This window comes from Magnolia sinica, chromosome 12, assembly GCF_029962835.1.
Source record: "Magnolia sinica isolate HGM2019 chromosome 12, MsV1, whole genome shotgun sequence".
Taxonomy (NCBI): Eukaryota; Viridiplantae; Streptophyta; class Magnoliopsida; order Magnoliales; family Magnoliaceae; genus Magnolia; species Magnolia sinica.
In genome coordinates, this window is record NC_080584.1 from 45,854,610 (window position 1) to 45,926,698 (window position 72,089).

The 72,089-nt window shown below is 41.9% G+C and overlaps 1 protein-coding gene and 1 non-coding gene across 2 annotated transcripts; both read right to left on the reverse strand.

Annotated features, from left to right (window-relative positions):
• Positions 1-12,202: 12,202 nt before the first annotated feature.
• Positions 12,203-53,100, reverse strand: LOC131221298 (protein DETOXIFICATION 40-like). The gene is made up of 7 exons (XM_058216507.1): positions 52,671-53,100; positions 51,785-52,416; positions 36,178-36,234; positions 35,375-35,613; positions 35,145-35,263; positions 33,005-33,091; positions 12,203-12,598 (listed from the first exon to the last, which is right to left on the reverse strand). The coding sequence occupies exons 1-7, from the start codon at positions 53,019-53,021 to the stop codon at positions 12,539-12,541; spliced, it is 1,545 nt and encodes a 514-aa protein (XP_058072490.1). The 5' UTR covers positions 53,022-53,100; the 3' UTR covers positions 12,203-12,538.
• Positions 43,514-43,620, reverse strand: LOC131222082 (small nucleolar RNA R71). The gene has a single exon (XR_009159789.1). It is a non-coding gene; the product is annotated as a small nucleolar RNA R71 (small nucleolar RNA).
• Positions 53,101-72,089: the final 18,989 nt, after the last annotated feature.

Genomic DNA, 72,089 nt, shown 5'->3' on the forward strand with positions numbered 1-72,089 from the left:
CGGTCGTTTCGAGGCATTTCGCGGTCAATTCCCTTCACTCCACGATCAGTTGCATGCATTTCGCGGTCAATTCGCTTCAAACCATGATCATTCCCATGCATTTCACTGTCATCCCAAATAATTCCGTGTTGATTCACGGTCGTTTCGAGAAATTTGGCGGTCAATTCGCTTCACTCCACGGTCAGTTGCATGCATTTCGCGGTCAATTCGCTTCAAACCATGATCATTCCCATGCATTTCACTGTCATCCCAAACAATTCCGTGTTGATTCACGGTCGTTTCGAGGCATTTCGCGGTCAATTCGCCTCACTTCATGGTCAGTTGCATGCATTTCGCGGTCAATTCGCTTCAAACCATGATCATTCCCATGCACTTCACGGTCGTCCCAAACAATTCCGTGTTGATTCACGGTCGTTTCGAGGCATTTCGCGGTCAATTCCCTTCACTCCACGGTCATTTGCATGCATTTCGCGGTCAAATCACTTCAAACCATGATCATTCCCAGGCACTTCACGGTCGTCCCAAACAATTCCGTGTTGATTCACGGTCGTTTCGAGGCATTTCGTGGTCAATTCCCTTCACTTCACGGTCAGTTGCATGCATTTCGCGGTCAATTCGCTTCAAACCATGATCATTCCTATGCATTTCGCGGTCGTCCCAAACAATTCCGTGTTAATTCACGGTCGTTTCGAGGCATTTCACGGTCAATTCGCTTCACTCCACGGTCATTTGCATGCATTTCGCGGTCAAATCGCTTCAAACCATGATCATTCCCATGCACTTCACGGTCGTCCCAAACAATTCCGTGTTGATTCACGGTCGTTTCGAGGCATTTCGCGGTCAATTCGCTTCACTCCACGGTCAATTGCATGCATTTCACGGTCAATTCGCTTTAAACCATGATCATTCCCATGCACTTCACGGTCGTCCCAAACAATTCCGTGTTGATTCCCGGTCGTTCCGAGGCATTTCGCGGTCAATTCCCTTCACTCTACGGTCAGTTGCATGCATTTCACGGTCAAATCGCTTCAAACCATGATCATTCCTATGCATTTCGCGGTCATCCCAAACAATTCCGTGTTGATTCACGGTCGTTTCGAGGTATTTCGCGGTCAATTCCCTTCACTTCACGGTCATTTGCATGCATTTCGCGGTCAATTCCCTTCACTTCACGGTCAGTTGCATGCATTTCGCGGTCAATTCGCTTCAAACCATGATCATTCCCATGCACTTCACGGTCGTCCCAAACAATTCCGTGTTGATTCACGGTCGTTTCGAGGCATTTCGCAGTCAATTCGCTTCACTTCACGGTCATTTGCATGCATTTCACGGTCAATTCGCTTCAAACCATGATCATTCCCATGCATTTCACGGTCATTCCAAACAATTCCGTGTTGATTCACGGTCGTTTCGAGGCATTTCGCGGTCAATTCCCTTCACTTCACAGTCAGTTGCATGCATTTCGCAGTCAAATCGCTTCAAACCATGATTATTCCCATGCATTTCGCGGTCATCCCAAACAATTCCGTGTTGATTCACGGTCGTTTCGAGGCATTTCACGGTCAATTCCCTTCACTGCATGGTCAGTTGCATGCATTTCGCGGTCAAATCGCTTCAAACCATGATCATTCCCATGCATTTCACGGTCGTCCCAAACAATTCCGTGTTGATTCACGGTCGTTTCGAGGCATTTCGCAGTCAATTCGCTTCACTTCACGGTCATTTGCATGCATTTCGCGATCAATTCGCTTCAAACCATGATCATTCCCATGCATTTCACGGTCGTCCCAAACAATTCTGTGTTGATTCATGGTCGTTTCGAGGCATTTCGCGGTTAATTCCCTTCACTTGACGATCATTTGCATGCATTTTACGGTCAAATCACTTCAAACCATGATCATTCCCATGCATTTCACGGTCGTCCCAAACAATTCTGTGTTGATTCACGGTCATTTCGAGGCATTTCGCGATCAATTCCCTTCACTTCACGGTCAGTTGCATGCATTTCGCGCTCAAATCGCTTCAAACCATGATCATTCCCATGCATTTCACGATCATCCCAAACAATTTCGTGTTGATTCACGGTCGTTTCGAGGCATTTTGCGGTCAATTCCCTTCACTTCACGGTCATTTGCATGCATTTCGCGCTCAAATCGCATCAATTCATGATCAGCGGTCGGTTGCATGCAACTGACCGTGAAGTGAAGGGAATTGACCGCGAAATGCCTCGAAACGACCGTGAATCAACGCGGAGTTGTTTGGGACGACCGTGAAGTGCATGGGAATGATCATGGTTTGAAGCGATTTGAGCGCAAAATGCATGCAAATGATCGTGAAGTGAAGGGAATTGACCGCGAAATGCCTCGAAACGACCGTGAATCAACACGAAATAGTTTGGGATGACCGTGAAATGCATGGAATTGTCCGTGAAGTGGAGGGAATTGATGGTGAAATGCATGGAAATGACCACGAACTGATTGAAATTGACCGCAAAGTGAATGAAATGGATTTTCGACCATCGACCTGATGGAATCTTAGAAAATAACTAGGTTAGTTGGCTAAAGTATCTTCTCCTACCCCAAAATCATATAGGGTACATCAAGTAACTAATTTTGGTTTATAAGATATTCTTGTTGAATGAATAGAGAAATAAATGAAAAAAAGAGAGAATTTTTTTTTATATGCTTATATATACATATTTATATAAATATGTATTAGATAAAATTGTAGGTAGAATAAAGTTCTCCATGTAAAAAATAAAAACTAAAAAATAAAAAATAAAAAAATAAAAAAATTTGTATAGACTTTTACGGACTACAGTTATGGCTACAGCTATAATCTGTAGCTATATCTTCGATACATATCGAATACACTTCGATTAATCGAAAATTGCAGGATTTTTTATGCAAAGTTGCTGGACAGTTTTGGACCTTTTCCGATTAATCGAAAGACATTCGATATATCGAAGTATATATCGAAAGACCTTCGATGTATAGTAGAGGACATATTGAAAAAGCATTGGCTGCGGTTATCGCTACAGTTATAATCCGTAGCCAAAGATACCAGCTCTTTTTTTTCCCTGTTGTAATCCCCACCGCCTTTGTGGGACCTTTTATGAGGTATGTGTTATATCCAAACCGTCCATCTATTTGGCGAACTCGTACTAGCGCTTGGGAAGAAAAATAAGACAGATTTAGCTATCAAGTGGACCACACTGTAAAAGGCAGTGGAAGATTGAACGTCTACCATTGAAACCCTTTTAGGGGTCCCAGAAGTTTTGGACCATTACAAAATTTGTTTTTCCTCTTCATCCAGGTCTTTGTGACATTATGAATGTATTGGATGGAAAATAAATGTTATGGTGGGCCCTATAAAATTTTTAACGGTTAAAATCAATTTTCCCGTTGCTCTTTGTGGTGTGGTTCAGTTGATCTTTGGATAGGATTTTTTTTTTTTTTTTGATAATGCTCCGAAATGATCTCGAACTATGGATGAACTACGTAACTGTGGGGCCCATGTAACTCTGATATCTTTTGAACCGTTCGTACAACTCGGAGTTCAAGGAGTGTCAGCGCTTGTCTTCGAGCGCCACATATCCGCTTGAATGAACAAGCAGGGGCATTTTCAACCTTTGGCGAGCCTTCCGTACAGCTCGGGTGCATTCTCGCTAAAGAAAATGAGGTGGGTGTAGTTTCCTGAATGGGTCGTACAGTCGCAAGTTTCTTTAAAAATGAGCCGTATCCAATACTCAAGTGGACCTAAAATATGATTATTGAAGGTACACAGTTGAAATATTTGTGGGCCATAGAAGTTTTGAATCAGGCTAATATTTGTATTTTCAGTTCATCCAAGTAGGAATGACGTTATTATCGGTATGAATGTCATTTAAACATCACTTTCTACCCTAGAAAGTTTTCAATGGTAGAAATTTTCCTACCCATCTTTTACTCTAGTGCGGCCCACTTGAGTCTTGGATCCTTCTCATTTTTGGTATTGAATACTAAAATGAGCTCAGAAAACGGATGTACCGGGTGGATTTCTTAAAAACATCACGTTGGCCCCACCCAGTTTTCCAGCGCAGGAACTTCCCGCGAAAGGCTTTCGCAGGAAATCCGCGTCCCACCAAGATGTTATTTCCCATTGGACAGGAAACAGATAGCATAAGATCTTGGCCTTTTATTCGCGTCGTAAACGCATATAGAATCTTAGGATTTTCAGATATTTACGATGATGGCACTCGACATATCAAAGCCCACCCACGAACACGCCCGTGTGGCTGACCAGAGCAATATCCAAGCCGTCCATCAGGTGGGCCAGACGGTGTAAATGTTGTTACCCAAAGCTAAACCTGGTCCACATAGCAGGTTGGCACATGATCTTGGAGACAGTTCAGCAAGCGGCATAAGGGTAAGAATAATTCAGCACAACCATTTTCAGCCGTACATTGGTTTAGTAAACTGTGGCCCACATGAATCCTGGGCCAGAGCATGTACATGGTTGCAGCATCCTTGTGGTGGATGGATTGTACTCATACGTACATTGGCACGTGTGGCGTGTGCAGGGGCGCTGCCTTGTCCACGTCTGTTGGCTCAGCAAAGCTGTCTTTCGGTAAGGTTGACCTAATAAATCCATTTCCATCCCCTTCCCCTTGAGGCGGATTGCGTACTGAGTAAACTCTGTGGGGTCCACTATGATTTATTTATTTTATCCAATTCAACCATACATTTTACCAGATGACTTTAGGGCCTTATCCCAAAACTGAAGCATATATAGAGCTAAAATGGACCACACCATAGGAAACAGTATGAATTAAATGTCTACCGTTGAAAAATTTTCAGCCCACTTAAGCAATGGATCCGGTTCATTTTTTCCCTAATATCCTAAAATTAACACAAAAAATGGATGAACGGGGTGAATTTCTCATAAACATTACAGTGGGCCCCACCTAGATTCCCAGCGCAGGAACTTGAAATCCGCGTCCCCCTGATATCCCCTGACGCGGATTGCATAGTACCCCCGCCTGGACAGGGCAGGGCTCTATGGGGCCCACATAGTAATGTAAGTGTTTTATCAACGCTGTTAATAGCATTTCTCAGATCATTTTAAGGTATTAGCCAAAAAATGAGACAGCTCCATGCCTTAAGTCGACCACAAAGTGGAGATTGAACGTCTACCATTAAAAACGTCTTGGGGCTGGGGAAGTTTCGGATCAAGTTGATATTTGAGCTTTCACCTCATCCACGTCTACATAACCTTATGAATAAGTTGAATGGTAAAAAAAAAATGACCATTGCCCTTAGAAAGGCTTCAACGGTGGGTATCATTAACAGCTTCACCTGGTGTGGTCCATTGGAGCTATGTCCCTGCCTCATTTTTTTAGTTCTTATCTTAAAATGGTTTGATAAAAGCGTTTAACAGCGTGGATAAAACACTCACTTCACGGTAGGCCTCACAGATCTCTGACGCAATCCGTGTACTGCCAAAGAGAGAAGCTATAACAGAAAGAGCATTAATGGTAAGGCAAGGAACTCTCATGCTTCCCAAGTTTGAGCAGACGTTGCTCCTTGTACTCCTTAAAATTAAAAATATCCGTTAGCTCTCCATCCTCCCTAAAATTAAAAATATCCATTCAAGTCTCGGGAGCAGATGGATACTGAACGCTTCAATAGCCAAAAAGCTAGTGAAGTGATGTGGCAAAACGCCATTGGTTAGATACCCATAGCATGTTCCCTCTTATAAATGCTACTCCGTTAGATCCGTTAACGGATCTTTCTCCGTTTCCGCCGTGTACCAAATTGCCATGAAATCAGATTGTCATAACGGGAAAATTCAGTTGGGCCCACTATGAATTTATGTGATTTATTCCCACCTTTCATATGTTTTTCCATCTAATTTTAGGCATCGTGCTCAAAATTGAAGTTTATAAAAATCTCAAGTGGACCATACCATACGAAACCGTGGAAATAATAATTTTCACAGTTGAAACATTTCTAGGCCCCACAGTTACGTTTATTTTTCATCCAAATTATTCAAAGGATCAAAAAACATGGATGAAAGTAATATATATATATAAAATCTTGATCCAAAACTTCCGTGACCCCCAAGAATTTTTCAACAGTATAAATTCAATTCACACTGTTTTCTTTGGTGTAGCCGATTTTAGTCTTTTATATACTTAGGTTTTGAGCTAAGTATGCAATCTACTTCCCTTGGCCAGGTAAACTCCGCGTACATTTTTTCTGGACACGGAGGTTCCTGGGAACCAGGTGGGGCTCACTGTGATGTTCATGAGAAATCCTCCCATTCCATCCATTTTTTTAATTCATTTAAGGACACCCGTATCTAAAGATCAAGTGAGACGTACTAAAGGAAAATGTGGCTAGGGAAATTCCTACCGTTAAAATCTACCTGGGTTCAACAGTGATGTTTACAAGCCATCCGTGCCGTTAGTAACTTCATTCCTACTGGGATGAACTGAAATAAAAAATATTAGCATGACTCAAAACTTCTGTGGTCCACGAATATTTCAACTATGGACGTTCAATTATCATGTTTTTGGCCCACTTGAGCTATGGAAACGGTTCATTTTTGGCTTCAAGTCCTGAATTGAACTCAAAAAACGGATGAACAGATAAGATTTCTCACAAACATCACAGTAGGCCCCACCTACGTTCCCACCACAGGAACTTCCTGCCAAAGAAATCCATGTCCTTTTTTTTGTTTCTTAAGATAAACAATTACCCGTCGCCGAGGGAAACGGATTGGCTACTCCCCACGCCACCAACGAATGGCTGGTATTCAGTACTCTGTGGGCCCCACCATGATGTCTGTATTTCATCCACGCCGTCCATCTAGTTTTCTAGATCATTTTATGGTATTAGACCAAAAATGAGTTATATCCCAATCTCAAGTGGACCACATTACAAGAAACAGTATTTAATGAATTTTGATCATTAAAATTTTTCTGAGAGCCATAAAAGTTTTGGATCAAGCGGATATTTGTTTTTACCCTTCATCTGGGTCTGTATGACCTAATCAACAGATTGGATGTCAAATAAACAGTACAATGGGCCTTAAGAGGATTTTAATTGTGGATATCTAATCAATATTGTTTTCCTGTGGGGTGGTCCACCTGAGATTTATATTCCTCTCATTTTTGTGATCAAGCCCTAAAATGATCTTTAAAAATTGATGAACAGAATGGGGTAAACACATACATCATGATGGGGCTCACAGAGCACTGACCACCAGCCACGGGGGGCTGGTTGCAGGAGGAGTAGCCAATCCGTCCCCGTGGCGAAGTGCATTTAAACGGAAAAGCATCCGCCAACGGATCTCCGTTGGAAGAGCATTTATTGAAAAGAAACATCCGAATGGCATCCAATGCCATTTTACCACGTGACTTTAGTAGTCTTCTGGCTACCGAGGCGTTCAGTATCCAATCCGCTCCCCAAACTCTCCGTCCTCCCGTAAAGAAGATAAGAAGCTTTGAAGCGGTAGGGTTCAACTGGTGGTCTCTGTACGTGTTCCTCTTCTAAGTTATATCTATATTTTGAGGCAGATATGTTTGCTTCTAAGTTATATCTATATTTTGAGGCAGATATGTTTGCAATGGACCCCACTATATGAATGATTTGGCTTTTTTTTTTCCTAGTTTCTTTTTTTTTTTTGGTTAAGAAATACCAGTTTCACACACACACACACAACTAGTGGACCGTTCAACTAGCTGTCTGAAATAAATGCTAATTAAGGTTAATATATGATTCCTATGGAAAGTTAATTAAAGAAGGAGCAAGGTTGCTGGCTTGGGATGACCCCACCATGGTGTTTATGTAAAAACCATCCCAACCGTTTGATAAGTCACCCCATGTTACACCAAGAGCCTGAAAATCAGCCCAATCCATGGTTCAAGTAGACCATCCGATCGAAAATAGTATGCAGGAAAAACTAACCCTTGAAACCTTTTCTCTTGGTATGGCCCACTTGAATCATTTATCAGCTTTACTTTTTTTTTCTCTGAGCCCTGCATGGAATTACACATCCAATGATCGGAGCAGATCGCACGGTACACATTACGGTGGGCCCCATACAAAATATATGGTGGGCATTGCTCTCTACTGTTAGTTCTCGGAAACGTGCGATGCGTCCGAGAAGGTGGGACTGGATACGTGTTACCCGGAATGACAAGTAGTGGGGTGCTTCCCAGACTGTGGGACCCACCTTCATGTTTGAGATTTGGATCTATTTCATTTTTTGGGATCATGTCCTAAATCGATCTGGAAAAACTATTGGACGTCCTTGATATACAACACATACATGAACATGGCCCCACGGTCAGTAAAACACCCACTAACGTGTGATACGCGGTTATAAACCAACACCCGAGTTACAAACTAACTCGGATTGGGGATTAACACAGCAACCCAGGGTGGTGCTGTGTTGACGTGGAAAATTCTGTGGGTCAGCCATGATGCATGCGTTATATCCACCGTTCATTAATTTTCTCAAATTATTTTAGTACATGAGCTCAAAAACCAGTCAAATCCAAAATTCAATTGGACCACACCACCAAAAACAGTTGGGACAATAATCCCACCGTTGAAATCTTCCTGGGGCTGACCATCATGTTTATTTTCCATCTTAGCTGTTCAGAGGGTCACACGGACCTGGATGAAGGGAAAACACAAATATCAGCTTGATCCAAAACCTCTAACTTTTGAGAAGTTTTTAACGGTGGGCGTTCAATCCCCACTATGTGATCCATTTAAGCCATGGATCTGCCTCATTTTTAGGTTTACATTCTAAAATGATCCAGCGAAATGGATGGTCAGCGTGGATAAAAGCCATAGATCATGGTGGGCCTCCAAGAGCCCTCTCTAGGTTGAAGAGAATTATGTTCGTTTTCATTTTTGTAGCGCAAGAGATAACCTTGAACGAGAGAGATGCATTCAATGAAGAGAAAGAAAAGAGGAAGCTGATTCTTTCTAAGGAAAATTGGAAGACTAAAATTTTTGTACAAGTGTGATGTATTTAGATGAAGTGCCACATATATGTAAGAAATCCAATCTATTGATTGGGTAAGGTCGTCTATAAGTAGGTGAAGAAATTTTTTATTTTATTTTTTGTGATCAATGATATATTATTTTTCTGTAAAAAAGAATAGGCTGTTAAAAATTCATTCCAATGGTCGATGTTCAACTTACTTGTGTGGCTACATTGATGAGAACTATTTAGTAACTTTTAGTATATAAAATTTAATTAATAGACTCTATTTGACAAACCAGCTGCATCTCTAACACATAATTTCCAAGATACTTATCTAAGACTTGATCTCACGCGTCTTACGTGGCGCATTACGTTGAATTGAAAGAGGAGTTTGTGCTATTTAATACACAGCTGGACCAATATAATTAATTAACGAAAGTAAATGCTTCCACTGCTTCCACCGCATACTAATTTCATTTTGGCATGGAAAGGGGCCATGGATTGGGTGGGCCCCACCGTTATGTTAATGTAAAATCATCCCCAACCATCAAGTATGTCACCTCATATTAAATCAAGGTCTCAAATTTCATCCCCATCCTTAGGTCAGGTCAACCACACGATTGGAAACATTATACATGTAAAGGTTAACCCACTAAACTAATTCCTTTGGTGTGGCTCACATGAATCATGTATGGACCTGACTTTTGGAACCTAAGATTAGTTTTGGTGTGACATCTAATGGATGGAATGGATTTCACACTTTCGTCGTAATAGGCCCTGTAAAAATTGAGGGTGCATGTCTCGGTGGACGTCCACTGAATCACAGGTGGGCTTGATTTCTAGGTTGTGTATACAACATAAGATTGCACATCTGATGGTATAGTTTACTTTATTTATCTTACACGTATTAATTTAATTTATTTATCACATTACTTATTAATATTGAAAATATGATATTTCTTGTTCAAATGGAATAATGTGACCGGGAGATGCAGCAAGAGTCTGATCTCATTACTTTTTATAAGAACACACACATTAGAAAAATGACATGAATTTGGGTGACTCTGCGTTGTGGGGAGCTATATGTGAGAATCATTTAAACTTATTTTAAAGTTGTTTTATTACATATTCATTTCATACTAATAATGTTTTATTATAACTACAGAACGAAATGTTACAAATCCATACTAAATCTCAATCGGAGGACACTACACCATTAACAACAGACGAAGCATGTTTTAGGGCCCTTGGCTCTAGATCTGGCTACGCCCGTAGTCTTGGGCATGGGGAGGTGCCTGCATCGACCCATCGTATCCATATTGATTTAGATAAGGCTACGAGGAGGGCCAAGCAGGCAGAGGCAACGTCGGTTAAGCTGTGAGAAATAATAAATAATATAAAGACACGACAGACTGAATTGGAGGAAATGTTGCACACCCTCATGTCACAGCAACCTCAATCACATCCTCAGTGGTAAGTTGAATGCCATATTTAAATTATACAAGTAGTATAAAATAGTCACTAATAATATTTTATTTTAATAATTTTACAGATTTTTCTGCAGATTGGTGTTATCTTCCTAGGCCGCCCCACATTATCGATGATGCATATTTCTTTTTTTTATTATTCATTTTTATTGGACAATTTGAAAATGTGTACTTTTTTTTATGTTCTGGATAATTATAAATTTAATTATTTTGTTTGCTCTCATTACTTTTTATATTTCAATGAATGATGATGAATATTGATTAATACAGGTTATTTTGTTTGATTAAGCTAGTTCAAACAAAAAAATTGATGTCATTTTGTGATATGTAATGCTGACGTGTTAGCTTATCGTTAATATTTTTTGACAAGTTGTTAAGTCGGAATAATTAAATCATTAGCGATGCCTTATTGTTTTTGTCACTAAATAGAATTTGTGATATCGTATTTACGATATAATTGATGACGATCAACAATCGTCGTCACAAAGGAGCAACGACTTTATGATTTCTTTAGTAATAAGTGGACTCGTCGCAATATGTCTTTATTCGCGACGAGTTATATGTTTAGCAACATTTTATGATATGGTGGCGATGTATAAACTTGTCGCAAATAAGCTATATTTAGTGACAATTTATTAAGTCATCGAAAGTAATTAGTATTTGCAACAAAATTGGTGATAAGCAATACTCATCGTAAAAAATCTTTTGCGACAAGTGTGAGGTTATTAGCGACGATGAAAACTTGTCGCAAAACGTCTTTATTCGCAACGACTTTATATGCAATGGTGACGTGTAAACTCGTCGCAAATAAGCTTTATTTAGTGACGCTGTATTAAGCAGTCACAAATAATTATTATTTACAATAACATTGGCGACAAGCAACACTTGCCGCAAAAAACTTTTTGTGACAAATTTGGGTTTGTTAGCTATGACGAGGATTCGTCGCAACACATCTTTATTCGCGATGAGTCTTATATTTAGTGACGATTTAATATATGCAATGGCGACGTGTCAACTCATCGCTAATAAGCTTTATTTAGCGATAATGTATTAAGTCGTCACAAATAGTTATTATTTGCAACAAATTGGCGACGAGCAATACTCGCCGTAAAAAAAAAATTTGTGACAAATTTAGGTTTATTAGCAACGACTAGGACTCGTCGCAATATGTCTTTATTCGCGACGAGTCTTATATTTAACGATGTTTTACAATATGCAATGGCGACGTGTTAACTCATCGTTAATTAACTATATTTTGCGACAAGTTATTAGTTCGTCGCAAATAGTTGAGTTATTGACGACGAGTTGCTGTTTTCGTCACTAAATAGAATTAGTGATGCCGTATTTGCATCAAACGTGGCGACGGGCACAATCGTCACTAAAAGTTTTTAGCGACGACGAGGACTCGTCACAACACGTCTTTATTCGTGACGAGTCTCATATTTAGCGACGTTTTACGATATGCAATAGCGACGTGTCAACTCGTCACTAATTAACTATATTTTTTGACAAGTTATTAGGTCGTCGCAGATAGTTGAGTTATTGGTGACGAGTTTCCGTTTTCGTCGCTAAATAGAATTAATGATGCCGTATCTACATCAAACGTGGCGACGAGCATGGTCGTCGCTAAAAGTTTTTAGCGACGACTTGACTTGTTGCGAAAAGACTGAATTGTAGTGGTGCAAGCATCTTATTACAAATTATAGAGAACATACAAATCCAATAAAGAAAACAAAGGATATAGATATTAACCTATGTAAGCTCACTCGGAAATGCAGGATGAGATGATAACCAATGATGGAATCAACTGTGCCTAGTGGAAGGTTGGAATTAGATCATTCATTCTACGTACACCCTACAAGTTAGGTGATCCAGAAGTGGCCGTACGTTGTGAATTCTGCCTTGCTTAAATTCTTTGGAATTTACGTGTGTTTTGGGAGTGATTCAACCCAGCTGAGATTGAGAGAGAGATGCGACAGCTACCGAGATCAAATAGTGATCCCCCTCCAATCGTTTGCGTTTATTTTTATAGGAAAGAAATGAAAGTATAAGGACCATCTTCATCTTCAGTTCTTCGTAAGAGTATCATCGTGCCACTTATCCAAGCGTTTTATAGCAGCCTCAACCTGAAATCCAAATCAAACAAACTAGTGGTTAGTAGATCTTTACCACCCAACTCCTCTATACCGTGAAGTTAATATATCTTGGTCACGTGCAAACATGTTCATTGCTCATGCAACAGCAATCTCTACCTGTGAAGCTAAAGGCTTTGTGATCTAAAACATTCATAGGTAGGCCCTACAAATATTTTAACGGTGAGAATCATTGTCCCCATTTCTATCTGTAGTGTGGCCCACTTGAGCCTTGGAAATTACTCATTTTTGGGTTGAAGATCTAAGATTATCTCAGCCAAATGGATGAACGGTGTAGATATAATAGATACATCATTTTGAGGCCCATGTAACTTTGATCCCCTTTGAACCGTTCGTAGAACTCGGAGATGAGTAGCGTCAGCGCTCGTCTTGGCACGACACGTAACCACACTGGCTAGGTTGATGGTGTGGTACACCAGCCAATCCGCTTCCGTTGTAGCCATTGACGCTGGCTAATGGTCCGTGCTCTGTGGGCCTCACCATAATGTATGTGTTTTATCCATGCCGTCCATCCATTTATAAAGATCATTTTAAAGCTTGATCCCAAAAATGAGCCATATATAAATCTCAGGTGGACCACACCACAGATAGAAGTGGGGACAATGATTCTCACTGTTAAAATATTTGTAGGGCCCACCGTTCATCCCATGACCTGGATGAGCATGCCTCCGAAATCTTAGATAGTCAAAGAAACCAGCCCATCCATATGGTGATCTATGAGTAGATGGTCAGGGGAAGAAGTATGCCAATGGTTTACATTAAATGTAGGAAAAATGAAAACATGGAACATTAGAAACTTAAAGCTTCCAATGGCCTCACATGGATGGAATCCTGAGCGACACCAGCTATAGCTGGCAAGGACCTTGAAATACTTCTTTACTTGGCTGGGCTGGGCAAGGTCTAACCCAAGCCGGCCCACCTTGGCCAGGGTGGGTTGATCGTCATCAAGGACTCTGGTTGGACGTGAGACTTAAGTTTTGGTTTAGCATCGACCCAATTGCGACACAGCTGGTTCAGAAAGACGATGATCATGATGATGATAAACAGATAGACAGATATTTGGCTTCTACTCTGAGGAAATTCCATTCATCCAATCTAATAGAACATCGAAAACGGGTGCAGGATTTGGACCGTTCTCCTAGTGGTCTAAACCATGGGTGGACCATCTCAAATAAAGGCCCATTCATGAGGTTGGAAAGTTGTATAGCTCCTAATGTACTTGTCAATGTATTATCTTCATTTGAAGGTATAGGAAGCCCATGAACTCATTTTCAACTATATTGAGGCCTATTTTGGAGAACAAAACACAATATTTGAGGGTGATTTGATTAATCAATGTGGAGAGGGACTCATTTGATAGTCATGTTTTTACTTGTCGGATGGTTAAAAATGAAAAAGATCAGATGGTGTTATTTCAAATAACAACTGTCCTCAAATTAGAGGATATGATTATCTGATTTTTACCTGTAACCTAGATCAATGGTTCCCTCAATTTAGTCAGTTTAAATGGTTTAACATATGCATTGTACCATTTTCAAGTACTTATCTATTAAGGATTATTCACACCAAAGTATCAAATAACTCCCGTGCAAGGAAGATTGTATAGACATCCTTGATTAATTAGACTTGGCTGATCTGTGTACACCATTTCCTAAGGACCTGTTTGGTAAAACTTATTTTCAGTACTAATTACTGGAGTAAGTTACATTCAATGATTTTCCCTCGTTCAGGCAAATCCAAGAAATTAAGTTCTTAATTTGGATTTTCACTAAAAAAAAATTCATTTTTTTTTTTTTTTTAAAGTTCTCTTTTCTTTTCTTGACTTAAGACTTAACTAGGAATGCAGGAAGTGATTTTTATTAAAATCTTTGCTCACTTTAGACCAAAATATCTTTATTTTGTTTTGTAAATGACAAGTTTACCCTCTATAAGTAACTCCCACGTAAGCTTTGAATTGACTCGTATTGGGGAACACTTGGCAAAGTTATTTAGGCCCATCATAATGTATGTATGTGTTATATCTACACCGTCCATCCATTTTGCCAAATCATTTTAGGCAAGGAGCCCAAAAATGAGGCAGAACCAAAGCTGAAGTGGACACTCCACAAAAGGCAGTGGAGACAATGACATCCACTGTTGAAACCTTCCTAGGGATCACCATGATGTTTTTTTATTGTCCAACTTGTGCATAAGGTCACACGGAATTGGATGAAAGGAAAACACAGATACTAGCACGATTGAAAACTTTTTTGGGACCTGAGAAGTTTTCAATGGTAGGCATTCCTTCCCCACTATTTTCTACCGTATGGTCCACTTGAACTTTGGATTTGCCTTCTTTTTGGGGTCAACCCCTAAAATGATATGACCAAATAGATGGATGGTGTGGATATAGCACATAAATCACATAGGGCACAAAACTTTGCCTTGATGAACTTTGTCATGTCATAAGGCACCATGGGTCTCGTAAAATCCTTTTTCACTTTCAAAAGTAGGGGATTAGGTGTTACCTGGGCAACATGTTAGTGGGTGTTACCCAGACAGTAGCACTTACCTTGATACATGTGTTATATATCCATGCTAGCATCAGTTTTTCTGAGTCATTTAAGGCTTTGGCTCCAAAAATGAAGCAGATCCAAATCTCTAGTTAACCACATAGTAGAGATTTTTGAATGTTGATAATGCCTAAATATTGCATATTTATCTTCTCAATTATATTACCTTTCATGGTATTTAAGTACTAAATTGATTCATTAATATATGTTTTTTATATATGAGGATATTTTGGTCCTAAAGATGAATACATGATTAAATGATGTTTTTAAAGCTCAAAAATAGGTCAAACTGAATGTAATGAAGAATTGAAGATTTTAAGAACAGTATTGAAGATTTCAAGAACAGTATTGAAGATTTCAAGTACCAAAGATCCAAGAAAATAAAATACAAAAGATAAAAAAAATCACACAGTACATGAATAGAAGGAATAGACGGTTCGGTCCCACCTGAAGTTGGTTCAGTCTGACCAAATATATATAGAATAGTTTAACGATAAATAGTGATTTTTCAAAGATAATTCGACTCAAAACTTAGGTCTAACCGAAGCCATATTCGGTGCCACCAAAGAAGAATTCGGTGCGACCTGAGGGAGACAAAGACTTTAGAAGAATATTAAAAAATTTGGCTGCAATCAAAAAACTACTTAGGTGCGACTAAAGTGATATTTGGTATGAGCGAATTATAATAAAAGTACATAAATTTGAAGTTGATTTCAAGTCAGTGTGGATTTTTTCTATTTAAATGAGTGCTTTAAGTTGTTCTAGATATGAATTAGAGCTTTGAAGAAAGACCTGTGGGTGGCAGAGCTTCCATGGAGTCATCCTTCTTCTTCAATTATTCAGTTCTAGTTTGTCTTTTAAGTTTTTTTTGTTTATTTTTATTATAGGATGTTATCCATGCAAGGCTAATCTTTTAGCGAAGGCTAAGGGATGAAGCTTGCAGTTAATTTCAGTATTTAGTTTATTAGATTCAATAACTATGGTTTGAATGATGATAGTAGATTTTAATAGATTAAGATTTTACTTTAAATCTTTTATATTGTTTCATCTTTGATCCATTGTCGAGTCCGGGCACATTATATGCTTGCAAGTACAATTACAATGCTTAATTAGAGAACATATCAATATATATATATATATATATATATATATATATATATATAATTGATTTATTGCTGCCTAAGGGTGCTTTAGATGATTTTGATTCCCTACAATTTAGATCTAAATGCTTCATGAGAGAATCATTCAATCGAAATCATGTGTTGTTAGTGCTAATGATTGGTTTAATAGAATTATTTTCTGATTGGATAGAATATGACTTCTGTTATGGGGAAATCTGAATAGGTTCAAACAGGGTCGTCCCAAGCCATCCGAACCAATTAATAGGGCCTCAGAAGGAGAATATCACGTCGGGCGCGAGTGAACCTCTGAACTACGACCCTAGGCTGGCCAAGACGAGCTCTCGTCCTCGTCCCCATCTTCATCCAAAGGAGGTTGGCCGAGCCGAGCTCTCGTCCTCATCCTCATCCTCATCCGAAAGAGCTTGGCCGAGCTGAGCTCTCGTCCTCATCCTCATCCGAAGGAGGTTGGCCAAGCCGAGCTCTCGTCCTCGTCCTCGTCCTCGATTATCCTCATTCTCATCCAAAGAAGGTTGGTCGAGCCGAGCTCTCGTCCTTGCCCTCATCCTCGTTCAACAAACTCAAACCTCGATGACTCAATTATGAATTCCAACTATAAGTATTCAGCCATGGATTCGGATAGGTCGAAATTCGAGCCCGGATGAAGATGATTCGAGGACCGAGCTGGGAAACTAGTCCAAATGTGGACGTGTCCGAAGATCACGCCCGTAGATTCGCTCCATTAAGACACGATGTGCTACACGATCCAAAGATTGTGGAGTATCTCCACGATTACAATATCCGCCTGATTGAGTAGATCATGCCGAGATTGACGGACATGATCCGCCCGACCCATAGGTATAAATACCAGGCGACCCCATTGCAAAAGGTACACAAGATCTCATACCCTCTCTTTACATTCATTCAACTTAGACCCAGATTCCCTACCCTAATGTAGGCATCGGAGGCTCCCCTGTTTAAGCTAGGGTCTCCTTTGCTCACCTTTCTATGTAAAATTAGAGTTTGTTCAAGGTTCGCAGCATTGAGTGGAGGGTGGTCCAAAATTTGACCTCAACATTTTTTGGCGCCGTCTATGGGAACTCAAACAAAAAGCTAGGTTTTATCAGAAATGGCGAGAGGAAAGAATAAGGTTATAGTGGTGGAGCCTGAACCTAGCAGACAATGTTAGTCTTCTTCACTATTACATACCGAATCGGCCCCGATAGGGCCATCCTAGTGGACTCGGAGCCAAGGAGGAAAGTATAAAGCGTTAAAAAATGAAGTCCAGATGTTGAGGAACGTAATCAGCCGAATGAAAGCGTAACAAAACTAGCAGCCACCTTTTAGCATGGTGGAAGCCACCCCGGCACCCGAGGAACGACCATAGTAAGTCAGTTCCCGGGTCAAGGGGTCCCAGGCACAGTCTGCACGAGCTCCTAACCGTACGCAGAATGCAGTGTCCCAGAATCGGTCCGCCTGAGTCCCGGAACCTGCTCGGGATGCGAAGCCATCCTATGTGTCCGCAACTTCAGCTCTGGCCCTCACTGACCTCCGCCATCGGCTGGAGAGGAGAAGACAGGGCAAAGCACTCGAGGCAGCAGAGGAACTCCGTGACCAGATCAAGACATTGCAGAAGAACTAGCAGTCTGCATCCATCCCAACTGCAGTCCAGGCAATGATGGAAGAGACTGAGCCTTCCTTCACTTCAGAAATCATGGATGAGGTGATGCTGCAAAGGTTCAGGATGCCTCCAGTCATCCAATATTCTGGGTCTAGAAACCCACCAGAGCATGTGGAGTCCTACCATTCGTGGATGCAGATCCAATTGGCCACGGACGCAATGATGTGTGGGGCTTTCTCGATAACCCTCTCCAGGGCTGCTCGGAGTTGGTATTAGCAGCTTAAGCCAAAATTGATTAGCTCCTTTGTGGAGCTCAGCAGATTATTTCTTACCCAATTCATCTTTAGTAAGAAGGGTCGGAAGCTGACTACTCATCTGTTCACCCTCAAGCAGGAGAACAAGGAGTCATTGAAGGACTTCATCGCCCACTTCAATGAATAGGCACTGTTAGTGGACGACTACAATGACAAGATGGCACTTTCTGCCATGTTCAGCGGACTCAGGGAGGGGAAGTTCGTCTTCTCAATTGGGAAGAATCTGCCGACTACTTTGGCCAAGCTCATCAGCCGAGATCAGAAATACACCAATGCCGAGGAGTTTTTCAACTCTCGAAAGAATGTCCAAGTTGTCGAGCAGTCGTCCAAGGAGAAGAGACCGAGGAACGAAGAGCCTCAGTCCTCTAGTAAGAAGCTAGATGATCGAACCTCTTGCAATCACCGACCGAGCAGGAGTTCTGAGAGCAAGTTCTACTCCTACACCCCCCCTCAACACATCTCCAGAACAGATCTTGTTAGATATCAGAGATCAGAAACTCCTGTAGTGGCCAGTTTGCATGAAGGCCAATGCAGGACAGCGAGACAAGCGCAAGTACTGCTATTTTCATCGTGACCATGGTCACAATACGAGCGACTGCATAGATCTCAAGGACGAGATCGCGACCCTCATCCGTAAGGGTCACTTGTGACGATATACTAAGGAAGAGAAGTCAGCTTGGAGAGAAGAACAGCTGAGCAAGACCGTGGAAGAACCGTTGAGATCCGCACTATCTATGGCGGTTCATTTGGTGGAGGCGACTCGAATAAGGCTCGTAAAGCCTATTCTTGGAGCTCGGACCCAGAGCATTACGTCCACTTGGCCAAAAGGCTAAAAAAAGAACTTCGAGTGAGCCCCTGCAGCTTGACCTTCAGCATCCACACGATGATGCCCTAGTGGTAGCTATGACTATATCTAACCACAAGGTTTACCGCATCCTGGTCAACACTGGAAGCTTGGCTGACATTATCTATTCCGAGGTGTTCGAAAGAATGGGGATCGACAGGTCACGCCTCCAACCTGTGAAGACCCCCTACAAGGCTTTGCCGGAGATAAAGTTATCTCCGAGGGAGCCATCTCCCTCCGCATGACAGTAGAGGAAGGGTAGCATCAGGTTACGCTTCTAGTGGACTTCCTCATCGTGAACATGTCGTCGTGCATAATGCCATACCGGGCCAACCTTCCCTTAAGGCAATGAGGGCAGTCATATTCACTTATCATCTCATGCTAAAGTTTCCCACCGAGGGAGGAGTTGGATACCTCCGAGGGGATTAGCGCGAAGCCCAGAGTTGTTATTCCGTGGCGGTAAGAAAGGGTTCGGTGAAGCAGGCCCTCACTGTAAATGTCCTCGACCCCAGAGCTCCTATAGAAGACTCCTCCACGGAGGATTTAGTGACTATCCCACTTGAAGAAGCCGACCCAAGTAGAACGGTCTTGCTCAGATCATCGCTGAATTCCGAGCAACGATCTCAGATGCTGGCTTTCTTACATTAGCACAAGGACGTCTTTGCCTAGTCGCACGAAGACATGCCGGGCATCTCTCCCGAGGTTATGGTCCACAGGCTGAATATGAACCCAGATCATAAATCGGTGAAGTAGAAGAGGAGGGTGTTCGACCCCGAAAGGTACTCGGGCATAATAGATGAAGTGTCGAAACTCCTCAGCATTGGATTCATTGAGGAAGTGCATTATCCAGACTAGATTGCAAACGTGGTCCTTATGAAGAAAGCCAATGGGAAGTGGCGGGTCTGTGTAGACTACTCAGACCTGAACAAGGCCTGGCCCAAGGATAGCTTCCCCCTACCTTGGATCGATCAGCTGTGGACGGTACAACCGAACATGAATTGTTATCCTTCCTGGACGCATACTCCAGGTACAATCAGACCGTAATGCATCCTCTAGATAAGCAGAAGACGACCTTCGTCACAAATAAAGGTCTCTACTGTTACCGAGTCATGCCTTTTAGCCTGAAGAATGCCGGAGCAACATATCAAAGGCTTGTGAACCAGATGTTTGCCAAACAAATCGGTCGGACCATGGAAGTTTATGTTGATGACATTCTGGTGAAGAGCGTCAAGGTGTCCGACCACATTGCGAACTTCAGCGAAACTTTCTCGATTCTTCGGGAGTACCATTTAAAGTTGAACCCCACCAAGTGCACCTTTGGAGTCGGCTCCAGCAAATTCCTCGGGTTTCAAGCCAGTCAGAGGGGCATCGAGCGAATCCCAAGAAGATTAAGGCGCTGCTTGACATGAGCTCACCTCGGACCACAAAGGAAATCCAATGCCTCATTGGTCAGGTGGCGGCACTATGTGGATTCATATCCCGAGCCATGAATAAGTGCCTCCCCTTCTTCCAATAGTTGAAGTGTCATAAGAAGGCCGAGTGGACCCCGAAGTGCGAGCAGGCGTTTCAGCAGCTAAAGCAGTACCTGAGCTCACCACCCCTGCTATCCAAGCCGGAAGAGGGCGAACCCCTATTCCTATACCTGACGGTCTCTGCCTCAGCCACCAGCTCTGCACTTATCAAGGACGTGGGGGGTAGGCAACACCCCGTCTACTATGTGAGCAAAGCAATAGTACCCGCCGAGACCAAGTACCTGAGCATGGAGAAATTATCACTCAACTTAGTCTTCTCAGTGCGGAGGCTGCGTCCATACTTCTAGGCGCATACTATTGTTGTCTTGACTAACTCCCCCCTCAAGCAAGTCCTTCAAAAAGGTCGAGGTGTCTGGTCGACTGACTAATTAGGCGATAGAACTTGGGGAGTTTAACATCCAATATCGTCCGAGAACTGCAATCAAGGGCCAAGCAGTGGCCAATGTCATAGCAAAGTTCACTCCTCCAAATGTAGAGGTGACAGGCGCGGGTGCAGAGGTAGTTCCCGTGGTCCTGCCATCTCTCCCACTTCTCCAGGACGCAGAATAAGACGGAGAGCATAAATGGATTCTTTATGTGGATGGGTCGTCTAATTCCAAGCGCGCCGGGGCAGGGATTGTCTTGGTCGCACCCGATTCAACCTCCATCCAATATGCTATCAAACTCAGCTTCAAAGCCTCCAACAATGAAGCAGAGTACGAGGTCTTACTGGCTGGACTCAGATTGACAGCTAGTTTGGGGTTCAATCTCTTGAAGTACGATGTGATTCTCAACTTGTTGTGAACCACATTTCTACCGAGTATGAGGCCAAGAAGACTAGAATGGTGGCTTATCTCGCCGAGGCCTAAAAGCTGATGGAAAGGTTTTAGAGCTACATCATCAATCAGATTTTGAGGATGGACAACTCTTGGGCCGACAACCTAGCAAAGCTAGCCACGGCCCAGAAAAAAAGATTCCTAGAATCATTCCTGTGGAATTTTTGGATAGTCCGAGCATCGAACAGGCTAATTAAGAAATCGTCTATCTAGTGGAGACCACTCCGAGTTTGATGGACCCGATCTATGACTACCTCACATCTGGTGAGGTCCCCTAAGACAGACTAGAGGCTCGACGTCTGAAGGTTAGAGCTGCACGATACATAGTCTTGGACGGAATCCTATACAAGAAGGGGCATTCACAGCCCTACCTCAGGTGTCTACCACCCGACGAAGCAGACTACGTGATCCAAGAGACTCATGAGGGAATCTGCGGAAATCACTTTGGCGCCTGTGCCTTAGCTCTGAAGATACTTCGTTAGGGGTACTTCTAGCCGACTATTCGAGAAGACTCCAAAAACTATGTCTGGAGGTGTGAAAAATGTCAGAGGTTCGCTGTTGTGCCGAGGCAGCCTGTAGAAAGGATGACCCTTATGAGCGGGTCATATCTGTTCGCTCAGTGGGGGATCGACATCATCGGGCCTCTTTCCACTAGAAAGGGATATGTCAAATTCGCTATTGTGATGGTCGATTACTTCACCAAGTGGGTCGAGGTCGAGCCTGTGGTAAAGATTACAGAGTAGAAGGTGTTCGACTTTGTCTGAAAAAATATTATCTGTCGGTTCATAATCCCAGACACCATTGTCTTTAACAACGGGAAGCAGTTCGATAACGATAGATTCCGAGGCATGTGTATGGGGCTCGGCATCTTAAATGCATACTCCTTGCCTTATCATCTACAGTCTAATGGGCAAGTGGAAGCAGTGAACAAGGTTATCAAGCACCACCTCAAGACGAAGTTAGAGAAAGCCAAAGGTAACTGGGCCGAGGAGCTCCCAATTGTCCTTTGGGCCTACAAGACTACAGCTCAGTCATCTAATAGGGAGACTCCGTTTTCACTATCTTACGACTTGGAAGCGGTCGTCCCAGTCGAGATCAGCCTCCCCACAGCTTAGATTAGAAACTACCAGGATGGCCAGAATATCGAGCAAGTTGCAACAAGCCTTGACTTGCTCGGAGAGGCCAGAGACGTCGCCAGACTCTGAGTCGCAGCTCGACATCAGCAAGTGACATGATTCTACAATTTCAGAGTCAAGGCGAGGCGATTTTGGCCAGGGGACCTAGTTCTCCGCCCTGTCTTCTAGAATACAACAGAATCGGGGGCTGAGACTCTCAGACTGAACTGGGAAGGGCCTGATCACGTAGTCAGATCAACGAAGCCAGACTCCTATCACTTGGAAGATCTCAAAGGGCATCAGCTCCCTCACCCCTGAAATGTCGAGCACTGAAAGATCTACTATCCATGAAAAACTACTGGCCATTTAAGGCCCTCAATGAATGTATGGCTTGGATCTACTAGCCTATTAAGGCTCTAAATAAAAGCATCTTTCCTTCTACATGGTCTGCCCATTCAATTTATCTACAACAAAAGAGTCACCTCTCGTAAGCAGAAGTGAACTTAACGGACCGATCCCTTAAAGAAGAGGTCAGCTCGTTGATTCATGAAAAACTAAAAAAGGATCACCTCTCATATGCAGAGACGAAACCCGTAAATGAACTGATCCCTTAAAGGATGGGTCAGCTCATCATGTGTTAAAAATCTACAAAACGACTAAGTGTCGCACACCATTCATGGAAAGTTGACCCCTCAAGGGGTCGGCTCTCAACATTAACAAATCATCATGCAACAATCAACATAAAAAATTACGCCCTCAGCAAAGGGTTAAAAAACCATCATTTACCCAAAAAATTATCATCATCCCATGTAAGATAAAAAAGTAATATAAAGTATGTCACTCCCTCCAAGCAGAGAGACCAGCCGCCAAGCTGGGGGGCTGAGTGTCAGGGGTGGCTTTGATGATAGGGGGGCATTCTTGGGCTCCTTAAGTATGGCTAGTTCAGCATCCTCGGCCTCGTCCGCAGCTAGAGCGTTTAGGTCGATGCCCTGGTAAAGCTCTCAGACCTCAGCAAGGCAGGTGTCGAAGCCAGTGTTATAGCCAAAGAGATACAGTTTAGCTAACTCTCCAGCCCTCTCCGACGACTCTTTATACTCTGCTACTGCCGCAAGAGTCTCAAACTCCCCTCGCTGCTTCTCCAGCTCCGCAGTAGCCCAGGCCTCGATAATAGACCTCTGCTGAACCAATCCCTTAGCCCCTTCGTGCTTTGCCCTCGCAAGGTCTTCCGTGAGTTACACGCTCTCCCCGTCCATGCATTCAACGGAGGCATCCAGGTGCTCAACGACCTCCCACAGGCGCTCAACGACCTCCCACAGGCGCACGACTTCGGGATTGGCCACATCCAACCGAGCTTAGAGTTGATTGACCTGACTGTAGAGCCAGCTCCCTTGCTCGGCCCTCATCTGTAGCCCTCTTCAGCTCCTCCCGTTCGGTAGTTGAAGCCTCCAGAAGCTTTCCGAGCTCAGCCTTCTCCACCTCAAGCTCGGCCTTCTCCGCCTCGAGTCAGTCCATCTCCTTCAATCTTTCCTTGACCTCCACCATCATCAGTAGTGACTAGTAGCAGACTTTTGCATAGTCGTTCATGAACTTGGTGTAGTTGCGGGAGAGGGTGCTGGCTAGCTCAACTCTGGTACATGTTTTTTCGCCCAATCATTTAGCAAAGCCATGTGGTAACTAGGAGGGAAGATCTTTAGAGGAGTGGGATCAACAGCTTGTCCGACTCTGCTGGCCTCGGAGGCTTGAGTTATAGCCCTGGGCGTGGTAGCGTATTCGACCAGGGCGTCAGTTCTGCCGGCCAGGAAGTCGGCCTCGGCAGCAATGAGGCGGGCTACAGAACAGGCGAGGACGTCGGCATCGAGAGTCTCCCCAACAACTTCTACCCCTATCCCAGGGGGCCCAGTAGGGAATGGGGGTGGAACCTCGGAGGCTTGCCTCTCTGGAGTCGGAGTAGAGATGGTGATAAGCTCGGCTCCGACAGGGGCCTCCGGGGCTTGCGGTTTAGGGGCAGGGGTCGGGGCTGGGACGGGCACTGCTTAAGTTAGGGCAATCTTGATTCGGAAGTCTTCATCTTCTTTACTGTCACCTTAGTCCTCATCTCATCAGCGAGGACCACACTCATTGGAGGGCAAGGTACCACCGGCCTCCTCCTTTTCGAGCCGCCTGCTTCCATTCCTACCCAAAAAGAAATAAAATCAGCCTAAGAGAAATCGACAAAAGAATAACGGATAGTCTTTAAGGACACTTTCCCAAAGCAAAAAGATGAGGAAGGAATCTGTAAAAACCAGATGACACTAGGTTCTCCCCGCTAATGAGTTCAAACCAAATGCGCTGGTCTTCGGCGAGCACTCTGGATCTAGCTACTTGAGCCTTCTGGAGAGGATTGAGATCAGGGGACCCCTTCAGTTGGACTACAAGCAGAGGCAGAATACAAGCTACAAAACACAAAAAGACAAGTCAGATATATAGAGTGTGACAAAATGAAAAGTGCCTAATCTGGGTTGGTGAACTTGGTAGGGACCCGGGCCCGTAGTCTACCCAGCTTAGAGGTCGGGGCCTCCCACTCTCTCGAGGCCCAAAACCACTTCCCCTTCCAATCTTTGTTGGAAGTGGGGAGTTGGGTTACCAAACCCGAGGTACATGGAGGTCTGGTAGAGAAGTAATGTCAGGACGGTTCGTTCCCGTCGTACTTAGCCATGTACAAATACAAGAACTCGTCCGACGTCAGCCTTTGATTCTTCACCCGGTTCCAAATGATGAATGTAGAGATAATGATTCACCAAGCTTTCGGGGCCAGCTAGCCCAGGGCCACTTTTAGTTGTGTAGTAAGCTCGCGCACAAACGGATGGATGGGAAGTTGGAGCCCGCTCTGAAGGGCGCCTGTAAATATAACAATCTCCCCCTCGGCAGGGAGACCCGCTTGATCAGTAGGAGAAGGAGCTCGGATGTGCACTGAATCCGGGATTTGGTAGTCTTCGCGAATTTAGGCCATCTCGGACTCGACCAGAACCAAGCTCTTGGGGACCAATGGCTTTGGTCTGCCTCCCGATGGGCCTGCCTTCGACCGCCCCACAAGATCTCTAAGTGCCCTCTTCGGCCTCTTACCTTGGCTTTCAGTCCTCGGACCTGCGGTTCTCTGGGCCGAGGGGTTAAGCGGTATGGCCTCAAAGGGACCTTCAAAGTCCCCGAGCCCTGAGACGGTAGTCCTCAGTTTGGAGTTGGCCTCCGCTCCTCCGATCTCCTCAACTTCATCAGAGTTGCTCGACATAGTAAAAGGAAAAGTTAAACGATGAAGACTCACTACGCTAAAGGCAATTTGCTTCGACAGGAATTCCCTCTACTCTGGGGGCCTTCTCTAAGCAAAATCTCTTTTCCTATGACGAAAACCCTTTATTCGGTGGCAAAAACCTCTTCTCTGGCTATCAAAAACCTTTTATCTGGTAAGGAAAGACCACTTTCCGATAGAGGTGATTCGAAAAGAGCAAGGGAATAGGAAGCAAGAGAGCTAGAATGCAAGAGAAGGAGAATGTGAATGAGAGCGAGAGCGGTTTATATAACCCTCCCATCACTCAGCGTCATCATTGCGGACAGTGGCCCTAAAGCCGAGGTAGCTCAGCACTACACCAGGGAACACGTGGAGGGAGTTGATAAGCTTGAGTCTGCGTTCCTAGGTCCAAGTCTCATCAATATTAAATGCTATTTATGAGCAGGCAACCTCTCGCCTTTCTATGAGCTCGTGGCATCGTTTCCTCCACTCCACCAATTATAAAATATAATCGTCGCCATGTGTAAGACCCATATCATAGTCCGTACCATTCCTTAGGCTTCCGCAATCCTCCCTGTTAAATTTCGGCAACCCTCGACCCGTATCCGACATTTGCGCGCGATCCTAAGCCAGATCTTGTATACCGAAGTTAGCTTGATCCGAAACTTGTATCATAGCGACCGCGCCGTCGCTGCTGTTCTAACGCCGTGACTCACACATCGATCCGATACCCAAGCTAGGAGATGTGGGCCTGCGTTCAATCTGAAGAAACGCCGCATGTTGCGAACTTTAAGAAAATCTCTACGACATGTCACATCAAATCAAGTCAAGTACACCACCTTACCTCCATGCCACCTCACCCAACAACAAGTATAAGTGGCCTCTCTCTCTTTTCCCACAAGTCAACCCTCTCTCTCCCCTCACCACTCCTCTTTTACACATTTTCAAACAAACCCATATCTTTCCTTACAACCACCACATCACCTCATCACTTTGACCCATTACTTCCGTCTCTCTCTTTCATTCCATTTCCTCACTCTCAAGCAACCAAAATTCCAAACGTCCAAGCCTTCCCAAGCACTCTCCCCAAGCTTTCTCAAACCACAAGTGTGGCCCACCCTCTCATCTCTCATCCCCACCATCAAAACTCCATCATCCACTGTTAAAAGTTGAGCATAGGAGCATACAAGCCTAAGAGAGCAAGGAGGCTAATAAGGTGGGTGATTTACCATTGATCTCAAATTTTGGCACCACTTGTTGTGGGACCCACATGATGTAAGCATTGTTTAAGGGAGGGCCCATTAGTGGTGGGGTCCCTCCCCTTTTCACGTCTCTCTCTCTCTCTATCTCTCTATCATGATTAGGTGGGCCCCACAAATATGTGTTATATAAATATCCATCAACGGTGTGGCCCATCCTATTACAGGTGGTGGTCCACACCATCCATTTTTTTGGGGACTGTGGAGATCCCCACACTGACATACACTATAATATATTTATTATATATTATATTAATATTATATAAATATATATTCATGGCGGGCCACATCCACGTGGGACCCACCGTGGTGCTTGAGTTGCATGCAGACCGTCCAACGTCCAGGGACGTTGGATGTGGATCCACCATGAGGCACTGACGCTGGAGTGTACTAACCAGCTTTTAAAAAAAGGAAATGGTGGGCCACTCATGCAGGCCCCACCTTGATGTATGTACTTAATCCAAGCCGTCCATCCTTTTCCTCAGATCATTTTAGGCGTTGAGTCGAAAAACGAACTCAATCCGAATTTCTGGTGGGCCACAGCATAGCAAACAAAGTTTTCTACCATTGAAATATACCCTGATGTTGTTGTACACAAAAACTCATCGAATATTGGGCTTGATGGGTTAGTATTAAGCCATAGGAGCCGATGGTTGGGTCGGATCTACCTGATGTGGGCCCCACCTACAAAAAATTGTGGGAAAACGGTTTTTTAAAAAAATTAATGAATATATGCAGCAGCGCCTGCTGCTGCAGTGTTAGCAGGACGCTGCCGCTTGTGCGCCCGCGGGCGTGAAGGTGGCCAGGGAGATGGGTCCCACTTGTAGGCCCTACCGTGACATGCGTTGAACATCAACACTTGCATTTGGTGGGCCCCCTTAGGGCAGCGGGCCACCCCAAAAATCAATTGTATTTGGGACTCAGATGGCCCACACAGCAGGAAACAGTGGAATGAACGTCTGCCATTAAAACCCTCTTTGGGTCAGAAGTTTTGGATCATATGAAATTTGTTTTTACTCTTTGCCTAGGTCCATGTGACCTTATCAACAGGATGGGTGGAAAATAAACATTATGGTGGGCCCCAGGTCTGTGTGACCTTATCCAACAGGTTGGGTACAAATAAATGTTATGGTGGGTCCAGGGTCTAAGTGATCTCATCAACTGGTTGGGTGCAAATAAACATTACAGTGGGCCCCATGTTTTTGTGACCTTGTCAACGGGCTGGATGGAAGATAAACGTTGTGGTGGGCCCCACATGAGACCCACTGGTGTATGTATTGTGATCCACACCTTCCATTAGTGTGGGCCCCACCATAAGGTATGTACCTCATCTATGCCATCCATCCTTCCCATCCCTATGGGATCCACCATGATGCATGGTTTGCATCCAAGCCGTCCAACCATTTTTAGAAAAATCATTTTAAGGCTTGAGACTAAAAATAAGACCAATCTAGGATCAAGTGGACCACATTATAGAAAATAGTGGATTTGAACGTCCACCATTAAACCCTTAGAAAATTTAATGGTGAAAATCTTTATCACCACTTATATTTGGGTGTGGCCCATTTGATATACGCGTGGCCCATTGTTGAGGCCCACCTTGATTTGTATAAGGCCCATTGTTGAGGCTCACCTTAATAAATACACACACACACACACACACACACACACACACACACACATATATATGAGGCCCATGTTGTGAGATCATTGTGATGTATGCAAGACCCATGTACATGAGGCCCATTTAATGTATTGGAGGCCCATGGGTCGAGGCCCAGTGGGATGTACGTGAGGCCCATTATAACGTGATTCCACCATGGTTTATGTGTTGACCTTTATAGCGGGCTATGCCTTGGGAGCAATGATGGTTTGACGTCCACATTGTAAGGATAATGCTGGTTAAATGTCCGCATTATCACTCTTCCTAAGGCCCATGGATAGGCCCATACTTGTAGTGTGTAGGCCGTCTAGGCCCATCTTCGCTACGCACAGAGCCCATCACTATATAACATGCTTAGTATAGATCCATGATTCATGATCATATGCATCATATGTATGCTTAATATAAGGAGTGACTAATCATAGCATATGCCCTCGGGCAGATTGTTTATGGGCTCCCTGATATGCGGAGTTGCCCTTTATGAGCGCGCGGTATGCGCAGGATTTGTTGCATGTTTGGTAGAGTGATTCATGTACTTGCATTTGTGTGATTATGATTATTGTATGCCCTAGCGACATCAGGGCTATAGCCTTCACAGACACATCATGGATGACTGGATTGGATACCAAAAACACTATTTCTAGCATCGGGGTGCCATAGATGTCCCTGGGTGAAAATTCCTAAACCTGATGGTACCAGAGAATGACTCCAACGTTGAGACCGAGTGGATACATGAGCGCGCAAGGGCCGTATACCAGTAAGCCGCGTCTCCCACTATGTCGTGGTCGGTTGGAAATGGGTGTGACCTTACCTGCTTGAGTGAGGGGGTAATTTCTAAGTTGAGTTTGACTAGCTTGAGGAATGAGTCCGCTATCGACGAGCCGGGCCCGATATTGGCAGGCGGATAGTGAAGTGTTTTCCACTCTCCCAGTTGTGTATTCGGATAGGGATGATAAGCTGGCGTAAAGTGTACTAGACCCCAGTGATTATCTAGAATGAGAACTGTACTGATATGTGATGAGTTGTATAAGGATTGGTGTGCTTAAATTGCATCTTGCATCGCATGGTCTTGTTATGGCCAATAGCATTCATATCTTGCACCGCATAGCCTTGGTATGGCTGATTGCATTAATGTACTCATCAGTATGATTCCGCATTGCTTTGGCATTGCATTCTAACCATGTTCATACTATGCACACACTTACACCACCCTCTAAGCTTTCTATAAGCTTATGCACAATTGATGCATGCAGGTGATGCCAGGGCGCAGCCGTAGCCTCGTCGCAGTTGGAATATGCAGCCCAGCTTCTGGAGTTTTTGTTACTTTCATTATATTGTATTTCCCTTTCATACACATTGAACTCAAAGTTTTCGATCATAGTGGATTTTGTGATGGTGTTCTTGTAGTTATTGTTCATGGGTTATGCTTATGGTTATGCTCATTACGAATCAAATTGATATTAGAAATCCTCCTTGTAGGATCCCAAGGTCGGAACCTGGTAAATGGGTGCCGGGAGCCAAGAATGGGGTTCTACGAAGGCTGTCGGCGTCGGATTCGGTGATCAGGAATTTTGTGAGCCCGGTTTTCGAGTTTGGGGCGTGACACCACGTGTCCTTCGTTCATTAGTCAAAATCCAAAGAATCATAGTCGTCGTACTGCATGCATAACTCGAAGCGCAATTGTCGCAGTGATTGTGTTCCAATCATCCCAACTGTCATCATGAGCAGAGACATGGAGGTGTCGCCCCATTTCCTCAAGCATTTACTCTTTAAGTCCGAGCTCGGACTAAGAGAGTAGGGGGCTTCTATTAAGGGAAAATCTGAAAAGGGTCAAACGGGGTCGGCCCAAGCCATCCAAACCAATTAGTAGGGCCTCGAAAGGAGAACATCACATCGGCTGCGAGCAGACCTCTGAACTACAACCCTCGGCCAGCCAAGACAAGCTCTCGTCCTCGTCCTCGTCCCCATCCTCATCTAAAGAACGTTGGTTGAGCCGAGCTCTCATCCTCGTCCTCGTCCTCATCCTCATCCAAAGGAGGTTGGCCAAGCCAAGCTTTCGTCCTCGTCCTCATCCTCGTCCCCATCCTCATCCGAAGAAGGTTGGTCGAGCCGAGCTCTCATCCTCGTCCTCGTCCTCATTCTCATCCGAAGAAGGTTGGTCGAGCCAAGCTCTCGTCCTCGTCGCCAATGACTCAACTATGAATTCCAACTACAAGTATTCAGCCGTGGACTCGGATAGGTCGAAGTCCGAGCCCAGATGAAGATGATTCGAGAACCGAGCTGGGAAACCAGTCTGAATGTGGACGTGTCCGAAAATCACGCCCGGAGATACGCTCCATTAAGACACGATGCGCTACACGATCCAAAGATTATGGAATATCTCCACGATTATAATATCTACCTGATTGAGTAGTTCATGCCAAGATTGATGAACAGGATCCGCCCGACCCACATGTATAAATACCAAGGGACCCCATTGCTAGGTATGTAAGATCTCACACCCTCTCTCTACATTCATTCAACTTATACCCAGATTCCTTAGCCTGACTTAGGCATCGGAGGGTCCCCTGTTTAAGCCAAGGTCTCCTTCGGTCACCTTTCTGTGCAGGACCAGGGTTCGTTCAAGGTTCGCAGTATTAAGTGGAGGGTGGTCTAGATTTTGACCTCAAAAACTTCAATTCTAATTGAGTTGTAAGAATTAAATCAGTGAACGAGATATTGTGATTGCTTTAAGTTGATTTTTAGATCCTTAGTCTTTTATTTATTGTTTTAAAACCATTTTCTACTTCGCTGGATTAAAAACTCATATAACTCATTACATTCATATTAGTTTTAGGTTGTGTGTCCCATTCTCTAAGGATTCGACCTCAGTATTACCGAGTTATTACTACATCGCAACTCTACACTTGAGGTTGTCAACCATTGGGTTCAATCAAGTTTTTGACGTCATTGTCGGGGAGTGGTGTAGAATACAATTATGTTTAGATTTTCTAGGTTTGATTTTTTCTTTTAAGTTAGGTTTTTCTATTTTCGGTGAATTTAGCTCTACCAAGAATAGGTGAGTGAATCCTAATGTGTCTCATACCTGCACAGTTAAGATAAATTATGTGGTTGTTATGGATGCTATGAATTCCATGGTTGATTTAAATATTGTATTATTGTGCTAACATATTAAAATGATCTCTGATTCATGCTCTGATGATTATTGATGTGAATTGAACATAGGAACATGCCAATCATTACAATAATAAATCTATTATTTCCTCTCCATAGAGAGATGTTTATATTGATTGCGTATGTCAATGCATATACATTGAGCATACATTACATGCATTCATAGCGTTCCTACACTGATTCTTAGAGGCTCACTTTAGATGACTACATGCACACCTCATGCCTGAGTTCCTAAAGGATCTCTCGAATGGTTTACTTGGTAGATTCATTGCCAGATGCCAATGTTAGTAGAAGCTTACTCACAAAGCAGATGCAGGTCTTGCCTATGCCTACATACAATAGAAGCCTGCTAGGTGTAGATGTGGGTCGATGGATATCCGACCCAAGCAAGTGGATGATCATCCCACTTGACATGCATTTCATGACATCTCAACATACATACTCACGCTACATACATATATATATTTGATGGTTGAATTTCCTATCTTATATTGTGTTGCATATGAACCCTCCTGCGTTCACTCAATAGCCCGGCCAGCTAAAGTTGTGGATTGACAACTATATAGAGGAAAACGAAGCAGGAAACCCAAATCAAGTGCCAAAAAATAAGATCGGGTTGGTGAATGAAACACAGGACCAATGGTCATATCTGGCGAAAGATAAACTTGCTGCACTGAATGAATGACTTGTTTATACAATTGATTAATATAAGATTTAGTTTCCATTCATTTTAATTACTGGTTTTTAAATTAAATTTGAAATTGTTTATAACTATGATTTTGATAAATGATGCTTGATATTCTAGTCGAGTGAAGTCCCAAAAGGGTGGACATAGTTTAATTTTAGAATTTGATTGTAGTTGTGTGGATGTGTAGATGTTAGCATGGTGAAAATTTATAATGTATTAAATCACACCTCTTGTCAACTGAATGATAGTGGAATTATCATACTCTTGATGTCGGAGTCATGAATTGTAACTTAGGTCTAAGAGTGCATACCATGTGTCTGAATTGTGGAGCATGCCACGTGCAATCATGGAGCAATGAATTTCATGATATAAATTAGCAGTAAAAAGTAAAGTAGGTAATGGAAATTGGTTGGGAAAAATACCTCTTTATTCCAATCTGCTCGGAATGTGACCCACAATAAGATGAGGGTTTGCATCACGGTACCACCTATCATCCCCGTCCATATTCCCTGTCCACACCCATACAACTACATCAAGCCCTTCAAATAGTAAAAATAAATAAATAAATAAATAAATAAATAATAATAATAATAATTTTTTTTAAAAAAAAGAAAGATAGGGATTCCCTTCATCTGTGGTTAGCCATGGCCTAAACACTAAAAAAGTCTCCACCCCACGTGAACTTGCACAAGTGTCCACGTCCAAAACATTTGAGAAATCCTATTCACTCATCATGTGGTCAATCCAACCATCCATATATAAACAGCCAAAAATAGATTTTAAAAAATAATCATGTTGAATCTCTGACCGTAGGTTTTGATTAACCATCCGTTTAGGAACCACCATTCAGAGATTTCGGTGTGACTGATTTGTTGGACCCATCATTTGAATCAGTGAACACGTTTAACGTTGAGTTATAGTCCATCTATCATGGGGACCCATCATTTGCATCACTGCATAGCTAGGTATAACCACGAGTTATTAAGTACCCATCTACGGTGGGATCCATTATTTGGATCAGGGTACAAGCGTAGCACGTATACGGTATTACGGTCTGCATGGTTGTGGATTCCTGTACTGGGCTTATTTTATTTATTTTTTTGGAGAGGGGAAGGGAGGGGGGTTAGCTATTGACACCGTCCATACATTTGGAGAGACTATTTTAAGGCATAAGACAAAGAATAAGTCAGATACAAAGCTCGAGGGGGCCTCACCACAAAAAACAGTGGAGAGCCACCATTAAAAACTTCTAAAGGCCACAAAAGTTTTTGATCAGCTGATATTTATGTTTCCCTTCTTTAATGTCTGTGTTAAGTCATGAACATTGGATCTCAAATACATATCACAGTGAACCTTAGGAAGGTTTCAACGGTGGACGTCACTCTCTCCATTATTTTCGGTGGTGGGGTCCACTTGAGCTTTGGATCTGACTCATTCTTTGTCTCATGCCTTAAAATGGTCTATTCAAATATATGAACGGTCCCGATGTGGGACCCACAGAATTTGGTGACCAAACTTCAGTAGCGAGTGCGCCACGACTCAACCTGTACGTAGCTAATCCGCGCTAGCAACCAAAAGCTTCCAGTCGCGAAAATCAAGGATGCCACAAAAAAATGCAAATTTCCAAAACAGTATTCATCAGTGTATAAAAACTTGGAAGTTCAATTCTCTCTAAAGCTTGGTGCATCCGGACGCGGATTAGCTACTGACAGGTTGAATAGCCAGACTCGCAAGTGACCTCACTAAGTTGTGTGGGTTCCATCATAATATATGTTTTGTATCCCCACAATCCATTCATTTGGAGAGATCATTTTAGGGCAAATCCAAATCTATATTCGACCCCACTACATAAAACAGAATCCATTCATTTGGAGAGATCATTTTAGGGCAAATCTAAATCTATATTGGACCCCACTACATAAAACAGTGGAGAGACTGACTCCCACCTTTGAAACCTTCCCAAAGTCTGCCGCGATTTTTATTTAAGATCCAACCTCTTCATAACTTAACAAAGACAATAAATAAAGGAAAACATAAAAAATATTAGCTTGATCGTAAACTTTTGTGGCCCTTAGAATTTTTTAACGGTGGGTATCACTCTCTGCACTGTTTTCTGTGGTGGGGTCCACTAGATTTTTAGATCTAACTCATTCTTTGGCTCATATCCTAAAATGGTGTAGATTCAAAACATATATGATAATGGGACCCACAGAACTTGGTGACCTCACTTCGCTACTCAACCTGTTAGTAGCTAATCCACCTCCGGTGCATCCAGAGCAAGAATGGCCCACTTCATATCGTATGTGGCCATTGCGGGATGTGAGCCATATTTCACACACGTGCCAACATTACCTTTCATGGAATAAAATTCAAGTCCCTGAGCTTAGGCTCTAATCTTAAAGGAATCAATGAACTTTCTCTATGTAGCAATTAGGCTACAGCTTGGAGGGATGATCCTTTGCATCTCATGGGCCCCACCATCGATGATAATGTATTAATTAGATGAACTCATGCGAAGATAAAAACTAGATAAGTTGATTAATAAAAGTCTTGAAAGATAACCTTTGCTCCGAGGTCAAACTTGAAGCCGAGCAGCGCACCTAATGGAATCCCGATTATGTAATAGCATCCCACATTTACGTAAGCCACGAATGTTTGCCATCCACAGCCGACAGCAACACCTTACATAAGTGATTGAAAATGAAAAGAAAGAAAATCTTGATTTAGGTGCATTTTAATATTAAGTATATTTGGAATATGAAATTTAAGTAAAGGTTCAACTGAATCCTAACCAGACAAGACGGGTTGGACACCGTTGAGGATGAGAGTGATGCAAAGCAATGGACAAAGATCCGATACTGCATTTGCTACGGCTTCTCCTTCTGTGAAGGCATAGCTGATGACATCGCGTAGAGATAGGACGACTAAAGCTACTATTACGGAAATTATGAAAGCAGTTAAGGTTACAATCATGACGGAGAATGATGCTGACTTGGGATTCCTCGCACCTAACTCATTGCTCACTCGCACACTGTCGACATATTAAATAAATAAATAAAACCACAGATGAATGAAAATGCATCAAAAATTGGTATTTCAAACTATATTAATGGTATGTAATCTTGTGTATAATCCATACACTTAGACCTGTTTCTGCAAGGGTATTAAATGGTATGGAATTGCGTTAAATGGAATTAACACTATTATTATTGCATAATGATTGTATGTCTGAAAATACTAAGGAATTTTCATCGTCCAATCAAACATTTGGGATCAAATTCTTCCCTTACATCAGTGCATAGACTTTTTGCATTCATGGGGTGATGATGTCCATAAATTTGGACCATCCGAGCAATTGGACCTACCCAAAAATGGAATTGATTGGATGGTTGTAATTTGTCAATCAATAGCCCACTTTCTAGAATTTGTCAAAGTCAACCCAAAAGTGGAATTGATCGGACGGTTATACTCACTAAACCGTTTAAGTGATTTGGATGGTCTGGACTTCAACGTGTATGGTTGAAGAGTCACTAACATTTTTGCAGGGAAGTCTAATGTTACTTTTGCATAAAAGGTTAAAGAGGAGATAACTCACCTTGCAGCTGCATTGAATCCAACGGAAATCATAAAAACCCAGCCGTTGATTGTCAGGCTGCACCAAAATATCATTCATCTCTTTTAAGCCACGGTTGTGAACATGTTTAGATAGTAATGTATGTCAACAGTAAAAGCAGTGACAATGAAAACTACTATATAACAGCAATGCCTATCATCTTTATATATACACGAATAGCTTTGGACATTTTTATCCCCACAATTAATCCTAGCAACATTGGTCAAAAGAGGGTAAATTTGTCATAAAAATATAGCTACTGTGTAGAGAAGGATCAAGATTTTCACCTGCTTCCTTTCACTTCTTGTAATATATATGCGTAACTCAACCTCCCTGTAACCCTAAAACCTCTCTTCTTCCTGAGCAGATGCACAAAGGGCCTAAAGAGACCAGGTCAAAAAAGCCTTACGTGGCTTATGTTGGTCACCATGTAATATTTGCTTTTTATATCCATTGCATCAGTTCATATTAGCATTTAGGTGGACTGGAGAATCGAGAGATCCATGTTAAGGAAAACACATACGTGGTTCGAATTTCGATTTGCCTCATGTAATTGAAAGTGCACCTCATTGCCCAGGTATACCTCTCTCTCTCTCTCTCTCTCTCTCTCTCTCTCTCTCTCTCTCTCTCTCTCTATATATATATATATATATATATATATATATATATATATATATATATATATATATATATATATATATATCTTCCTTACTCCACCATATATACCATGTGACATACTCAAAATTCGCTGGTGCACACGTTGGAAATCCGGGCCACACGTTTTTGTTTCAATTGTGAACAATTTCTCAACCAAATTAAGTTAATGTTTGTCCACTGATCAAAGCAGACAACTCTTTCCCAATAAATTTTGCAGTAAGAAGAAAACGTGCAACCATCCAAAATCAATGAACATGTCTCGTTAGATAGGCGTACAATCCTTATTTTAGGTATATTGCATGTCCATAGCATGCACTATCTAATGAATGAGCCAAATCTTTTAAACATGAGCCATCCAATAGTGCAAACAAGGCCCCGGATGATGCAGGGCTTGCCTTCCATGAGGCCCGTTTAATATAAAGCACATGATGAAGTTTCGATCGGTACTGTTCCTGATCAATGTAGTAGCACATATACACCCTGAAAATGTCTGATTCTTGCACGAACGTTGAACATCTGGGACATTCCGTAGGTGAGGACTACCATCTAAACACCTTGACCTAAAAATCATGCCATATATTGTCTTAGCGGCCCATTCGTTTTATATACACTTCTGCCCAGCTGATGAATAGACTGGACTATTTTTATTCGATATAAGCGATGGGACCCACCTGAATTAATTGTGCTTTTGTTGCTACCGAAATCTTCACTAAATGAATTGCTCTTTTGTTATCACAGTTTACTGGCACAGCCTCCTGCTAAAGCCCAAACTAATTTATCATTCATCTCAACTAAACGTCTTTTTTGAATGTCTCCTTCACGACCATATACTCAGCTTCGGCTGTGAAAAAATTAATGACAGACTAAAGCTTCCACACTCAAGTGATCGCCCCACCCGCTAACATAAACGAGTAGCCAGAAGTCAACCTTCTATTATCCATATTTCCTACATAATCAGCATCCATAATCTACTAATTTATCATCTAACTTTTCAAATGTCAAGACATAGTCCATTGTACCTCGTATACACTGAAGTGGTCATTTCACTACTTCTCGGTGTTTACTATCAGGGTTAGCTATATATCTGCTCACAACACTCACTACATGTGAAATATTCTGTCTCGTAAAGACCATGACATACATCAAACTACCAATGGCACTCGAATAAGGCACACTAGAAGTCATTTTCTTTCGTTCATCTGTAGTAGGATATCGTTCAGAAGAAAACCTAAAGTGATAAGCATGTGGTGTGTTAACCAGTTCTGCCTTGTTCATACTGAACTTAACAAATACCTCCTCAAGGTATTCTGCCTATATAACCATAGACTGCTCATTTGTTTATCTATATGAATATTTATGCCAAGAATCTTCTTTACAACCCACAGATCTTTCATTTGGAATATCCCTCACAATTGAGTCTTCAACGTGTTGATCTCAACATGTTATGGTTAGAAATAAGTATGTCGTTTACGTACAATACCAGTACAATGAACCATCCATCATTCAGTATCTTGTAATAGACACAATGATTATATTCACTTCTGGTAAATCGTTAACCCATTATGAAAGTATCAAACCTTTTGTACTACTGCCTAGGCGACTTTTCAGGCTGTATAACAACCTCAACAGCTTGCAAACTTTATTCTTTGACCCCTTTACTTTGAACCCTTTGGTTACTTCATGTAAACCTGCTCTTCTAACTCTCCATGTAGGAAAATAATATTCACATTCATCTATTCTACTTCTAGGTTATATCGGGCAACTAGCACCAACACAAATCTGATAGACACCTACTTGACCACTAGCAAAAAAATCACTGAAGTCGACATCCTCTTTCTGCATACACCCTTTCATAACCAATCTCTCTTTGTATCTATTTTAGTTTTTCTCATAAATCCACTTGCAATCGATCGCTTTAAGTCTCACAGGAAGCTCCAATAACTCTCATGTTTCATTTTTATATAGAGAGTCCATCTCATTATGCATGACCACTATCCACTTCTCAACATCTATGTCATCCAGTACTTCTTGAAAGGAAATGGATCCCCCTCATTCATAATGAGGGTGAATGCAATATTCGAGTTATCTCTGTATCTAAGTGGTAATCTACGGTCTCTCGGTGGATTCCTTCTGAGAGGTGGCTGCTTCACCTGCTCTTGTACCTCTACCGATAGCTCAAGCTATACATGTGTATAAACTTTTTCAATCTCAACATAATGACCATTGATTTCTCCAGTTCCTTGAGTTCTTCCTTACAAAATACATAATCTTCATCAAACCTCACATCTTGACTAATTATGATTTTTAAGTGACCTAGTTATAAAACTTATATCCATTTAGTCCATTACCATATACCACAAAAGTACACTTATTCGTTCTTTGGTCTAACTTATCTCTCAACTAAAAGTACATGAGAGTAAGCATCACAAGAAAAAACTCAAAACTATGAGTAATCAACATCATAACCACTTCACACTTCTTTTAGAATCTTACAGTCTATTAGTGTACATATGAATTGATTCACCAAGTAATAAGTCATGTTAATGACATCAGTCCATAACGCATTGCCCAATCTAACATTACTCAACATGCTTCGGGGTCATTCTAAGAAAATCTAATTTATTCGTTTAGTTGCACCATTCTATTTAGGTGTGTGCCTCATTGTATTGTGCCTTGTAATCCCCTCATCTTTACAAAATTTGTTGAATTCCTTTTAAGTGAATTCACCTTCATTTTATGTCCGTAGATCCTTCAATTTCTTCCATGTTTGTTTCTCAATCATTACCTTCCACATTTTGAATGTGATGAATACATCAGATTTATTTTACAGGAAATAAACAAACGCTTTCTTGGAGTAGTCATATATGATTGAGACAAGAAAAAAAATGACTCCTTAGAAGAAATAACAGACGATAGATTCCATACATATGAATGCACATACTCTAGTACAACCTTACAAACATACTTTTCAGTCTTAAAATTTAGTCATGATTGTTTACCATATATGCAATGCTCACATATATAAAAATTAACACTTTTAAATACAGGAATCATAGAATGATCATAAATTACCATCATAGCACGCTTGCACATATGTCCTAGATGGGCATGTCACGAACGTGCCAATATGGACTCTGCTGTAGATGTTACAGCTCCACCTGATATGATATTCTCTATCAACTTATAAAGGTTACCGCTCTGTTGTGATCTTGCCCCAAGAAAGATCAGGTTATTCCTGAGGTTCGGAATGTATCTCACCTCTATCAAGATATGCTCCACCCCATCAAATATCTTGATGCGCATCGAACCAATACCAACAACCTTATAGGCAATGTCATTACACATAAACATTTATCCACCATCACACTCATCGTAACCGATGAACCAATCTCACTGAAAAGTCATGTGGTATGAGACCCCTGTATTCAAAACCTACTTTTGCTGAGATACCCAGATTTGGATACGATTAGAATATTCCCACCATCAACTTCCTCGATGGATTCCACTACATTGGCTTTCTTCATCATGTTATCAAACTTCTCTCCCTTCCGTACCTTTGGATTTCAACAATCCTTCTTCATGTGCCCTCTCATTCCACAATTACAACACTTCATTTTTCCATTCCCTTTCGATTTGGATCTAGACTGAGAATTTTCATCCTCCCATTTAAAATTTCTTCCCCTTATAACCAATGCATCTGTAGAATTATTCTCATCACTATTATTCTTTCTCAACTATTTCTCATGAAGGGTTGAGATGACAGTCTCGACATCGATGGTATCCCTACTGTAGATAAGCGTATCTACCTGATTCTAGAAAGATGATAGAAGAAGATTCAAAAGAATTAAGGCTTAATCTTCCTCTTCAATCTTAATTTCTGCATTCATTAGTTTATACAATAATTAGTTGAAAGTGCTAATGTGTTCATTGATATCAGAACTATCTGTCATCTTAAGATTATAAAACTATTTCTTAAGATATAGACGACTACCCAAAAATGTCTTCATGAACAAACTGTTTAGTTTCGTCCATATCCCTGTGGCGGTTTTTTAATCTAAGACGTTGTAGAGAATGTTGTCCACTACACACAATTGGAACGAAGTCGTAGCCCTCCCATCAAGTTCATCCCACTCTTCATCACTCATAAATACAGGACACTTCGCCTTACCAAGTGTTGAGACTCAAATATTGTATATTTTTCTCCATTTTTATCTTGGTTTCATGAACATGATAAGGCTTAATGGTATATTTTATACATGCTTGTATTGCAAAGTGAGTTTAAGAGCTTGGATTGAAAAGAATGCTAAAAGTATGGATTTAAAGATCAAGAATTACCAAAGCAAAGAACGAATCTTTGGAGACCAAGATTGAAGATTTCAAGACCCCGATATCCAAGAAAACCAAGTGGATAAGGAAAGAAGTCAGAAGAACAAAATGTTGAAATTCACTTCACAATCTGTATCGTCGACCACTGTTCGAGGACATCGAAGCCCCGGTTTGATGACATCGCGAACACATCTCATTGACATTGAATTTTCACAAGAAAATCAAGTTAGTTGCTGGACATATCGAATGTAATTCTCCATGAATGGAAGTCATGTTCGATGACTTGAAGAAGATGCTCTATGACATCGAAGTCTGTTCGATGGCATCGCATTTATTGAAGAAATTAAAGCAACTCACTGGACTGTTTTGGATACTGCATCGAAGGACTTTTCGATAACACGAGAACTTACGCAGTGCGTAAAGGCGCAACTTCTAGAATTTGACTGACATTCGATGACATCGAACGAGTTACGCAGAGTTACGCGGATTATATAAATTTGAGCGGTTTTTCAATTTTATGCGATGAAGGCTATAAATATGGGTTTCTATGTGATTTCTAGGATATCTAGGGTTTGGAGAAGCAAAGTAAAGGGGTGGAGCCGTCATCCAAAAGTTCTTTCTTCCTTTCTTCTTAGTTTTTAATATTTTCTTCTAAGGTTTTGAATCCAATCATGTCTATGGTTGGCTAAATCCCTTAGCTAGGGTTAAGGGGTGAAGCTTGTAGCGCGATTGGGATGGTTTTCTTATTTGGTTCTTGTTCTTGTTGAGCCTCTTTGATTCTAATTTGATATTTAAGGAATACTTTTAGTTTTTAATGGTTTGTTGTAACTCAAATTACAATATATCTGCAATAGCTTTGAGTATCTTCTTTTCATGCTTTGAGATTGTAATGTTAGTAAATCTTGTTGTCCACCGTCGTCCCTTGGGCATAGTTGGATGATGGAATCTCTTCTAATCTTCACAATCCTCCTATGTTTGATTGTGGGATTGGTACATCCTATTGTTTGCCATCGTCTCCTAGGCATGGTCAGATGATGGAATCACTTCCAACCCTCACAACTCTCATCCATTGAGAATTAGGTCAATGGAAGTTTACATTTGATCTTATTGATATACCTTCCAATTAGATAAGATAGGACTCCAATTCCAATTATGTTCCTTGAGTCAAATAAGTAAACATCTTGATAGCTGCAAGTGGGATCCCTGGAAACCCTAGTTCCCACCTTTAAAGTCTTAAGTTTTAATTACTTTATTCATAATTACTCTCTCTATAATTTCAGATTTAGATTTACATCTTTCTCTAGTTCTACTTCTAGTTGCTTTCAGACTACACACAAGATTAGTCTCTGTGGATTCGACCTCAGCCTTACCGAGATTATTACTACATCGCGACCCTACACTTGGGGTTGTGAACAAGTTTTTTGCACCGATGCTGAGGATTAACGGTTGCATTTTTTTGAGATCAACTAGTTTTAGAATTAGGTTAAGATTAGGGTTTATTTACTTTCTATTTTTAGGTTAATATTTTTTTGAGCTTTTTTTATAAAGTAACTTATCTTTCTATTTCTGGGTTAGAAACTTTCTTAATTTGTTTTTAAAAACTAACTTGCTTTTCTGTTTTGCAGGATCTTAATATAAAAACTTCTAATTTGGTAACTTTTTTCTGATTCTCTCTCTTTCTATTTCTAAATTTCTTATTGCTTTAGGTTTCTTTCTATTTTAGGTTTAGGTTAAATTCTAACATTGAGAGATGAGAGTGTTTCATGCCCAAGTGGGTCCATGATAACACTCAATGTCTCTTAAGTGAAGGAGGATTAGTTGAAGGGTTGTCTATCCATCACCAGATTAGACACCATTTGAGATCCTCAGAGTTAACTAAAGTTATGACTGCAAATCAACTGGCCAATCAAATGTCAAATCCTCCTCAATCTCGCGTTGAGGAAATTTAGGATGAAAATGAGGTGCATCAAGCACCCCCGCATCGTACTTTATAAGATTATTTACAACCGGTGGGGGTGAGCACACCGTATTATATGGTTTTTCCACGAAATATAGGAAACATGGATATCAAGCCAGGGTGATCCAACTCCTTCCAAAGTTCCATGGACTTGAATCTGAAAGTCCATATTTACACCTAAAAGAGTTTAATAAGATCATAGCCACTTTATACTTTCCTAACGTGTCTAAGGACACGGTCAGGTTGAAACTCTTTCTTTTCTCCTTAAAAGAAAAAGCTAAGACGTGGTTACATTCACTATGTCCACGATCCATTTGTAGATGGAACGACATGACAAAGGAGTTTATAAAGGAATTCTTTCCATATTACGAAATGAACAGCCTCAGAAAGTCAATTATGAACTTCGCCTAAAAGGAAGATGAAACATTCTTCTAATGTTAGGAGCGGTTCAAGGATCTTGTCAGTTCATGTCCACAATATGGTTTTGAAACATGGCGCATAACAAGTTTTTTTTATGACGGATTGACATTTTCCATGCGTCAAATGGTCGAGACAATGTGCAATGAGGAGTTCATAAGCAAAGATGTCAATGATGTGTGGGGATATTTTGACAAGCTTACTGAAAACACACAATCATGTGACATCTCCCCTAGACCCAATACCACTTCTAAGCCAATTCAAACAAAGGAGGGGTGGAATGTATGCTCTGAGAGAAGAAGATGATATAAGTGTTAAAGTGACAAGCCTCACAAGGAAACTCGAGGCCATTAAACTTAAGAAGGATAAGGCTAAGGAATCTGTTTACGGTATTCGTGCTTACAACGTTCATACAACTAAAAATTGTCCAACAATACCTGCCTTTCAAGAAATATTGAATGAGCAGTCGAATGCCGTAAATAACTACCAGAGGCCTTTCAAAGGAACTACCTCCAACACATATAACTCTAGCTGGAGAAACCATCCAAACTTCAGTTGGAGGAATGGGCAAACTGCTACACCTCAAGGGATTCTTAACCAGTTTTTAGATCAAAAGAAACCTCAAGAGGATCTGGTTTTGAAACACATTCAAAATCAAGAGCTTTTTAATCAAGGCACGCTAAAAGCCTTTCAAGATCTTACCAAGGCTATGCAACGAATTGAGTCACACTTGACGGTTGGAGAGGAAAGGGGTACTTCCAGCCCAACCTCTCCCAATCCTAAGCTACAATATGAAGTTAGTAACTCAAGCTCTTCAAATTAAATGGAGCAAGCCAAATCTATCACCACTCTTAGAAGTAGGAAAACCACTGACAAAACCATTCCGGTTAGGGCTGAAAAGCCTAAGAACCCGAAAGAGGACAACAATGATAGATGTAGTACTACTCCACAAGATTTAGAACCGGAACCTCAAGGCAAGCCAGTTGCTCCATTTTCCCAATGGTTTGTTGCACTAAAATCACTGTTGAACTCTCAGGATATTTAAAAGGTGCTTAAGCAAGTGAAGGTCAACATCCCTCTACTGGATGTCGTTAAACAAATTCCTTCATATGCCAAATTTCTGAACGATCTATGCACTACCAAAAAAAGGCAAAACATACAAAAGAAGATCTTTTTGACAAAAACATGATTGTCATCCTAAAGCAAGATGTGCCACAAAAATACAAGGATCCCGGTAGCCCAACCATCGCTTGCGTAATTGGCAACTTCCGGATTGACCATACACTTCTTGATTTAGGAGAGAGCGTAAATCTGATTCCTTACTCGGTTTACGAACAACTAGGTCTAGGTGAATTAAAACCCACCAAGATCACCTTACAACTTGTCGATCACTCAGTTCGTGTACCGAGAGGGATAATAGAAGATGTGTTGGTCTAGGTTGACAAATTCTACTATCCGATAGATTTTATTGTCCTGGAAACTCAACCCATCAAGGATGTGAGCACTCAAATCCTTATCATACTGCGTTGTCCATTCCTTGCTACATCAAATGTAATCATTAATTGTAGGAATAGGGTCATGAGGTTATCTTTTGGGAATAATACGACATTAGAGTTGAATATATTTTTTAATATGGGCAAACAGTCAGAGGATGATGATGACTCCCACGATATTAACATGATCAATTCTTTCATGGAAGATAGAACACTCCTGACTCTATACTTGACCCTCTAGAGACGTGCTTAGCCTACTCCCCTAATGTAAATGATGATATGATTAAGGAGATGGATGCCTTGCACGATACTATGCCGATACTTGAAGTTAACCGATGGAGGCCACAATTTTAGAAATTACCCCGAAATAATGTAGTGCATCTGCCATCTAATTTCAAAGCACCAAAGCTTGACCTAAAACATTTGCCCACTGATATGAAATATGTCTATTTAGGTCAAAATGAGACATACCCAGTGGTGATTTCTTCCAACCTTGAGCAAGAACAAGAGAGTATGCTCATCGCTACTCTCATTGAGCATAAAGGAGCCTTTGGATGGTCGATTGCAGACCTTGAGGGAATCGATCCTTTAATTTGTACTCATTGCATTCATCTCGAGGATAATGAGAAGAACTCTCGACAACCATAACTTATATTAAATCCAAACACAAAGGAAGTGGTTAAGGCCGAGGTTCTTAAGCCATTAGATATGGGTATCATATACCCTATATCAGATAGTCAATGGGTGAGTCCAACTCAGGTGGTTCCTAAGAAGTCTGAAATCACCATTGTAGCCAATGTCAACAATGAACTCGTGTCAATAAGAGTCACTACTAGTTGGAGAATGTACATTAACTATAGAAAATTGAATATCGTCACGAGGAAGGACCACTTTCCTTTGCCCTTTATTGACCAAATTTTAGAAATGTTAGCTGGTCACTCTTACTATTGTTTCCTTGATGGATATTCGGGCTATAATCAGATAGAGATAGCCCTTGAATATCAGAAAAAGACCACATTCACATGCCCCTTTAGCACATTTGTTTACCAAAGGATGTCATTCGGACTATGTAATGCTCCAGCCACTTTTCAGCGATGCATGTTGAGTATTTTCCCTGATATAGCAAGGCAATATTTAAAGGTCTTCAAGGATGACTTATCTATTTTTGGCCCATTCTTCAGCGAATGTTTAAATAATTTGAAAGATGTGCTGAAGCAATGTGAGGAAAAGAATTTAGTACTAAATTGGGAGAAGTATTATTTCATGGTTTGCAGGGGAATTGTGCTTGGACATATCATCTCGTCCAAGGAAATTGAGCATACGAGATGTGCGATCCTTCTTAGGACATGCTGAATTTTATAGAAAATTCATAAAGGACTTAGTCACCTCTCTCGTTCTTTATGCAATCTACTTCAAAAGGATGTACCATATGAGTGAACCGAGCAATGCCAAGAAGTTTTCTCTAAGCTCAAAGGCATGCTAACTACCACACCTATCATGCAGCCACCAGATTGGAGCATTCCTTTTGAAATAATGTGTGATGTGTCTGACTATGCTATTGGGGCGGTGTTAGGCCAGAGAAAAGAGAAGAAGCCCTACATTATTCATTATGCAAGTAAAACTCTAAATCCTACCCAAGTGAATTACTCTACTATGAAGAAGGAACTCTTAGCCGTAGTATTTGCTCTGGACAAATTTAGGTCCTACTTGATTGGATCTAAGATCATTATCTATACTAATCATGCGACACTCAAGTATCTTCTTTCAGAGAATGATGTTAAGCCCCGCCTGACAAGATGGATCCTCCTACTCTACAAATTTGATTTGAAAATAAAAGTAAAGAAGGGAGTAGAGAATGTAGTGGCTGATCATCTTTCACGACTTGATTTGCCTGATTACCTTGAGATGGCACCCATAAGCGACATGTTCTCTGACGAACAACTATTTAAACTCTCTTAATTACCTTGGTTTGCTGATATTGTTAATTATCTTATCACAGGTTTCACACCAACACATTGAACTGCGCAAGATAAGAAGAAATTCTTCGCTGAGGTATGCAAATTCTTTTGGGATGATCCATATTTATTTAAATATTACCCAGACCAGATTCTAAGGATATGTGTGCCAGAAAATGAACACTAAACTGTCATCTCCTTTTGTCATTCTCAAGCCTGTGGTAGTCACTTTTCTGCTAAAAAGACCACGGCCAAGATTCTGCAGTGTAGCTTCTATTAGCCCACTATGTTTATGGACACTCATGAGTTTTGTAAAGCTTGTGAGCATTGTCAAAAGTTAGGAGCATTGTCCCATCAAAATATAATGCCTCTAAACCTCATTTTGATCATTGAAGCATTTGATTACTAGGGCATCAATTTCATAGGACCATTCCCCAATCCTTTGGGAATTTGTACATATTGCTAGCAGTAGACTATATCACTAAATGGGTCAAAGCAATCCTATGCTGGAACAATGACCATCAAACGGTCATTAAATTTTTAAAAGAGAGCATCCTTTCATGGTTCGAAATGCCTCGAGTCATCATTAGTGATGGAGGTTCACATTTCTGTAATAGGTTATTCACAAATTAAATGAAGAAATATGGCATCTCTCATAAGGTGAGCACTTCATACCACTCAAAAACAAGTGGGCAAGCTGAGATTTTCAACAGAAAAATTAAACACACCTTGGAAAAGACGGTTAACCCGGATCGCAAAGATTGGTCAATCTGATTGACCGATGCTTTATGGGCTTATTATACAGCTTTTAAGACTCCCATTAGAATGTATCCCTTTAGACTCGTCTATGGGAATGCTTACCACTTGCCAGTAAAGTTCGAACATAGAGCCTACTAGGCTGCCAAGAACCTGAACTTTAACCTAAAAAATGCTAGCTTGCTACACAAACTTCAATTAAATGAACTCGAGAAAATTCAAAATATGCATATGATAACTCGAGAATTTATAAAGACAAGATGAAGGTGTTTTATGACCAACATATTCTTCAGAAATCATTCACACCAGGTCAAAAAGCCCTTCTCTTTAACTCCCGGTTACATCTTTTTCCAAGTAAACTTTGATCTCGTTGAACTGGCCCTTTCACTATTACGAATGTCTATCCTCATGAGACCGTTGAGATAAAGAACCCAAACAATGGTAATGCTTTTAAAGTGAATGGACATCGTTTAAAGCCATTTTTTGAGAAATTTGATTGAGAGAATATGTCCATACCTCTGATTAATCCTATTTACCAAGATTGACCTCCTAGTCTGATGGAGGTGTCGTTAGGTTTATTACTTTCATAGAATTTAGGATTAGGATAGTTTGCTTTCCGTTTGTTTCATATTTTGGCTAACCCATCTTCACATTGAGATCCTTAAAAAAAGCCTCAACATTCCTTTTTCAGGTACTACCTTTCCATCACTTCTCATTTCTTTTGGTTGCCTCTTTTCCATTGCAAGATTATTTCTTTTACATTGAGGATAATATAGATTTTAGGTTGGGGAGTGTAGATTAGGTAAACTAATCAGTACTTTCTTAGTTTCTGAGTAAAAAATTGTGGAATTTTTTTAATTTTTCAAGATAAAACTTATTTGGAAATTGATAATTTGGGTATTTAAGAATGCTTTGAGTAAGATGATAAGATAGGAAGTGAATTTTGAATTATCGGAGTTTGATCAACTAAGTAGCCTATCACCTTAGGTTCTTGAATGATTAAGAAGAAGTTTGTATATCATGATAATCTCAATCACAAAACATATTCAATTTGCTTCCTTGGGATATCCTAGGATTTCTGATTGGTAGCATGTGAATCATTAATAGATGTTGATAATTGAGTCTGGAGAATTTTATCCACCCTAAAAGATGAAAAACCAGTTATAAGAGATCGACAAAAAGGTCATGAATAATGAAAATAATGAAGAACGACAACACCTCTGAGGAGAATGAAAAAGGTCTCTAAAAAGGATGTAATGTTTTTTTTTAAATAAGAAAGAGAGAGAGAATAAATAATCATCGATATAAAATCAAAAACTGTAAAAAGAAGGAAAAAGAGGATAAGTTCGGAATCAGTACTTGAATTTTCAACCAATCTTAAAGTGATGAACATGGCTAACATTATAAAATGATAAGTGTTCTCGTGAGAAGTAAGTTGATATTCACCAAGCACATTGAAAACACTTGATACATGAATTTATGGTTTTAAAACTGATAATGAACCTATTTGATTGATTGCTTATGTGATTCGTCTCTACGATTTCAAAATCTCACTTTCTTGTCTTAACTCTACTCATTCATACTCGATTGCACAAAAGATTGTTTTTTGAAAAAGGTTTTGAAATTTGAAGATGGAAGCTTATTCTACGCATATTTTTGCTCAAGACTGGCAAAATGCTGGTTGGGAAGTGTATTGAGACTCAAATATTGCATATTTTTCTTCATTTATATCTTGGTTTTATGAACATTATAAGGCTTAATGGTATATTTTATATATGTTTGTGTTGTAAGGTGAGTTTAAGAGCTTGGATTGAAAAGAATGCTAAAAGCATGGATTTAAGCATCAAGAATTTTCAAAGCAAAGAAAAGATCTTTGGAGACCAAGATTGAAGATTTCAAGACCCCAAGATCTAAGAAAACCAAGTGGAGAAGGAAAGAAGTCAGAAGAACAAAATGTTGAAATTCACTTCACAATCTGTGTTATTGATCACTGTTCGATGATGTCAAAGCCCTGGCTCAATGACATCGTACACATTTCGATGACATCGAATTTTCACAAGAAAATCAAGTTGGTTGTTGGACATATTGGATGCAATTCTCGATGAATCGAAGTCATGTTTGATGACTTCAAGAAGATGCTCGATAACATCAAAGCTTATTCGATGGCATCGAATTTATCAAAGAAATTAAACCAACTCGCTGGACTGTTTTGGATACTTTATCAATGAATCGAAGACCCTTCGATGGCATTGAAGGACTTCTCGATGACATCAAAGGAAGGTTCGATGACACAAGAACTTACGTGGTGCTTAAAGGCGCTACTTTCGGAATTCGACTGACGTTCGATAACATCGAACGAGTTATGCAAAGTTACATGGGCTGCGTAAATTTGAGGTGATTTTACGATTTTATGCGGTGAAGGCTATAAATATGAGTTTCTAAGCGATTTTTAGGATATCTAGGGTTTGAAGGAGCAGAGCAAAGGGGTGGAGCCGTCATCCAAGAGTTCTTTCTTCCTTTCTTCTTAGTTTTAATGTTTTCTTCTAGGATTTTAAATCCAATCATGTCTATGGTTGGCTAAATCTCTTATCTAGGGCTAAGGGGTGAAGCTTGTAGTGTGATTGAGATGTTTTTCTTATTTGGTTCTTGTTCTTGTTGAACCTCTTTGATTTTAATTTGATATTTAAGAAATACTTTTAGTTTTTAATGGTTTGTTGTGACTCAAATTACAATAGATCTGCAATAGCTTTAAGTATCTTCTTTTCATCCTTTAAGATTTTAAAGTTTGTAAATCTTGTTGTCCACCATCATCCCTTGGGCACGGCTGGATGATGGAATCTCTTCTAATCTTCACAATCCTCCTATGTTTGATTATGGGATTGGTATATCTTGTTGTTTGCCATCATCTCATGAGCATGGTCAGATGATGGAATCACTTCCAATCCTTACAACTCTCATCCATTGAGAATTAGGTCAACAAAATTAAGTTCACATCTGATCTTATTGATATACCTTTCAATTGGATAAGATAGGACTTCAATTCCAATTGTGTTTCTTGAATCAAATAAGGAAACATCCTGATAGCTGCAAGTGGATCCCTGGAAACCTTAGTTCCCACCTTTGAATTCTTAAGTTTTAATTACTTTATTCACAATTACTCTCTCTAGAATTTCATATTAAATTCACATCTTTCTCTAATTCTACTTTTATTTGCTTTCAGAATACACACAAGATTAGTCCATGTGGATTCGACCTCGGTCTTACCGAGATTATTACTACGTACGTCGCGACCTTACACTTGGGGTTGTGAACACCAAGTAGAGCATATTGTGATCCTTATTGAACTAAAATACTTCTCATCTTGACCTTCAATAATTCAAAATTATTTCTACCGATGAAATTTTTCATTTCATACTTCACATTAACCATTTCATTAGCATATTTGAAATTAGAACTCGAAACTCCGATGTTAATTTTGATACCACGTGTTGTGGATGGCGTAAAAGCAAACCTAAATTCAATTAAATAAGATGAAATCGAATGTAAACAAAACACGCAAAGAACACGAATTTTACATGAAAACCCCCTTGTGGAGCCATGACACAAGGCGACAAGCAATCCACTATGAAACGATATTATAAGAAATTGAGATTTACCAAACCAAACAACCCCAAAATCCTTTCTTAAAACCCTAATTTTGCTCCGAAGCACCTTAGGAATGTCTTAACATTCAGTTAGCATGCCCTAATCCTGATTACACTCAATATATATACTATCACAAACAGAATTAAAAACAAATCATGAACGTATGCCATTGATGGGACCTTCGATGGCATCAACAACCATCGAAGACCAGTTAAGGACATCGAAGCCACCTTCAATGGCATCGAGTAGCAATTTCAAAACTATCCAGCAAGCAACTAAATTTTTTTCAGATTTCACGTTGGCATCCGTTGTCTATCGACGGCATTAACAGACCCCCTTAATCTCACTCAGATTGAAGACATCTGACAACAAAAGATGCTTACCATATAGAGAGAGAATCCAAGGCCAGCTCTGAATTCTTCAGCAGCCCGGCCAGCAACACCAGTATCTGAAAATACCATGCCTCCAAGCACAACATCACCGCTGATGCCACAGACAATTTCAAGAACTCAGGCAGCCCCGAAAATGCCTGCAGCGAAAAACCTGTCCATGTGTACTTGCACCGCTGACTCTTTAATATATACACGAACTGGGCAACAACCACGATCCACCATGAGAGGCTTAATAAAAAGGACGCACCGAACAACCCAAGGCCGATCTTATACACCACCAGCCAGCTAAAGAGGAGGTGTATGGCTAGTGTCCCAGTCGAGATATAGGCACTCGGGGCGATAATACTCTGAGCTTGCAAAAACTTCTGTATAGGGAAGTTGGCAGCGTACGCGTATATCTGAGGTATGAGGCCATAGACGAAGATTGCTGCAGCAGAGGCAATCGTAGAGGACTCCCCGAGGAGTATTAAAATGGACTTCGAGAAAATGTATATTATGGTAAGTGGGACTGCAGTGGCCATTAGGAGAATGGTCGATCTTTGAAGGTAGATGCCTAACATGTTGTACTTGCGGGCTCCATAGGCCTGGCCGCATAGGGTCTCGACCGCACTTCCCATTCCCAGCTGTATAAGAATAATGGAAGAAAGTTGTGACTCAGGCCGACAGAGAAAATTAAAGATCATGACTTTATGTAACTTGGGTTTTGTACCATTATTCTAAAATGGCATCTAATAACTTATCTTGTAGCATTTTCATGTGCTAATTGAGGTTTATGTGCTTTGATGTTGTAGCATTTTCATGAGCTAAATGAGGTTTATGTGCTTTGATAACCACTGGAAAATACACATTGAAGAAAAAAATGAAATGGGTTTTGCACCATAAGGCCATAGGCGAAGACTTGGATGCCAGTGTTGCCGAGAGAGGCTGCAGCCAGCTCAAGGTTACCAAGATGGCCAGAGAAGATCTGTGTGGACATGGACATCACGTAATTGATCATGTACACAGTAACCGCCGGGGCAGCGAGGTAGAACAAGAGCTTTAGTTCTACGACGGCGGCGGAGCCGAGACGGTTGAGGTATGGTACTTGGGTGTCTGATAGGATGCTTTCAAGCCGATGATTTTGTCGGTGATCATTGTTCAGTAACAACGGAGATGTCGGTGATGAAGGTGATGGTGGGTCATTCGTAGTCAGCAGGGCTTGATGGAGCTTTTCTGATGAAGAATCCATGTGGTGGAGTGCTGAGAGTGTCAAGGAAATATCAATGGTTTTATATGAAGGTAGGGAGGGAATTTGTTAGTTGGCGATTGGTAGAGATGAGATAGGTAAGCTGTGGTTCTAACGGAAGCGGATTTGCTGGTGTAACACAGACCAGTGATATAGCTGATGTATGTACGTGTCGTGCGAAGACGAGCGCCGACGCCACTCGAGCTCCGAGTTGTACGAACGGTTCAAAGGAGATCATAGCTAAATGGGCCAAAAATGATGTATTTATTATATCCACGCCACTTCATTCATTTGTGCAGATCATTTTAGAGCATTAAAATCCAAATCTCAAATGGACCACACCAGGATTAGCACAACCGCATAATGATTTCAGCGTAACATCATTTATAGGGCCCACTCTAACGTTTATTTTCCATCCAATCCGTTCTTAAGGTCAAAAAGACAGAGATGAATAAGAAAAACAAATATAATATTGATCCGAAAATTCTGTGACCCCAAAAGGATTTCAATGGTACACGTTCAATCCCCCACTGCTTTTTGAAGTGTGGTTCCCGTGATCTTTAGATTTGTCTTATTTTTTGTATCAAGAGTTATGAAGAGCTCACTAAATGTGTGGACGGTTTGGATATAACATATACCTTACGATGGGATCCATAGAACTTGCTGACGTAAATACATCAGCTACATAGATGGTGTGTGGTACACCAGCCAATCCGCTTCCGGTTTTAACGAAGGAACGCGGATCGTATGCCTTGAAGCCGCCTTGAAATTTCAGGACGCGGATTTCCTGCAAAAGAAATTCTTATCCAAGATGCTGGGTGGGACCCACAGATATGTTTGTGAGAAAAATCCAGTCGGTCAATCCGTTTTCCGACCTCATTTCACGACATTCGAAAAAAAATAAATTCAGGAGGATTTAAAACTCAATTAGGTCGCACAAGAGGGAAAATTGAGGAAAGAAATTTATACCGTTGAAACCTTTCCGGGCTCCACCTTAATGTTTATATGTCGTCCAAACCACTTACAAGGTTATTCCCACTTGGATGAAGTGACAACACAACAGATTTAGGCTGATGCAAAACTTTTACGGGCAGCAGACTGTTTCAACGGTTATCACTGAAAACCCACTGTTTCCTCTCGTGCGAACCACTTGAGTTTTGGTCGAATATCATGAAATGATTTCGTAAAACGGATGGACTGAGTAGATTTCTCAAAACATAGCGGTTGGTCCTGCCCAGCATCCTTGCGCATGAACTTCCTGCGAAAGGCTTTCGCAGGAAATCGGTCATCCGAAATCTCAGTGCCGTCGCTTCTCATTTATCCACGTCATTTCCCGTTACTCCAGCTGCCCGTTGCTCTACCTAACATAGCAACCCGTGACTCCAGCTACCCTCCAGCAAACGCATACACCACAATTTTATTTTATTTTTTTCTTTTTTCTTTTTTTCTTTAACACACGCACACACACCCCTACACACTCACGCCGTAGTGGGCTTTCACCACCCATGGATACTCCAACCCTTTACCGGGTGTTGAAACTCCCGAGAGTCTAACACGCATACGCCGGATTTCTCATTTACGGCTACACGACACAACTTTTAACAAGTGGATCTTTTCATGTCCTACCATGACTTGTGTTAGATCTACACCGTCCTTCAAATTTTCAAAGACGTGGGCTTTCACTTGAAGTTCCCGGGCGAGGATGCTGGGTAAGGCCCACCATCATGTTTGTGGGATATCTATCTTGTCCATCCGTTTTTCGAGCTCATTTTAAGACATGCGACTAAAAGTGAAGTGGATCCAAAACTTAAGTGGCCCACACTAGAGGAAACAGTGAGAGATTCAGTGAGAACCGTTGAAATATTCTTGTGACTTCAAAAGTTTTGTTTAATCTAATTCATGTATATTTTCACTTCTTCCCCTTAGAAACGGTTTGGATGGCATATGAACATTAAGGTAGAGCTCAGGTAGCTTCAACGGTTGGCATTTCCTTTCCAAAATTTCCCAGACCCACTGAAGTTTTAAATCCCCTTCACGTTTGGTCGCACATACTAGAATGAGCTCTCAAAACGAACAGATGAAGGGAATCGCTCACAAATATGGCTGTAGGCCAGTATCCTTGCCCAGCAACTTCCTGCGAAACGAGTGGTAGACTCTCTGGAGTTTCAACACCCGGTCAAAGGTTCGAGTATACATAGAGGGTGAAATTCCACTAGCGTAAGTGGGTGGGGGTGTGTGTGTGTGAAAATAAAAATTAAAAAAAAAAAAAAAAAAAAAAAAAATTACTTCCTGCGAAACGCTTTAGCAGGATATCAGCGTCCTAGTTTCAGAGTATGCGTGCAAAAGAGTGTACGTCCCAAGCCCATGTGGATCCTAGGCTTACATTACATCTGAGCTGTTCATAAGCTTACAAATACATGGATGAAGTTAACACAAATATCAGCTTGAGCCTTTCCTGGCCTAAAGAAGTTTTCAATGGTAGCATCAATTCCTACTGTTTCCAGTGCGGTGGTCCACTTTAACGTTTGATCTGTATTTTATTTAGGCTCATTTCTGAAATGATCTGAAAAACTAAATCAACAGTGTAGATCTAAGAAATACACATTGTGCAGCCCACACAAATTTCACATGCTTATTGTGTGTGGTGCAGGGGAGCGGACGAAGTGAGGGCCTCACCCAAGACGGTGCAGCCTTACCGTGGGGCCACTTTGACGTGTGTCTTCTGTATCCACACCGTCCATGCGTTAGTTCACATCATTTTAATCTCAAAAATTAAGAATATCCAATTATTAGGCCGGCCATACTCAAGAAAACAGTGGTGATTGAACACCCTATCATTAAAAACTTCTTGGGACGCAACTTAATGTTTTCATGATTTTTATTTGCCATCCAATCTGTTGAAGAACAAATATTAGTTTGATCAAAAAAATTTATGGCCCATTAATGATAAATCACCACTGTTTCTTATGATATCGTCCACTTGATTATTACATCTGCTTCAGTTTTTGGATAATGTCCTAAAATGATATTGAAAAACGGATGACGGAGTGAATACATATTGCACATATCAACATGGGTACCATGGTAAGGCCGTACCATCTTGGGTGAGTCCGGCGTCTCACCTAATCAGCTCCCCTGGTGGGATGTGGGAAACTTTCATGAGCCCCATCATGATGTATGTTTCAAACCCACACCTTACATCCATTTTTTTCCATATCATTTCAGGGAGTGAGACAAAAAAATGAGACAGGTCCAAATCTCAAGTGGCCCACACTACATAAATAATGGTAATTTGACACTATTGTTGAAAACTTCTTAGGGTCATAGAATGCTCTGATCAAGTTGATTTTGTGTTTTCCCTTCATCCATGTCTGTGTAGCCTTATGAAGAGGTTAGATGGCAAATGAACCTCACATTGGACTCAAGAAGGTTTCAACGGTAGATGTTGTTTTCTATGGTGTGGTTCACTTGGGCTTTGGATGTGCCTCATTTTTGGGCATATGCTCTAGAATAATTTGTAAAAATTGATGGACGGTGTAGAACTAAAACATAAATCATTGTGGGGCCAATGAAGTTCCACAAGTTAAAAGTCATGTCGTGTAGCATTCATTCTATTTGGGGGAGAGAAATCTGTTGTATCATGTGAGCGGAAATCATCCGCGATGATGTGGCAAATGAGAGGATATGTCACTGAATTTTCCCATGCCTTCAACAAATATAGTAGGAAAAAAAATTATTTACAAATAACCAATGATATATTTTTACACCTGTCTATTTTGTTAAGATTCGGTAAAGTGGTATAATATATGGTAAAGTAGTGTAATGTATGGTAAATGAGTAATGATTATTATTATCACAGTAGTTGGAAGTAAATCATATTTTATGATAGTACATAATATGCCTCTCCCTCCACTTCCAGACATGTAAAGTAATTTTCTTGATTAGATACACTTGAATGTAATTTCATCAATAAGTATTATATCCACGCCATTCATCCATCTTGTAATTTCAGAGCATGTCCCTAAAAATGAGTAATATCCAAAGCTCATATGAACCACACCTCAAAAAACATTGGGGATAATGATGCCTATCGTTGGAACCTTCCTACGGCCCACCAGGATGTTTATTTGCCATCCAAATTGTTCTAAGGTCAAACAAACCTCGATAAAGGGAAAACACAAATATCAACTTGATCTAACATTTCTATAAACCCCAAGAAGTTTTCGATGACACGCATTCATTCCCCACTTCTAGTTGTGCTATGGTCTATTTTCACTTTGGATCTGTTGTGGTTGTTTTTCAAATTCCCCACTTCTAGTTGTGCTATGGTCTATTTTCGCTTTGGATCTGTTATGGTTGTTTTTCAAATTTGGTCACGTGATTAATGTAGGCATGCTAGAATTAAATTTGTGGCTTAATTCAAACCAAGAAACTATGATCCCGAGCATCAAGATAGGCAAATACATAGTATATGATCGAGATTGAATGAGATCGACCGCCTATTCAGCCACTCGCTCAGTATGCAAATAGGATCAGGCAATATTCAAAGGGTAGGGTTCATCCTCTAATGATGGGTTATACATTTGCCTTCCATATGAAAGGACTTCTCAATATAGATAAAAGATCGAGAAATGAATCCTTACAGTCGGCTGTGAAGAGCAGCTATAGAACACCTTTCTATATGGAGACTAAATCCAGCGTATGAGCATAGACCCAAATTGAAGCTAAGATTACCAGCTACTTGATTAATGTTATGGATTACATTGTGGAATGTAAACAGCTGGTGAAAAGTAAATGATTATACTAAGAAATATAATTGACTAGCATAAAAGGGTATAATGATTATACTAAGGAATGTAAATGACAGGTAATTGAAAGGATAATTGAAAGATATATTGGGTTTGATTGGGTTAGTATAAGACAAATCTTCTTGTTGAATTCTTTCGTTATTTATAGCCTTGATCTAGCCATCTGGATGCTTCTCGCATTCCAATGGTTGTTATAACCGTATCACACGTTTCAACTCTTCTTCCCTATAATCCTGCCATCTGTCCTGTAATATTTGCTTCTAGACCATCATTCTTTAATTGACCACTTAATGGATGACGTGTCATTGTTTGATGCAATCCATTTGTACTATTGTATAATCATATTCATATATTCACATAGATCTCCAAATACACCACGCAAATCCATCTAGATCGCATGTAACTCTGATAAGTTTTGCAGAAAGTGTCGACAATGGGGATGAACATTGCCCTCCACATCGCTTCGACTTTAAAAAGAGATGAAAGCAACATACTCTTAAGATTAAAGAAGAAATCGAAAGACTTTTGAAGGCAGGGTTCATTCGGCTGAACAACTATGTTGAATGGATGTCAAACATAGTCCCGGTGATGAAGAAGAATGGTAAGTTGAGAGTGGGCGTTGATTTCAGAAATTTAAATTTAGTTACTCATAAAAACGAATACCCCATGCATGTGGCCAATCAATTAATCGATCGGGCTGTCGGTCATGGAATCGTGTCTTTCTTGAACAGACATTAAGGGTATAATCAAATCTACATAGCTTTAGACGATGCCAAAGACTACATTCAAATGCCGAGGACCTTTAGGGACTTATTGTTAGGTAGTAATGCCTTTCGGCTTGAAGAATACATGGGCTACATACCAAAGAGTGATGAATGCCATCTTTCACGTCATGATTGGTCGTTTTATGGAGGTTTACGTTAACGATGTAGTAGTTAAGTCGATCGATGCGTAAGAGCATATATCCCACTTACGAAAGTCTTTCGAACGAATGACACTCCATAAATTAAAAATGAACATTATGAAGTGTGCTTTTGGGATATCGGCTGGTAATTTTTTTAGGATTCCTTGTACATCAGAGATGAATCAAAATCGATCAAAATAAGGTTCAGGCCGTGATCGATGCACGGCCACCTGGGAACAAGGCCGAGTTACAAAAGTTCCTAGGCCACTTAAATTTCTTACGACACTCCATATCTAATTGTACAGGCAAGACTAATACTTTTTCCTCGTAATTAAAATTGAAACGGGAGGTTGAGTTTGTATGAGAAGCAGAGCATCATCTTGCTTTCGACCGAATCAAGGAATATTTGATGAAGCTACCTATGTTAATGCCTCTTATCAAGAATCAGCCACTTAAATTATATATATATCTGCTTTTGCAGGATCGATCGGAGCCCTCCTAGCACAAGAGGACGACTTACAGAAAGAGAAAGTGTTAGGCCCATATCCTAGACCGTACCATTCCTTGGACTCCCGTGGTCCTCCCGATCGAATTCTGACAACCCGCGACCCATAAATAGCATTTGCGCGCGACCCTGAGTTGCACCCTATCAACTCAAATTGGCTCAACTCGTAACTTATATCCTAGCGACCGCGTCGTCGTCGTAACTTATGTCTCGCGCGCCGATGCGATACCCAAACCAGGAGTTGTGGGCCCGCATTTATTTCGAAGAAAATGCTGCACGTTGCAAATTCTAAGAGAATCTCTACCACCTTTCACATCAATCAATCAATCACACGTCAAGTACATAACCCATCCCTCTCTTACACAAGCCTTACCCAAAGTCAACTCTCTCTCTCCACCCATCCTTCTCTCATCCAAAATTCAACCAAGCCCATACCCTCCATATCATTTTCTTACAACATTCATTCCTTCCATCATTTTCATCCCATCACCTTCTCTCTCCATCTCATTCCATCCTAAGCTTCCATGAGAGAAAAATTCTAAGGAGAGAAGAACTCAAGAGAAGGCCCATCTCCCTACCACCCAATCTCATCATCCAACCTTTCAAACTTCATCATCCACCCTTAAAGAGTTAGCTTAGGATCCAAGGAGTCTAAGGAGCTAAAGAAGAAGACCAATCGATGGGTGATCCTAGAATTTCTACCCTTGATTTCTATTTAAGGGCCCACTTGTGGTGGGTCCCATTTGATGTATGTGTTGTAACACTTGGAGAGGAGCTCATAGTGGCGGAGCTCCTCCCTCACACACACGTCTCTCTCTCTCTCTCTCTCTCTCTCTCTCTCTCTCTCTCTCTCTCTATTGATGGCCCACCTTGATGATGAATGTATTTTATCCATGCCGTCCACCGAGTGGGCCCACCTGGCAGTCCGTTTGGATGGATTTGATTGAAGGAAATCACAAATATCAGCTGATTTAAAGTTTTGGTCGACCACCACGTGGGACGCACCATGATGCCCAAGGCCATCCGACCGCTGGACGTCCAGCAGCCCTGGATAAGTGAAAACACCAATATCATCTTCATTCATTACTGGTGGGTCCCACACATGTGGACCCACCTTGATGTCTGTTTATCCACACAGTCCAATCAATGGACAGTGGAAGAGGATTGGCTGGAGTACCTACACCAGCTATACAGCTGCTGTATATGACATCAACAAGTTACGTGGGCCCATGTGATGTTTATCCATACCGTCTATCCAGGACGTGGGACCCACTCCACATGTGTTGCACGTGTGGAGGTGGGACCCACCTTGATGTATCTATTTTATATCCACACCGTCCATTTGCCCAGGACGGTGGGATCCCACATGAGGTATGTGTTTTATACACACCATCTAACCATTTTGGACGTGGGCCCACCACACACGTGTGGGGGTAGGACCCACCTTGCTGTATGTATTCTGTCCCCACACCGTCCATCTAAACGGTGCAGTTATGGGATGCACCATGATGTATGTTTTTCTCTACGCCGTCCATTTGCCTGCCATGTGGGGCCAACCATGGTGTATTTGTTCCATCTAGCCGTCCATCTGGACATTTTGCTGGGTGGGGCCCTTCTTGATATATGTGCCGCATATGCACACCGTCCATCTGGACGGTGCTGTGTGGGCCCCCCTTTGGTATATGTGTTGTATATGCGCACCGTCCATCTGGATGGTGCTATATGGGCCACCCCATGATGTATGCGTTAATCCACACCGTCTATCAGGTGAACCACACCGTAAAACCAGTGAGGGATTGAACGTCTACCATTGAAACCCGTTTAGGGTCCCCAGAAGTTTTGGATCAGTATGAAATTTATTTTTATGCTTAATTCAGGTCCTTGTGACCGTATGAACAGATTGGATAGAAATATACGTGATGGTGAGCCCCTGCCCGGTGAATTATTTAACAGCGAGAATCATTATCTCCACTGTTATTTGTGGTATGGTCCAGATGATCTTTCAATCATCATCTATGCCGCTATTTAGGGTGTGGCCCAGATGATCTTTCGATATGATTCATTTTTGGGAAATGCTCTAAAATAGATGAATGGTGTAGATGGACTGGCTAGGTTGGTAGGCCCATTGGTGCAACCCATGTGATGCGGCTCACTTGATGTATATGAGGCCCATTGGTGTAGCCCATGTGATGCGGCCCACTTGATGTATATGAGGCCCATTGTGATGTATTTGAGGCACAGATGTGAAGCCCATTGTGATGTGTTTGAGGCCCATGGGTTGTGGCCCGATGTGATGTATTCGAGGCCCATGGGATGTGGCCCATCGTGATATATTTGAGGCCCGGTATGATGTATTTGAGGCCCATGAGTAAGGCCCAATGTGATGTATATATATGGCCCATGTGAGGAGGCCCATCGTGATGTAATTGTGGCCCCTTCGATGAGGCCTAATATGATGAATATGAGGCCCATGAGTGAGTCCCAATGTGATGCATATGTGGCCCATGAGTGAGGCCCATTGTGATGTATATGAGGCCCTTGAGTGAGGCCCATGGTGATGTATATTAGGCCCCTATGTGAGGCCATGGGCCCCACTATATTTTAGGCTATATGTGGACCACTCCTTGGGAGCAATGTTAGTTAAATGTCCACATTGATGGGCAATGATGGTTAAATGTCCACATTGTGACCTTCCCTTAAGCCTTATTAGGCCCATTCTCATCATTCTTGGCATGCCCCAAACCCGAAAATCGGATCCACAGGAATCTTGATCGCCGAACCCGGTGCCGATAGCCTCCGTAGTATCCCATTCTCGGCCCCCAGCGTACATACGTCAGGTACTGATCCTAGGATCCTATAAGGAGGATTTTCCAACGTACATTTGTCTCATAAGAAGCATAACCACAAGTATACCCAAATCGTAAAGGCAACATCATCATCACTAATATAATTATTTGAATACAATGCTGTAAGGAAAATACATATATCGAAAGCAAAGCTCCAGAGGACAGCTCCACGCTCCAAACTCAAAGCTGCTATAACCTAACGCCACCTGCACGCATCTATCGTGCATAAACTTATAGAAAGCTTAGAGGGTGGTGAAAGTGTATGCACAAGGTAAGTGCCAAGTAAGAAATATTAGAGTAATCAGAGTAAGCGAAAATATACTGGTAAGTCCATGAGTGCTATCAGCCGTACCAAGGCTATACGATGCAGGGCATGAATTCTAACGGCCATATTAAGGCTATACAATGCAAAAACATAATAAGACAATAACAAATGTCGATGATGCAATGCAATATGCAAATCCTGCCAAGTCCATCTAAGCCATATAAGTGTAAAAACATAGTAACCCAAAATGCTAAGTACTACGGATGCAATATAATATGCGGTGCGAATGAAATGACCATGCTGGAATGTGAAGTCGGGATGATAGTACATAGTATCACAGGCTATCGGGTGCACCACAAGGGACTTCTATCCAAACCAGTCCCATACCTAAATTTAGATAGTCAGACTCAAGGTAGTAAACTCCTGATCTCAGGTTAGTCGCGCGCCCAACTAAAATCCTGACCATGCGAAGGTACACATAACAAATAGTTACGCACCACCAGCCCGAGTGGATAGTAAATGAATGGATATGCAATTCCTGCTCAGTAAGTCCACATATCAGTACGGTTGCTCTCTGAAAAATCACAAGGGTCTATTACACTCCACACCGACTGCCAACTCATTAACCGCACAGCCCAGCGAGTAGAAGAGACCTCACTATCTACCTAGCCAGCAGTCTGCCAATACCTACTTGGCTCGTTGATAACAAACCCATTTACAAGCTGTTCATACTCAGCCTAGCTTATAGCCCCCTCACTCGGGCGGATAAGGTCACACCCCCTCCCAACCGACCACGACAAAGTGGGAGACGCGGCCTACGGGTATTCGGCACTTGGGCACTCATGTTCCACTCAGTCTAGACGTTAGGGCACCTCCTGGCCTTAGAGATTCTAAAATTTTCACCTAAGGACATCCTAAGTGCCTACAGTGTTAGAACCAAGTATTTCTGGTGTCCCTTTTAGCCATCCATGATATGCCTGTGGAGACCACGGCCCTGATGTCGCTAGGGTGTATAATGATCAAGTCACATATATGCGAGATGCATGAATCATACTATCCAGTCATTGCATCAATCCTGCGCGTACTGCGCGATAATGTAGGCACTCTGTCTCATAAAGAGTCCCGTAAATGGTCTGCCTAATGGCGTATGCTATAATCAAACATTCCTCACATCAGGCACACATATAATGCGTATGGCCATGAATCATGGAGTTATACTAAGCAATTTATATGGTGATGAACTATCCTCACAACAAAGATGGACCTTGATAACCTACACACAACAAGTATGGGCCTATCAATGGGCCTTAGGGAGAGTTATAATGCAGACATTTAACCAACATTATTCTTACAATGTGGACATCAAACCAACATTGCTCCTAAGGCACGGCCCGCCATAACATCATTACCTGCATTATAGTGAAATCACATATTACATCGGGTGCACATTCCTCGCATTGAACCATATATACACCATATCGGGCCTAGCCATGCGAGCCACAAATACATCAAGATGGGCCTCATCACATGGGCTGAAAATATATCACAATGGGCCTCAACCCACGGGCCCTAATACATCACAATGGACCTCAACCCATGGGCCCCAAAACCATCACAATGGGCCTCAACCCATGGGCCCTAATACCTCACAATGGGCCTTAACCCATGGGCTCTAAATACATCACAATGGGCTTCACCAAATGGGTCGGAAATGCATCACAATGAGGCTCAACCTACGGGCCCTAATACATCACAATGGGCCTCAAACCCATGGGCCCCAACTACATCACAAAGGGCCTCATACTTAAGCCACAAATACACAATAGGTGGGCCCTGCATATGGGCCTAATATACATAACAAGTGGGCCCTACACCTGGGCCTACACCTTCCAAATGGGTCCACTAAATGAACAACATCGATGAACAACACATAACTCATGGTATGGCCCACTGTCTAGATCATGGTGGACCACATCAAATGGATGGATGGAGTAGATACAACACGTACATCACGTGGGGTCCACGTCCCAACCAGGGATGGACGGCCAGGGTATAAATCACATACATCACAGTATGCACCACCGTCCAACCATCTGGACGGTGGATGGAAAATAGATGGATGACATTGATAAACACACGCATTATGTGGAGTCCACATGTGCGTGGGTCCCACAACTGCTATGCAGCATGAACAAAACACATACATCACATCTGCCCATCATCCATGCCTCTGGACGGTGGGATATAACCCATACATCACTATGGAGTCCACACTAGTGGACGGTGTGGAGTACAACACATACCTCAGTGGGTCCCACGTGGGGCCCACCATAATGTTTATTTCCACCCAATCTGTTGGCAAGGTCAGACAGACCCGGATGAGAGGAAAAACAATTTAATAATGATCTAAAACTGCTGTGAACCCAAGCTGGGTTTCAATGGCAGTCATTCAATCCCTATTGTTCACTGTGACGTGGGCCACCTGAGTTCCAGATAGGGCTGATTTTTAGAGGGGGCCCACTTCAAGAAGGGGCCCACAAAATGCACGGTGTTGATGTACACACGTATCACGATGGGGCCTACAGTCGGGACCCGTGGTCCCTGGCCATTCATGCCCACAGCAGAAGCGCGGTAGGACGCTATGCAGCGTCCTCTGGCACCAGCAGTAGCACCTGCTGCCTCCTTTTATTATTTTTTTAAAGAAATACATTTTCTATGGTTTTTCAGAGGTAGGGCCCGCATCAGCTGAATCCAGTTCAACCAATGGATTCTACAGTCCATAACAAATCCATCAAGCCCAATATTGGGCATGTTTCGGTGTATAAAAACATCGAAGTGAGTTTCAACAGTAAAAAATACTATTTTCTAAGAAATGGCTCGCCAGATAATCGGATCGGCTCCATTTTTCGACTCAACGCCTAAAATAATCTGAAGAATAGAATGAATGGCATGAATTACATTCATGCATCGAGGTGGGGCATACATAAGTGGCCCGCCCCAAATGCTTTAAACCAAGCTAATATTTATATTTTTGTTGTTAACGTCTAGTGTCCCTGGACACTGGATGATTCGAGCATACCACATATATAAAGGTGGACCTCGCTCAGGTGGGCCATCAAATCGTGGATGGCATGGATACAACATATATATATAATGGGCCCACCTACAAATGGCTTGGATCAATACATACTTCATGGTGGGGTCCATCCAGGTGGGCCACATAACTACATCATCTCATAAAAAGAAAGAGAGAGAGAGGGAGAGAGAGAGAGAGAGAGAGGGACATGTGTGATGGAGGGACCCCGACACTATGGGCCCTCCCTTGCATGATTTACAACATACATCAAGTGGGTCCCATGACATATAAGCCCACCGATCAAGATCAACAGTGGAGATCCTTTTTCTACCAAAATGAAAGGTCTAGATGACCTTATCCATGCATGAAAAAATAAACATCATGATGGGGGTCCATGGAGAATGGCCCCATCATGGAATGATCATGAGAATCAAGATGGGCCATCGGCCACACCTAGGGTCTAAAGTGAGATCCATACCATCAATCGGTAAGCCCCACTTGGCCCATAATCAAAAGAATGAAATCTAAGCCTATAGAAGCACCCACCGTTCGATCTTCTCGGTCCGATGGAACGTCGGTCTCCTTGTGCTTCACTTTGATGGAGGGTGATGAGAGTTGAATGGCTAAGATGAAAGTTTTTAGGGTGGAAAGTGGGCCACACACAACTCACTTTCTCTCCATAGGAAGGCTTGGACATCCACTTTTTTTTGTGCTTGAAAAATGTGTTTGAGAAATGAGAGAGAGAGGGTTGTAGGGAGAGAGAGGTGAGTGATGGATGTGAGGTGAGTGATGGGTGAGGTGAGAGATTGGTTGACTTGGTGGTTGCTTGACTTGTAGAGAACGAAAGTATGGGTGCTCTTGTACTTGACATGAGGTGATTACTTGATTGATTGATGGATGGATTGATGGGACATGTCGTAGAGATTCTCTTGGAATTGCAAACGTACGGTGTTTTCCTCGAACTGAACGCGGGCCCACATCTTCTGACCTGGGTATCAGATCGGTGCGCGAGTCGCGGCGTTAGAACCGCGGCGACGGTGCAGTCGTAATAGTACAAGTCTCGGATTAAGCCGACTCAAATCTATGAGATACGAATTAGGGTCACGTGCAAACGTCGATTATAAGTCACAGATTGCCGGAATTCGTCGGGAAGGATCGTGGAAGTCGACGGAATAGTATGGACTAGGATACGGGTCTTACAACTCTCCCTACCTAATAAAAATTTCATCCTCGAAATTTAAATCAAAACACGACCAATACAGAGCTCACCAAGGGAGGAAAATCTTATCCGAACACAACATGCCAACATAATCAAACACTTAAGAGATAGGGACAACACCCATGAATCTCAACCTCTTGCTCCCAAGACGCTTCATCAACACTACGATGATCCAACTAGACTTCGAATCCTGGATCAGAAACGATCGAAACTAGAATACTATACAGCCTCACAATCTCAACGGTAGGGACCTATATTAGAAAATCTCTAAGTTATTCGAACTCAGGAATCTAATCGTTCTAAGTTCGCAACAATCATACAGTATAAGGTAGCTATCAGTAGATATGTGATGTTATCCTCAGGTATTCTCAAGTTATGCTCTGATACCAACTTCTGTCACGCCTCAAACTTGGAAATCGGATCCACAGGAGTCCCGATCACTAAACTCGGTGCCGACAGCCTTCGTAGTATCCCATTCTCGGCCCCCTGTGTACATACGCTAGTTCCCGATCCTAAGATCCTATAAGGAGGATTTTCCAACCTACATTTATCCCATAAGAAGCATAACCACAAGTATACCCAAATCGTAAAGGTGACATCATCATCACATATCCACTAATATAATCATTTGAATACAATGCTAAAAGGAAAATACATATATCGAAATCAAAGCTCCAGAGGACAGCTGCACACTCCAAGCTTAACGCTACTGTAACCTAACGCCACCTGCACGCATCTATCGTGCATAAGCTTATAGAAAGCTTAGAGGGTGGTGAAAGTGTGTGCACAAGGTAAGTGTCAAGTAAGCAATATTAAAGTAATCAGAGTAAGCAAAAATTTACTGGTAAGTCCATGAGGCTATCAGCTGTACTAAGGCTATACGTTGCAAGGCATGAATGCTAACGGCCATATCAAGGCTACGCAATGCAAAAACATAATAAGATAATAACAGATGTCGAGGATGCAATGCAATATATAAATCCTGTCAAGTCCATCTAAGCCATATAAGTGTAAAAACATAGTAACCTAAAATGCTAAGTACTGTGGATGCAATGTAATATGCGGTGTGAATGAAATGACCATGCTAAAATGTGAAGTCGGGATGATAGTACGTAGTATCGTAGGCTATGGGGTCCACCACAAGGGGCTTCTATCCAGACCAGTCTCATACCTAAATTTGGATAGTCAGACTCAATGTAGTAAACTCCTGATCTCAGGTTAGTCACGCGCCCAACTGAAATCCTAACCATGCAAAGGTGTACGTAACAAATAGTTACGCATCACCAGCCCGAGTGGATAGTGAATGAATGGATATGCAATTCCTACTCAATAAGTCCACATATCAGTATGGTTGCTCTCTAAAAAATCACTGGGGTCTATTATACTCCACACTGACTGCCGTCTCCCTAGCCGCACAGCCCAACAAGTGGAAGAGACATCACTATCCGCCTAGCCAGCAGTCTACCAATACCTACTCGACTCGTCGATAGTGGACCCATTTACGAGCTGGTCATACTCAGCATAACTTATAGCCCCCTTACTCGGGCAGATAAGGTCACACCCCCTCCCAACCGATAACGACACAGTGGGAGATGCAGCCTACTGGTATTCGGCACTCGGGCGCTCATGTTCCACTCGGTCTAGACGTTGGGGCACCTCCTGGCCTCAGAGATTCTGAGATTTTCACCCAATGACATTCTAAGTACTCACAGTGCTAAAACCAAGTATTTTCGGTGTCCCTTGTAGCCATTCACGAGTGCCTGTGGAGACCACGGCCCTGATGTCGCTAGGGCGCATAATGATCAAGTCACATATATGTGATATACATGAGTCACACTATCCAGTCATGCAGTAATCCTGCACGTACTGTGCAATAATGTGAGCACTCCGTCTCATAAGGAGTCCCATAAATGGTCTGCCTAATGGTGTATGTTATGATCAAACATTCCTCATATCAGGCATACATATGATGTGTATGGGCATGAATCATGGAGTTATACTAAAAAATTGATATGGTGATGAATTATCCTTACAACCAAGATGGGCCTTAATGACCTACACACAACAAGTATCGGCCTATCAATGGGCCCTAGGGAGAGTAATAATGCGGACATTTAATCAACATTATTCTTACAATGTGGACGTCAAACCAACATTGCTCCCAAGGCACAACCCGCCATAACATCATTACCTGCATTATAGTGAAATCACATATTACATTGGGTGCACATTCCTCGCATTGAGCCACATATATACCACATCGTGCCTAGCCATGCGGGCCACAATACATCAAGATGGGCCTCATCACATGGGCTGAAAATATATCACAATGGGCCTCAACCCACGGGCCCTAATACATCACAATGGACCTCAACCCATGGGCCCTAAATACATCATAATAGGCCTCAACCCATGGGCCCTAATACCTCATTATGGGCCTTAACCCATGGGCTCCAAATACATCACAATGGGCTTTGCCAAATGGGTCGGAAATACATCACAATGAGCCTCAACCTACGGGCCCTAATACATCACAATGGGCCTCAACCCATGGGCACCAACTACATCACAAAGGGCCTCATACTTGAGCCACAAATACACAACAAGTGGGCCCTACATATGGGCCTAATATACATAATAGGTGAGCCCTGCACCTGGGCCTACACCTTCCAAATGGGTCCACTAAATGAATGACATCGATGAACAACACATAACTCATAGTATGGTCCACCGTCTAGATCATGGTGGACCACGTCAAATGGATGGACGGAGTAGATACAACACGTACATCACGTGGGATCCACGTCCCAACCAGGGATGGACGGCCAGGGTATAAATCACATACATCACAGTATGCACCACCGTCCAGCCATCTGGACGATGGATGCAAAACATATGGATGACATTGATAAACACATGCATTATGTGGAGTCCACATGTGCGTGGATCCCACAGCTGTTATGCAGCATGAACAAAACACATACATCACATCTGCCCACCGTCCATGCCTCTGGACAGTGGGATATAACCCATACATCACTATGGAGTCCACACTGGTGGACGGTGTGAAGTACAACACATACCTCAGTGGGTCCCACGTGGGGCCCAGCATAATGTTTATTTCCACCTAATCTGTTGGCGAGATCAGACAGACCCGGATGAGAGGAAAAACAATTTATTAATGATCCAAAACTGTTGTGAACCCAAGCTGGGTTTCAATGGCAATCGTTCAATCCCTATTGTTCACTGTGACGTGGCCTCCTGAGTTCCAGATAGGGCTGATTTTTAGAGGGGGCCCACTTCAAGAAGGAGCCCACAAAATGCACGATGTTGATGTACACAAGTATCATGTTGGGGCCCGCGATTGGGACCCGTGGCCCCTGGCCCTTCACTCCCACCACAGGAGCGCCGCAGGATGCTGCGCAGCGTCCTCTAGCGCCAGTAGCAGCACCTACTGCCTCCTTTCATTATTTTTTTTAAAAAAATACATTTTCCTTGGTTTTTCAGAGGTAGGGCCCGCATCAGCTGAATCCAGTTCAACCAATGGATTCTACAGTCCATAACAAATCCACCAAGCCCAATATTGGGCATGTTTCAGTGTATAGAAACATCGGAGTGAGAAAATACTATTTTCTAAGAAATGGCCCACCAGATAATAGGATCGGCTCCATTTTTTGGCTCAACGCCTAAAATAATCTAAAGAATAGGATGAATGGCATGGATTACATTCATGCATCGAGGTGGGGCCTACACAAGCGGCCCACCCCAAATGCTTTAAACCAAGCTAATATTTATATTTTTGTTGTTAATGTCCAGCGTCCCTGGATGCTAGACGATTCGGGCATACCACATATATAAAGGTGGGCCCCGCTCAGGTGGGCCACCAAATCGTGGATGACATGGATACAACACATATATAAAATGGGCCCCACCTACAAATGGCTTGGATCATATACATACTTCATGGTGGGGTTCATCCAAGCGGGCCACACAACTACATCATCTCATAAAAAGAAAGAGAGAGAGAGAGAGGGAGAGAGAGGGAGAGGGACACGTGTGATGGAGGGACCCCGACACTATGGGCCCTTCCTTGCATGATTTACAACATACATCAAGTGGGTCCCATGACATATGTGCCCACCGATCAATCAATGGTGGAAATCCTTTTTCCACCAAAACGAAAGGTCTAGATGACCTTATCCATGCATGGAAAAATAAATATCATGATGGGGGTCCATGGAGAATGGCTCCATCATGGAATAATCATGAGAATCAAGATGGGTCATCGGTCACACCTAGGGTCCAAAGTGAGATCCATACCATCAATCGGTAGGCCCTACTTGGTCCATAATCAAAAGAATGAAATTTAAGCCTATAGAAGCACCCACCGTTCGATCTTCTCGGTCCGATGGAACGTCGGTCTCCTTGTGCTTCACTTTGATGGAGGATGATGAGAGTTGAATGGCTAGGATGAAAGTTTTTAGGGTGGAAAGTGGGCCACACACAACTCACTTTCTCTCCATAGGAAGGCTTGGACGTCCACTTTTTTTGTGCTTGGAAAATGTGTTTAAGAAATGGGAGAGAGAGAGAGAGTTGTAGGGAGAGAGAGGTGAGTGATGGATGTGATGTGAGTGATGGGTGAGGTGAGAGATTAGTTGACTTGGTGGTTGCTTGACTTGTGGAGAAAGAAAGCTTGGGTGCTCTTGTACTTGACATGAGGTGATTACTTGATTAATTGATTGATGAATTGATGGGACATGTTGTAAAGATTCTCTTGGAATTACAAACGTGCGATGTTTTCCTCAAACTGAACGCGGGCCCACATCTTCTGACCTGGGTATCGGATCGGTGCGCGAGTCGTGGCGTTGGAACTGCGGCGACGGTGCGATCGCAATAGTACAAGTCTCAAATTAAGCTGACTCAAATCTATGGGATACGACTTAGGGTCACGCGCAAATATCGATTATAGGTCTCAGGTTATCGAAATTAGTCTGGAAGGATCGCGGAAGTCGACGGAACAGTACGGACTAGGATACGAGTCTTACAATTCTCCTAGTGGGTTAACCCAAATCATTGGGGCTCATTAATGTTGCATGGTCCATCATCGCTGTAGACGGATGGCTCCATGTTATCGGATTTGATTTATCCATGGCCGAGGGGTGATCTTTATATTATGGTTTGGATCGACTATTCATCTATGGACCCCGCCTTGCATATAGGCCAATTATCGATGCCGATTATCGATACTAATTATGAGTATGTGACAGCATAGCATCATGATACATGCACATACGCATCATCCGCATGCTTGTGATGAGATGAGGTTGACCATTGCATATACCTTCTAGAAAATTATTTATGGGACTCCTTGATAAGTGGTGTTGTCCTTCATGAGTGCACGGTACGCACAGAATTGATGCATGATTGGATTGTATGACTCATACATCT

Bases quoted from the DNA above. Each gene is read 5' to 3' on its own strand.
- LOC131221298 (XM_058216507.1), bottom strand. From the start codon at position 53,021: ATGGATTCTTCATCAGAAAAGCTCCATCAAGCCCTGCTGACTACGAAT. The intron at 35,614-36,177 runs GTGAGTTATCTC...ATATGTCGACAG, and splicing joins GGATTCAATGCAGCTGCAAG to TGTGCGAGTGAGCAATGAGT. The intron at 12,599-33,004 runs GTATTTTTCCCA...TTTGGATTTCAG, and splicing joins GAGCAGATTGGAATAAAGAG to GTTGAGGCTGCTATAAAACG.